Source organism: Somniosus microcephalus, chromosome 17 (genome assembly GCF_052327205.1).
Source record: "Somniosus microcephalus isolate GS21.2 chromosome 17, FLI_Smic_1.0, whole genome shotgun sequence".
In the NCBI taxonomy this organism is placed as follows: domain Eukaryota; kingdom Metazoa; phylum Chordata; class Chondrichthyes; order Squaliformes; family Somniosidae; genus Somniosus; species Somniosus microcephalus.
The window spans coordinates 24,139,378-24,211,466 of NC_141003.1; the positions used below are offsets into that span (position 1 = coordinate 24,139,378).

The window sequence follows — 72,089 nt, forward strand, 5'->3', positions numbered from 1 at the left end:
CAAGCATGTAAAAATGACTCTCCTCATGCATATTCCAAGAGTTTGCTATCACAAAACAAAACTACAATAAACATAAACAGCAAAGACTGTGAATCTGCAAGCTTTTGTCTGCTATTCATTTTACATTTCATCTATTTGCTTCAGACATTATACTTTCCCATATATTGTGCAGTAGAAGTTACATTTTTCACCTCAAAAGGTTAAATTTGTAAAGATATGCTAAGAATTAAGTCACAATAAAAAGGAATCTCAGAGAATAAGCTGGTAAATGGGGTACTTTACACAACAGACTAATCATACTGTCAAGTAGGTTAAAAGGTAGCTAATGTAAGGGCAAAGGGAAAAAATAAAGCATCATACTTTGCTTAATGCAGGAATTCCAATGAGCACAAACTGTTCCTCACTCCAAATTGTCTCATGTAAGACTAATCTGGCCTTCAATTATAGCTTCTGGCTCGTAACATCCTCAACTTTATCGTGAACACTATACTGGCTGACTGTGGAAAAACTAACAATTGATTAGCACCTCACCTTGGAACAAGCCATTTGGTCCAGTGGTAACATCAGCTTCACAAGAAACCAATGGATTAACATCGGGCAGCTGGTAACAAGTCTTTCAAGAAATTAACTGGTTAGCATTGGTCAGGTTTTAATCAATCACTTTTGGGGGGAATTTTGCTGGCGCCCAGGGGGTGGGTTTGGAGGCAGGACATCCGGCAAAATCACAAAGATTGACAGCGGGTCCCGAACCCGCTGTCAACCCGCCTCCAAACAATTGTCCCAGGTGTCGGGTCCCCGAGTTGAGCATGGACCCGACACCTAGCGGCAGGAAGAGGATTATAGCCACTTAACAGGCAGTTAATAGGCTATTTTGCAATTTCGACACTTCTACTGAGGGCTTCCGGATGTCCGGACACCACGCCAGGTAAGTGTGGCCTGCTATGGGTCTACTCCAATGTTTCTGCATTGATGACAGCTGCAGATGTGGTGTGAAGGATCCAATGGTGCACTGGTGAGTTTCAGAGGTAAGGAAATGTTGGGAAAATCATTTTTAATGCATTTAGGCTTTTCTGTAGGTGACAAGTTTTGGATTGTATGTGTCATCCCACCTCATTGGGAGAACCTCTCTCACCAGTGACAGATCGCTTCTGTAACCTCACCTGCAGCTACCATCTGTTCTAGCCTAAGGAAGGAGTCACTGGAGAGGCTGGGTGCAAGAGCTCACCTTGGTACAGTGATTGTTAGTGTTTGCAGCAGTTCAATGCTGTCAAACACTGAAAAATGAGCTGTCAAAAATTTTTTGCATGGCCCCTTTAAGAAAACTGGCAGATGGCACATCATCAAGTTACGTTATCTGACACCAGCTTACTCTTAATTGGCCAGCAAACCCGCAGGGTGGGCTTAACAAGGCCAATTGACGCAAAATCGCGTCTGTGCATCTGATGTCATTGGGGGCAGGACTGGGACCCGGAAGGCAGCTGTCCCGCTCCCAAGCCGCCTCGGACTGAAAAACATGGCCTATATGCTCCGATTGCTGCCTGGATTGACACCAATTGCCTCATTACAGACTGGAGATCAAATTTGGGTCCTTTTAATCTGCTGTGTTCATGAGCACCAGTGTACCTTGAAACAATCTGTGGTACTACAATAACGCTCAGCTCTAAAGTGCTCCTCATAAATGGCACAGCGATGGAAAGTTTCATCAGTGTTTAAAAATGACATCTACAACTTACATGACCTGAGCTTGATGAGTCAGGGGTTGCTAATGGTTGTCATGTTGTTAAGTAGGAAATTAATTATTACACTATGTAGAGACAATCTTCCCTGGCACTGTTATAATTCCAACATGCCAAACTGAAAGTGAACCAAAATGGATTTACCAAAACAGAATCTTTAAACAATTCAAATCTGCAGAGCCTGTCTTTTTAATGTTGGAATGTATCTTCACTTGTCAATTCTAAACCTGAGTCAAAGCAGAAACATTGAACAAAAAACTTTTTTTCTTCCTTTCAGGTGTCAAGGGTCGCAAGCTTCGTCAACTCCTGGACATCAACGGTCCTCCAGAACCTTCTTCCCCTTCACTTTCCTCTGACCCCATCCCTTCTTCCAATCTCACCCCATGCCGTGTTTTCACTATCCCCTCTGACTTTCCCCTCTCTGATCCCGAACGATCAGTCCTCAGCAAAGGCCTAAGATTCATCCCCTTATGCCCCCACCTCAATGAATTTAGAGCTTGGCATGACGCTGAGCTCTTCTTCTGTCGCCTTCGTCTCTGTACCCACTTCTTTGTCCAGGAGTCTTCCCCCCCCCCCCCCACACAGCTGACCCTTTCTTCCGTGTTCAGAATTCTCGTTGTACCTGGACCCCTCCCTCTGGCCTCTTACCCTCTCTGGATCTTTTCATTGCCAACTGCCGACGTGACATCAGCCATCTCAATGTCTCTGCTCCCCTCACTCCAACCTACCTCCCTCTGAACTTTCAGTACTCCATTCTCTCAGATCCAACCCCAACATTGTCATTAAACCCGCTGACAAGGGTGGTGCTGTTGTTTGGCGAACTAACCTCTACCTTGCGGAGGCTGAACGCCAACTCGCTGACACCTCCTCCTACCTCCTCCTGTACCGTGACCCCACTACCGAACATCAAGCCATTATTTCCAAGACTGTCACTGACCTCATCTCCTCTGGAGATCTTTCCTCCACAGCCGCCAACCTCATAGCTCCCCAACCCCGCACAGCCCGCTTCTACCTCCTTGCCAAGATCCACAAACAGGACTTCCCTGGTAGACCCATCGTTTCAGCCTGTTCTTGCCCCATGGAACTGATTTTTTCCTATCTCAACTCTATTTTTTCTCCTCTTGTCCAGTCTCTTCCCACCTACATCCGCGACTCTTCCGACGCCCTCCTCCACTTTAACAGTTTCCAGTTTCCTGGCCCCAACCGTCGCCTTTTCGCTACGGATGTCCAATCCCTCTACATCTCCATCCCCCACCAGGACGGCCTGAGGGTGCTCCGCTTCTTCCTTGAACAGAGGCCCAACCAGTCCCCATCCAACACCACCCTCCTTCGCCTGGCTGAACTTGTTCTCACATTGAACAACTTCTCCTTTGACTCCACTCACTTCCTCCAAATTAAAGGTGTTGCTATGGGAACCCGCATAGGTCCTAGCTATGTCTGCCTTTTCGTTGGGATATGTGGAACACTCTTTGTTCCAGTCCCACTCGGGTCCCCTCCCTCACCTCTGATGACTGTATTGGTGCCGTTTCCTGCTCTCACCCTGAACTAGAAAATTTAATTCACTTTGCTTCCAATTTCCACCCTTCCCTCACCTTCACATCATCCATCTCTGACTCTTCCCTCCCTTCCTCGACTTCTGTGTCTCCATTTCTGGGAATAGGCTATCGACAAACATCCACTATAAGCCCACTTCCTCCCACCCCGCTTCCTGTAAGGACTCTATTTCATTCTCCCAGTTTCTCCGTCTCCGTCGCATCTGTTCTAACGATGCCACCTTCCATACTAGTGCTTCCAATATGTCTTCCTTTTTCCTCAACTGAGGATTCCTCTCTACCGTGGTTGACATGGCCCTCGACCATGTCAATTGCACTTCCCGCACTTCTGCTCTCACCCCTTCCCCTCCCTCCCAGAACCACAATAGGGTTCCCTTTGTCCTCACCTTTCACCCCAGCAGCCTCCACATTCAACGGATCATCCTCCATCATTTCTGGCACCTCCAGTGTGATGCCACCATGAAACACATCTTCCCCTCCCCTTTTAGCATTCTGAAGGGACCGCTCCCTCCCTGGTCCATTCCTCAACCCCAACACACCCTCCCCTTCCTGCAGCACCTTCCCCTGCAAGCGCAGGAGATGCAACACCTGCCCTTTTACTTTCTCCCTTCCCACTGTCCAGGGCCCTAAACACTCCTTCCAGGTGAAACCATGGTTTACTTGTACTTCTTGCAATTTACTAAACTGTATTCGCTGCTCACGATGCAGTCTCCTCTACATTGGGGAGACCAAACGCAGATTGGGTGACCAGTTTGCGGAACACTTCCGTTCAGTCCGTAAGGGTGACCCCGAACTTCCTGTCACCTGTCACTTTAACTCTCCGCTCCACTCCCACTCTGACCTCTCTGCCCTTGGCCTCTTACACTGTTCCAACGAAGCTCAATGTAAGCTTGAGGAACAGCACCTCATCATTCAATTCGGCATTTTACAGCCTCTGGACTCAACATCGAGTTCAACAATTTCAGACCATAACCTCGGCCCCTATTTTTTCACATGGCAGCTGCTAATGATTCTGCCATTCCCATTCACACCTCTTCTAGATTCATCTTTTGTTTCTTTACTTGTCCCATTACCATCTCCTTTTGCTTTGTACTATCATCTCTTTTGTCATTTAATCTCTCCTGCCTTCTATCCTATCACAGACCTTCCTTTTTGTTCTTTTCTCCCCTTCCCCCTTTCTCTGCCCCTGCACTTGCTTAAAATCTGTTACATCTCTAACTTTTTCCAGTTCTGACGAAAGGTCATCGACCTGAAATGTTAACACTGTTTCTTTTTCCACAGATGCTGCCTGACCTGCTGAGTATTTCCAGCATTTTCTGTTTTTATTTCAGAAACATTCCTACTGAAGGGACTGAAAGTATTGTATGAATTTCTCAACCGTTCTATGAAGATAGAACCATTCAAGATAAGCTTCAGTATCGATAGGACATCTAAATACAATCAGCAACAATAACAACAACTTGCGTTTAATGCAGTAAAAGGTCCCAAGGCACGTCACAGGAGCGTTAACAAACAAAATTTGATAACGAGCTACATAAGGAGGTATTAGGGCAGATGTAGGTTTTAAGGAGCGTCTTAAAGGAGGAAAGAGAGGCGGAGAGGCGGAGGAGTTTAGGCAGGGATTTCCAGAGCTTAGGGCCTAGGCAGCTGAAGGCACGACCACCAATGGTGGCGATTAATGCACAAGAGGCCAGAATTAGAGGAGCGCAGAGATCTCAGAGGGTTGTAGGGCTGGAGGAGATTACAGAGATAGGGAGGGGCGAGGCCATGGAGGGATTGGATAACAAGGATGAGAATTTTAAAATCGAGACGTTGCTTAACCGGGAGCCAATGTAGGTCAGCGAGCACAGGGGAGATGGGTAAACGGGACTTGGTGCGAGTTAGGACACGGGCAGCCGAGTTTTGATGACTTCAAGCTTATGGATGGTAGAAAGTGGGAGTGCGTTGGAATAGTCTAGTCTAGAGGGAGCAAAGGCATGGGTCGAGGGTTTCAGCAACAGGTGAGCTGAGACGGGGCAGAGTTGGGCGATGTATGGCAGTGGAAATAGGAGGTCTTAGTGATGGCGCGGCTATGTGGTCGGAAGAATATAGATGTGGATCGAGGCAGAACTAGCTTTGTGTGTACATATTTAAATGAATATGTTGTTCTCTGTAAAGCTAAGACTGGGGTAGGTCTAAAATGGTTGCCTAGATCTGGCACGTCAGATATTGGTAGCTTTTGTCTTCAACTTCCATTAGCTGTTAATGTGATCATTTATTTTTAAAAGGTTGTTGCAGCCCTTTAACTAACGACAGCAGTTCTGGGTACCCCACCCCTAAATCCAGCAGATTCGAAAGCAAGCGTTTGTACTGAATTATTCAGTTGGGGCTAACTCCAGAAGACTCATTGGAGCAGGCTGTGTACCATTTGGATGGACACAAAACCCTGACCCATACTTTCTGTCTGCATCTGTGCAGGTTGTGGAAAAATGTATATTTTGCTCAGATGGAAACCAATGCACAACTACTTGTTTATAAATGCAATATTTTGCCCTCTATGCAATTTTGTACAGTTTGAAATCATGGGGGCTATTGAAAGGCAAACACAGTAGAAGCAGTGACCTAACAGCAAAATTGTTTACGTGGACTTGTTGCATTCATCTCAAATTACTGTTGTAGAATATTTGACGTGGTTTCAAAATTTTGCCCTGCACTGCCCAAGCACAGTTAAATCAACAGATTTTAATGCCGAATATACGGAAATGTCTTATTCATACGATTTAAACCTGGCACAAATGAAGATGGTTCTGGTTGTTGCAGGCCAATCATCACAGCCCCAGGCCATCGCTGCAGGAGTTCCTCAGGGCAGCGTCCGAGACCCAACCACCTTCAGCTGCTTCATCAATGACCTTCCCTCCATCAAAAGGTCAGACATGGGGATGTTCACTGATGACTGCACAGTGTTCAGTTCCATTCGCAACTCCTCAGATAATGAAGCAGTCCATGTCTGCATGCAGAGAAGACCTGGACGACATTCAGGCTTGGGCTGATAAGTAGCAAGTAACATTCGGGCCACACAAGTGCCAGGCAATGACTATCTCCAACAAGCGAGAATCTAACCACCGCCCCTTGACATTCAACAGCATTACCATCGCTGAATTCCCCACCATCAACATCCTAGGGGTCACCATTGACTAGAAACTTAACTGGACCAGCCGCATAAATACTGTGGCTACAACAGCAGGTCAGAGGCTAGGTATTCTGTGTTGAGTGTCTCACCTCCTGACTCCCAAAAGCCTTCCCACCATCTACAAGGCACAAGTCAGGAGTGTGATGGAATACTCTCCACTTGCCTGGATGAGTGCAGCTCCAACAACACTCAAGAAGCTCAACACCATCCAGGACAAAGCAACCCGCTTGATTGGCACCCCATCAACCACCTTAAACATACACTACCTCCACCACCAGCAGACCGTGGCTGCAGTGTGTACCATCTACAAGATGTCCTGCAGCAATTCACCAAGGCTTCTTCGACAGCACCTCCCAAACCCGTGACCTCTACCACCTAGAAGGATAAGGGCCACAGGTACATGTGAACTCCATCACCTCCAAGTTCCCCTCCAAATCACACACCACCCTGACTTGGAAATATACCGCTGCCCCTTCAGCGTCACTGGGTCAAAATCCTGGAACTCCCTCCCTAACAGTACTAAAGAATAGCACAAGGACTGCAGCAGTTCAAGAAGGCAGCTCACCACCATCTTCTCAAGCGCAATTAGGAATGGGTAATAAATGCTGGCCATAGCAGCAATGCCCTCATCCAATGAACGAATTAAAAAGAAACTCAAGAAACCAAAATCACAAAAGTGCCACCTTGCCTGAGTGGTCACCACAGATTTAAAGCAATTTTTTTTTACCATCATCATGCACCTCAACGTTTTTCTATCTCTCGTACACGGGTAATAACAACTGACCTAAGATAAGGTTTGCAAACTTCCAAAATGCATACATAAGAAATAGGAGCAGGAATAGGCCATTCGGCCCTTCGAGCCATACCATCACTGTTTCATAAAAGACGCACCAAGACACATTTCTTTATTAAATTACTAAAATGACGATTCATTTAACACTAACACTGGAATTGATTTTACTAGAAATGAAATATAGATCAACATTATTGTTTTCGTAAATTTCCACATTTGCAAAGAACTGCTCCAGAAGAAGCAGGCTCGAAGGGTCGTATGACCTACTCTTGCTCCGAACCGACCTCTTCCACCTAGAAGGACAAGAGCAGCAGGTGCAAGGGAACACCACCACCTCCAATTCCCCTCCAAGTCACACACCATCCTGACTTCATCATCGCTGGGTCAAAATCCTGGAACTCCCTACCTAACAGCACTGTGGGAGTACCTTCACCACACGGGCTGCAGTGGTTCAAAGGCGACGGCTCACCACCACCTTCTCAAGGGCAAATAGAGATGGGCAATAAATGCTGGCCTTGCCAGAGATGCCCACATCCCATAAACGAATAAAAAATAAATTCTTATGTTCTTATATCCCCTTAAAATAACAAGGCTGTTAGATTATGGATAAACAGGGAGATAGCTACATTACTGAAACAACCAAATTCTTTATTTTACTGTTATGCCTGGCGAACATGACAAATGGGTTTCTTATATCTAACAAATCAAACCGAGTAATCTCATTACTGGAAAAAGCAGCATCAGGTACAAACTTTTCCCTGTCTTGTCAGATCAACAAGATTATTGTTGAAAGCTTTTACATAACATGAGAGGTGGCTCTTCAGTATATGGTAGGATGAACGAATGACTGTTACGTACGTACAGTCCAAGTGCACCTGACTATAGAGAGTATTTTCTGTTTCCAGCCCCACTCTGGCACTTGAGTATATGATCAGCACCTGTGTACACCTCACCCCAATATGCACAACCAGTGCCCCAACCCTGGAATAGCATAACCCAAAGGAGAGCTGCTAGTTTATATATGAAAATGTTATGTCTCGCATGTAGCTATCCAGTCTAACCAGGGCATCGTGCTGTCTATAAGCAAATTTGAGTCACACCTGCACCATAGTTTCAGAATAAAGGGCCGTCCTTTTAGAACTGAGATGAGGAGGAATTTCTTCTCTCAGAGGGTCATAAATCTGTGGAATTCTCTGCCCCAGAGAGCTGTGGCGGCTGGGTCATTAAATACATTTAAGGTGGGGATAGGCAGACTTTTGCAAGATAAGGAAGTGAAGGGTTATGGGGAGCGGGCTGGGAAGTGGCTTTGAGCCCAAGATCAGCCATGATCTTATTGAATGGCGGAGCAGGCTCGAGGGGTCAAGTGGCCTATTCCTGCTACTATTTCTTATGTTCTTATTCAGTAAATGGTAACAAATCACAGCCAAATAGGTAAAAAGAATCAATCGGCACTTAGCAAGGAAGATTGAAAACCACCAACCATGATGTTGACATTTTTTGTAAATGAGCAGAGAGAGATATGCTCCTGTGGAACTACAAGACCCAGAGTGGGCAATGAGGCAGGGGGAGAACATTTACAAGCAACAGCTACGAGGCACAAGTAGTGGCAAAAAAATAAAATAAAATCTTTTTTTTTCATCCTATTGCAATGTTTAATTCTGAGTTAATTGTGTTGTTCGGGGTGAAGTTTTTTATTTGTTTGCTGGTATTTGGCCGAGAGCCAAAAGGGAATAGTTGAGGTGTTTTGATGTGCTCGCGGCATTGTGACTGGAATCCATTCGCCAGCCAGGTCAGATGCTAGCCTATGGAGGCTGCACAATGGCAAGATCTTCCCTTGACAGTGCTGCACCAACTACAACCTCAACAGGATCCACCATGGGGAATATGGGAGAAACCAATATGCTGCAGGCTCATATAAATAACTCAGGAAAAAAAAGGTTTTGTGGAAGAGGGAAGAGTAAACAAATAAAGCACTTGCAACTTAATCAAAATGATGCATATCCACCATAAGAGATAGAATAATAATGTACATAACTGAAAATAAGAACAAAGATTCTTCAGCAAGTTTTGTAAAGTGGTAGATAATGTTTTTTAATTAATTCTCAGGATGTGGGCATCACTGGCAAGGCCAGCATCTATTGCCCACCTCTTGGTGCCCCGAGAAGGTGGTGGGGATCTTCTTGATATACTACTGCAGTGTAGCAGTTTGATACAACTGAGCACTTCATAGGTCACTTGGGAGGGCAGTTAAGCATCAACCACATTGGTGTGGGACTGGAGTCAAATATAGGTCAAACCAGGTAAGGACAGCAGGTTTCCTTCATATTAGCGAAGCAGTTGGGTTTTTACAACAATCTGACAGCTTCAATGTCACTTTTACTGATACCAGCTTTTTATTTCCAGAACTTCTTTTAAACTGGATTAAAATTCTCAAACTGCAATGGTGTGATTTGAACTTGCGTAGATACTGGATTGCTAGTGCAGGCCTCGAGGATTACTAGTCCAGTAACAGAACCACTACACTACCGTGCTATAAATTGCATTATAAATATATCTATGAGGCCTGTATCTTTCAGGTTGAGGTTGTAGTTGGTGTAGCACTGCCAAGGGAAGATCTTTCCATTGTTCACCCTCTGTTACGGTACGGTGATGGACCCAAGTGCAGGCACACAACCAGAGGCTTGAGATGGCGTGAAACTCAAAAGATGCTTCTTCAGAAGGCTCCACAAACACAGGGTGAGACCCGAGACTGAGCAAAACCCAAAAGTAGCTTCTCAGAAGGTTTACCAAAACACAGGGTGAGACCTGAGAGCGAGCAAAACCCAAAAGTAGCTTCTCAGAAGGTTTACCAAAACACAGGGTGAGACCCGAGACCGCGCAAAACCTAAAAGAAGCTTCTCCAGGAGGTTCCTCAAACACAGGACGAGCAGAGAGCTGTGACTTGCAGGCATGAGAACTCAAGACTGAGCCCAGAGGACAGGAGGCAGGAAGCTTAAATAACAGGCCTGATTGGTCACGTGACACAATTATTCAAATGAGACACAGGAGCGCCAAATCCTTTAATAAGACACAGGTGAGGAGAGAGGTCCAGAGGCATGGCAGAAGTGTATTGAGGCATCCAAAACTGCCCTCTGGCGGCCAGCAGAGGAACATGTAGCTGGGGCCCTGACACCCTCCATAGACCAGCATCTGATCTGGTGTGTGATATTTTTACCTATCTTAGCCATGTAGTATATTACTTCAAATATTTGCTTAACTAGTAATGGGCGAACCACGGCCCAGTTTAACTGTGGTATGACAATGGCAAACATATATAGAAAAATAATCATACTCCAAATCCTAGACTACCTATGAGCAATGCCATGTTGGATCTACTAGCACAAGAATATGTTTAAATCCCGTCATGGCCCTTGCCCCTTTCCTATCTCTGTGACCACCCCCAGCCCTACAACCCTCCCATAATGCTCCTTTCCTCCAATTCTGCCTTCCTGTGCATCTCCCCCTCCCTTTGCCCCATAACTCCTTTAGCCATCTAGGCCCCATGCACTGGAATGACCCCCTTAAGCCCCTCTGCCTCTTCACCTCACTCGCCTTCTCCAAGGCCCTCTTTAAAACACATCTCTTTGGCCAAGCTTCTGGTCATCCCTCCTAATTTCGCCACCTTTTGGCTCGCTGTCCATTTTTGTCTGCATAAACTTCTGTGAAATGCCTCGAGATGTTTATATAAAAGTGCTATATCAATGCAGTTTGTTGTTATTGTTGAACTCTTAAGAAATGTAATACTGGAAATGAGATTTGTAACACAATACACAAACATGACAAGACGCAAGAAGTAGTCGGGCAATGTCCTTAAAGGGACTGGTCAGGTTACCGCCTGAGCATCATAACTGTATTCGAGGCCCCACACCTCCCTTAAGCAATATCACAGGAGGATATGCTAATAAGTTAAGGGAACGGTAGTATAGTGGTTATGTTACTGGGCTAGTAATACAGAGGCGAGATGTGAGTTCAAATTCCACCACGGCAGTTGTGGAAATTAAATTCAGTTAATTAAATAAATCTGGAATAAAGAGCTAGTATCAGTAATGGTAACCATGACTACCGGATTGTCGTAAAAACCCAACTAGTTCACTAATGTCCTTTAGGGAAGGAAATCTGGTCTGGCCTATATGTGACTCCAGACCCACAGTAATGTGGTTGACTCTTAACTGCCCTCTGAAATGGCCCAGCGAGCCACTCAGTTGTAATAAACCACAACAAGAATAAGAATAAAACCGGACGGACCACCCAGCATCGACCTAGGCACCAGTTTTGGACATGATAATGGCACACCCAGCCCAGTCGACCCTGCAAAATCCTCCTCAATAGCATCTGGGGACTTGTGCCAGAATTTGGGACAGCTGTCCCTCAGACTGGTCAAGCAACAGCATGACCTAGTCATACTCACAGAATCATACCTTTCAGCCAATGTCCCAGACTGCTCCATCACCATCCCTGGGTATGTCCTGTGCCACCGGCAGGACAGAGGTGGCAGCACAATGGTATACAGTTGGGAGGGAGTGGCCCTGGGAGTCCTCAACATTAACTCCAGACCCCATGAAGTCTCATGGCTTCAGGTCAAGCAGAGGCAAGGAAACCTCCTGCTGATTACTACCTACTGCCCTCCCTGAGCTGATGAATCAGTGCTCCTCCATGTTGAACACCACTTGGAAGAAGCACTAAGGGTAGCAGGGGCACAGAATGTACTCTGGGTGGGGGACTTCAATGTCCATCACCAAGAGTGGCTCGGTAGCACCACTACTGACTGAGCTGGCAGAGTCCTGAAGGACATAGCTGCCAGACTGGGCCTGCAGCATGTGGGGAGAGAACCAACATGAGGGAAAACCCACTTGACCTCGTCCTCACCAATCTACCTGTTGCAAATGCATCTGTCCATGACAGTATTGGTAGGAGTGACCACCGCACAGTCCTTGTGGAGATGAAGTCCCATCTTCACACTTGGGACACGCTCTATTGTGTTGTGTGGCACTACCACCATGCTAAATGGAACAGATCTAGCAGCTCAAAACTGGGCATCCATGAGGCGTTGTGGGCCATCAGCAGCAGCAGAATTGTATTCCACCACAATCTGTAACCTCATGACCCGGCTATCCCTCACTCTACCATTAACATCAAGCCAGGTGACTCAATGAGGAGTGTAGAAAAGCATGTGAGGAGCAGCACCAGGCGTACCTAAAAATGAGGTGCCAACCTGGTGAAGCTGCAACACATGCATGCCAAAGAATAGATGCAGTATGCTATAGACAGAGCTAAGCGATACCACAACCAACGCATCAGATCAAAGCTCTGCAGTCTGGCCACATCCAGTTGTGAATGGTGGTGAACCATTAAACAACTAACTGGAGGAGGAGGCTCCATGAAAATCCCCATCCTCAATGATGGTGGCGCCCAGCATGCATAAGAACATAAGAACATAAGAAATAGGAACAGGAGTAGGCCATTTGGCTCTTTGAACCTGCTCCACCATTATATATGATCATGGCTGATCTTCTATCTCATCTCCACGCGAGACAAGGCTGAAGCTTTTGCAACCACCTTCAGCCAGAAGTGCCGAGTGGATGATCTATATCGGCCTCCAGGAGGAACTTAAAATGATTACTATCACTAGAGAAGAAGTACTAGACAAGCTAATGGGGCTAAAGGCCGACAAGTCCCCTGGACCTGATGGCCTGCATCCTAGAGTCTGAAAAGAAGTGGCTGCAGAGATAGTGGCTGCATTGGTTGTAATCTACCAAAATTCCCTGGATTCTGGAGAGGTCCCAGTGGATTGGAAAACTGCAAATGCAACATGCCTATTCAAGAAAGGAGGGAGACAGAAAGCAGGAAACTATAGGCCAGTTAGCCGAACATCTGTCATTGGGAAAATGCTGGAATCCATTATTAAGGAAGTAGGAGCAGGACATTTAGAAAATCATAATACAATCAAGGAGAGTCAACATGGTTTTATGAAAGGGAAATCATGTTTGACAAATTTACTAGAGTTCTTTGAGGATGTAACGAGCAGGGTGGATAAAGTAGATGTAAAATATTTGGATTTCCAGAAGGCATTTGATAAGGTGCCACATAAAAGGTTACTGCACAAGATAAGAGCTCACAGGGTTGGGGGTAACATGTTAACATGGATAGAGGCTTGGCTAACTAACAGAAAACAGAGAGTCGGGATAAATGGATCATTTTCAGGTTGGCAAACTGTAACTCGTGGAGTGCCACAGGGATCGGAGCTGGGGCCTCATCTATTTACAATCCATATTAATGACTTGAAGGGACTGAGTGTACTGTAGCCAAATTTGCTGATGATACAAAGATAGGTGGGAAAGCAAGTTGTGAGGAGGACACAAAGAGTCTGCAAAGGGATAGAGATAGGTTAAGTGAGTGGGTAAAAATATGGCAGATGGAGTATAATGTGGGAAAATGTGAGGTTATCCACTTTGGTAGGAAGAATATAAAAGCAAATTATTATTTAAATGGAGACTACAAAATGCTGCGGTACAGAGGGGTCTGGGGGTCCTCGTACATGAAACACAAAAAGTTAGCATGCAGTTACAGCAAGTAATTAGGAAGGCAAATGGAATGCTGGCCCTTATTGCAAGGGGGATGGAGTATTAAAGAAGGGAAGTCTTGCTACAACTGTACAGGACGCTGGTGAGGCCACATCTGGAGTTCTGCGTGCGGTTTTGGTCTCCTTATTTAAGGAGGGGTATACTTGATTTGGAGGCTTTTCAGTGAAGGTTCACTAGGTTGATTCCTGAGATGAAGGGGTTAACATATGATGAAAGGTTGAGCAGGTTGTGCCTATACTCATTGGAGTTTAGAAGAATGAGAGGTGATCTTATTGCACCATATAAGATTCTGAGGGGGCGTCACAGGGTAGATGCAGGGAGGATGTTTCCCCTCGTGGGGGTATCTAGAACTAGGGGGCATAGTTTCAGAATAAGGGGTCGCCCATTTAAAATGGAGATGAGGAGGAATTTCTTCTCTCAGAGGGTCGTGAATCTTTGGAATTCTCTACCCCAGAGAGCTGTGGAGGCGGAGTCATTGAATATATTCAAGGCGGAGATAGACAGGTATTTGAGCTACAGGGGAGTCAAGGGTTATGGGGAGCAGGCGATAAAGTGGAGTTGAGTCCAAGATGAGATCAGCCATGATCTTATTGAATGGCGGAGCAGGCTTGAAGGGCCAAATGGCCTCCTCCTGCTCCTATTTCTTAAGTTATCACAAAAGCCAGTCTTCAGCTAATTCGATTCATTCCACTTGATATCAAGAAATGGCTGAGTGAACTGGATACAGCAAAGGCTGTGGGCCCCGACAATATTCCGGCTGTCGTGCTGAAGACTTGTGCTCCAGAACTAGCCGCGCCTCTAGCCAAGCTGTTCCAGTACAGCTACAACACTGGCATCTACCCGACAATGTGGAAAACTGCCCAGGTACGTCCTGTCCACAAAAACAGGACAAATCCAATCTGGCCAATTACCGCCCCATCAGTCTACTCTCAATCATCAACAAACTGATGGAAGGTGTCGTCGATAGTGCTATCAAGCGGCACTTACTCATCAATAACCTGTTCACCGATGCTCAGTTTGGGTTCCACCAGGATCACTCGGCTCCAGACCTCATTGGACCCTTGGTCCAAGCATGGACAAAAGAGCTGAATTCCAGAGGTGAGGTGAGAGTGACTGCCCTTGACATCAAGGTAGCATAAAAACATAAGAAATAGGAGCATGAGTAGGCCATTCGGCCCCTCGAGCCTGCTCCGCCATTCAAAAAGATCATGGCTGATCTGATCTTGGCCTCAATTCCACTTTCCTGCCTTTTCCCCATAACTCTTGATTTGCCTGTAGTTCAAAAATCTGTCTATCTCAGCCTTGAATATATTCAATGACCCAGCCTCCACAGCTCTCTGGAGTAGAGAATTCCAAAGATTCACGACCCTCTGTGAGAAGAAATTCCTCCTCATCTCTGTCTTAAATGGGCGACCCCTTATTTTGAAACTATGCCCCCTAGTTCTAGATTCCCCCATGAGGGCAAACATCCTCTCAGCATCTACCCTGTCAAGCCTCCACAGAATCTTATATATTTCAATAAGATCACCTCTCATTCTTCTAAACTCCAATGAGTATAGGCCCAACCTTTCCTCATAAGGTGTGATCTCACCAACACCCTGTACAATTGTAGCAAGACTTCCCTACTTTTATACTCCAACACCCTTGCAATTAAGGCCAACATTCCATTCGCCTAATTACTTGCTGTACCTGCATGCTAACTTTTTATGTTTCATGTACGTGGACCCCCAGATCCCTCTGTACCATTGCATTCTGTAGTCTGTCTCCATTTAAATAATATTTTGCTTTTCTATTCTTCCTACCAAAGTGGATAACCTTACATTTTCCCACATTATATTCCATCTGCCAAATTTTTGCCCACTCACTTAACCTGTCTATATCGCTTTGCAGACTTTTTGTGTCTTCCTCACAACTTACTTTCCCACCTATCTTTGTATAATTGGCAAATTGGGCTACAGTACACTCGGTCCCTTCATCCAAGTCATTTATATAGATTGTAAATAGTTGAGGCCCCAGTATTGATCGCTGTAGAACCCCACTAGTTACATTTTGCCAACCTGAAAATGACCCATTTATCCCAACTCTCTGTTTTCTGTTAGTTAGCCAATCCTCTATCAATGCTAATATATTACCCCCAACACCATGAGCTCTTATCTTGTGCAGTAACCTTTTATGTGGTACCTTATCAAATGCCTTCTGGAAATCCAAATACACCACATCTACTGGTTCCCCTTTATCCACCCTGTTCATTACGTCCACAAAGAACTCTAATAAATGTCAAACACGATTTTCCCTTTCATAAAACCATGTTGACTCTGCTTGATTGTATTTTATGATTTTCTAAATGTCCTGCTCCTACTTCCTTAATAATGGATTCCAGCATTTTCCCAATGACAGATGTTAGGCTAACTGGCCTATAGGTTCCTGCTTTCTATCTCCCTCCTTTCTTGTATATGGGCGTTACATTTGCGGTTTTCCAATCTGCTGGGACCTTTCCAGAGTCTAGGGAATTTTGCAAGATTACAACCAATGCATCCACTATCTCTGCAGCCACTTTTTTTAAGACCCGAGGATGCAGGTTATCAGGTCCAGGGGACTAGTCAGCCTTTAGTCCCATTAGTTTGTCTAGTACTTTTCCTCTAGTGATATGTTTTAAGTTCCTCCCTCCCTTTTGTCCCTTGATTTTCCACTATTATTGGGATGCTTTTAGTGTGTTGTATCATGAAGACAGATACAAAATATTTGTTCAAAGTCTCTGCCATTTCCTTGTTTCCCATTAATTCCCCAGTCTCATCCTCTGAGGGACCAATGTTTACTTTAGCTACTCTTCCTTTTTATAGACTTGTAGAAGCTCTTACTGTCCATTTTTATATTTCTTGCTAGTTTATTCTCAATCTATTTTCTCCCTCATTATTTGACCAAGTGTGGCATCAAGCAGCTCTAGTAAAAAGTCAATCAGAATCAGGGGAAAAACTCTCCACTGGCTAGAGTCATACCTAGCACAAAGGAAGATGGTTGTGGTTGTTGGGGGCCAATCATGTCAACCCCAGGGCATCACTGCAGGCGTTCCTCAGGGCAGTGTCCTAGGCCCAACCATCTTCAGCCGCTTCATCTACGACCTTCCCTCCATCATGATGTCAGAATTGGGGATGTTCGCTGATGATTGCACAATGTTTAGTTCCATTCTCAGTGCCTCAGATAATGAAGCAGTCTATGCCCGCTTGCAGCAAGACCTGCATGATATTCAGGCTTGGGTTGATAAGTGACAAGTAATATTCGCGCCACAAAAGTGGCAGGCAATGACTATCTCCAAGAAGAGCTCCTAACCACCACCCCTTGACATTCAATGGCATTACCATCGCCGAATCCCTCACCATCAACATCCTGGGGGGTCAACATTGACCAGAAACTTAACTGGACCAGTCACATAAATATTGTGGCTACAAGAGCAGGTCAGAGGCTAGGTATTCTGCAGCAGGTGCCTCACCTCCTAACTCCCCAAAGCCTTTCCACCAACTACAAGGCACAAGGAGTGTGATGCAATACGCTCCACTTGCCTGGAGGAGTGCAGCTCCAACAATACTCAAGAGTTCAGCACCATCCAGGACAAAGCAGCCCGCTTGATTGGCACCCCAAGTGCCACCTTAAATATTCACTCTCTCCACCACCGGTGCATCATAGCTGCAGTGTGTACCATCTACAAGATGCACTGCAGCAACTCGCCAAGGCTTCCTCAACAGCACCTCCCAAACCCACGACCTCTGCCACCTAGAAGGACAAGGGCAGCTGGCGCATGGGAACACCATCACCTCCAAGTTACACTGACTTGGAAATATTTCACTGTTCCTTCATCGTTGCTGGGTCAAAATCCTGGAACTTCCTCCGTAACAGTACTGTGGGAGTACCTTCACCACACGGACTGCAGCGGTTCAAGAAGGCGGCTCACCACCACCTTCTCAAGGGCAATAAGGGATGGGCGATAAATGCTGGCCTTGCCAGCGATGCCCACATCTCAGGAACAAAAAAAAAAATATCGATAGACTGATTTTTCACTCAGCCAAAACTTGTGTGGGAAGGAAGAGTGTAATAGGCCACATCGGAATTGCTGCAGCAAAATAGAAGAGTAAAGAAAGAAGAAATGATAACGGGTAAATGTTACAAAGGAGCGCTTCCAGTGCAGAACCTCGCTTGCTGGGAACACTTACCAAAGAGTCACTGTGCCCGGCCACGATTTTTCATCCATTAATTTTAATGGACAGAAAATGATGAAGGCACGTGTGGAAATTCCTAGTGTGTGTTTCCACTGGGTGAGGCTGAGAGTGCACATTTTTAAAGTTACCCTTCAATGTTAATTCCAAACTAATTAGTAATTCACCCCAAACTGGCTGGTTAGAGGAATTTAAAAATAACTATTAGCACACGTAGGCAGTGTAAAGGCTTTAATTGCAAGACATTGAACACAATAGAAATATAAAAAGAAAATAAACCAATCAACACTTCACGGAATTGACAAAGTGCTCATTTACATAAACTTGTACAATATGATCCTTGTATTATTTGTGATTTACAAAACTTTCACATATTTACATATGTAACACAAACCCAGGTTTTGTTTTTGTACCTTTACTGTGTACCAAACACATGCTCCAGATATAAACCCAAGTGTGAAAGAACAGCAGAAGTTCATCTTGGAAAAGCTATTTATAAGTATAGACAAGCTAATTATTTTGTATGTACCAACAATATTCATTGGCAATATCTCCCACAAAATGATGTACATTTAAATAGTTATCAAAATATAATACAAAATTCCGACTTGACTGCACACTTACACTTTACATGATATAATAATGTACCACTATGTAATACAGAGTCACTGACAGTAAATGAGCATATTACACATAAGGGCGGAGTTTACAAAATAGCCCCTCTGGCAAAGAGCTTTGCATGATGGACGTGAACAGCAGGCCTTTGAGCAGGGAGTGTCAATGTGTCCAATTTGCAACCTGCATGATTCTCTACTCACTAATTTGTGGCAGTAGTGCTCAATCAGAAAATCCCACCCACTGCCATTAACTTGGATCCTTCTCAATCGGAAATGTAACATTTTTCATCCAAAGAGAAGAGTTTTCTGGGCTTTTTTTTCCTCTGTCGACCTGGAACGATTAACTTTAATGTCCACTTACAGATTGCAATTAGGAAAAAAAGGACACACCAGCTATTATTGGCGGGGGGGGGGGGCTTGCATACATTACAACACATCGGTATGGAGAAAACAGTATCATGCTACACAGATTTCCTTCTTTTACCAAACACATTATTGATTAGCTTAGCCATTGATTTTGAACCACTGGGTCTTCTTCTGCGGTTGCCACTTACATTCCTGATGGCCTTTGAAAACATCACTGCCACCTCTTGGTGGTGCTCGGCTGCTGATAGTTCGCAAAACTGGCATTTGTTTTCTCCGGCTAAGAGCAGTCCTTCCTCCTCTCTCACTTCTCTCACATGGCACAAGTCTTGCTTATTGCCAACTAACAATATCACCGATGTAACCTCTCTATACAAGTGAAGATAAATTCAATGGGTTAGAACAGTCAGAAAATTCATAAACTCTTCAACCGCTAACACTTTATAGTAAATGTGAAACCAAAAGGCAATTACGTATCTTCAGGTACAGCTTTGTGCTTTGTAATTACTACTTTACGATCCCATAGATACCAGCTGATAAAATAATATATTTTTGTTCATACAACCCAGTTCCTTTAGTTCATGCAGATGGATTTCCAGCTCTGTAATATCTTGCTATTGCTTCCATTTCCACTGCAATTTCAAATTCTGATTTATTCTGCATATGTTGGTGCCAAAAGTTGAAAAGAATAGCTATTTGCACATCTTTGAGAAGAACCATGTAATACATGTGGCACTCAGCAATGGCTGCATGCTGTACTATGGACACTAAAGCCCTGGTTTTCCAAGTATGCACTCTCTCTGGTCATGCACATTAGCAAATCACGAGCACTGCCCCTGTGAATTCCCAATATCACAGCCAGCGTATGAGATTCTCTGGGCCACTCAGAAGATTGGGCCTGAGCATCCAATGTAAATCTGCTATACCCTTTCCACCCATCTCCAGAGTGCACTGGAATTAATACCTAAAAAAGTGGCAAAGCAGCTACAGGTAAAAGTGTTAAATTACTGCCATGTTATAAGGTAACATTTTTAAATTAAATACATGGAAAATATTCTTTTCAATCAAATTTGAACTTTGCAAATAAACTTGAAAATCTGAACTTTTTTTTGGTATTTCTCTTATCTTGTAGAACACCTAAACTATTCTTCAAATCACTGTAAATTACAACTACTGGATGCCAAGTAGTTATCAATGAATGTAGTTAAATACTCTCCTGGTCAATACAAAATCATATAAAATGTTGTAAGCATTTATCTTGACTGAAAGGAAAGCAAAAAATATTCAAGGGCCTAAACTTTGGTTAAAGAAAAATCCACAGTAATAAGCACGTGTTTAAACTGAGACTTGTTCACTCTGGACTATCTTTCTTTGGGATAAAAAAGATTAGTAATCTTTTTGTAATCGTTCTGCATGACCATAAAACACAATGGCAGGCGGGTGCAGTTTTTAAATGGATGATTTTAAGTACAATGTCATTAGCAAGAACCAAAAATCAACCAATCACTGGGGACTGGCAGTAAAAATTGGACAATCACAAGGCACCTGTAATAGTGATCCTTAATCAACTTGTCAAGCAACCAACAAGTTACTTAACTGAGCCAAATGACACAAAGTTCAATCTTTCAGCTGCAGTGTGTTTAACCATTTAATAGCACAACAGAAATTAAGAAAATCCCTGTTCACCCACGAGGCCCAATGTGCAGTAAGAATTCTTGTTGAAACACAAATAAGATGATTAAGTGCTTTATTTTTAGATAGGTAAGCTGAACCTGATTTAAATAGTTTCTAAGAAAGGGAATATGCATCTTTATATATAATGATGTTTTTTAAAGGCAAATATGGTTTTGGTTCTTCAGAGCATGGTATAGTAAATAATCAGGAATACATATTCTAATAATTACAATTTTCAGAACACAGAGTCATTAAAAGTAAACTCAACCAGGCTCCACAACATACACCCCACCAGCCTCCACATTCAACGGATCATCCTCCGCCATTTCCGCCACCTCCAACGTGATCCAACCACCAAACACATCTTCCCCTCACCTCCCCTGTCAGCATTCCGAAGGGACTACTCCCTCCGTGACACCCTGGTCCACTCCTCAATCACCCCCAACAGCCCTGCTCCTTCACCTGGCACCTTCCCGTGCAAGCGCAGGAGATGCAACACATGCCCTTTTACCTCCTCCCTTCTCACTGTCCAGAGCCCCAAACACCCCTTCCAGGTGAAACAGCGATTTACTTGTACTTCTTGCAATTTAATATACTGTATTCGCTACTCATGATGCTGTCTCCTCTACTTTGGGGAGGCCTAATGCAGATTGGGCGACTGCTTTGCGGAACACCTCCGTTCAGTCCGTAAGGGTGACCCTGAGCTTCCGGTCACCTGTCACTTTAATTCTCCGCTTCACTCCCACTCTGATCTCTCTGTCCTCGGCCTATTACATTGTTCCAATGAAGCGCAACGTAAGCTCGAGGAACAGCACCTCATCTTTCGATTAGGCCCTTTACAGCCTTTCGGACTCAACATCGAGTTCAACAATTTCAGATAATTATCCTTGCCCCCATTTTTCATGCTGTGTGATTTGCCATTCCCATTTGCAACATTTTATCTTTCCTGCCTCTGACTATATAAGCTGTGTCTTTATGCATTTCTCCACTTCACCTGAAGAAGGAGCAGCGCTCCGAAAGCTTGTGATTTCAAATAAAGCTGTTGGACTATAACCTGGTGTTGTGTGACTTCTTACATTTGTCCACCCCAGTCCAACTCCGGCATCTCCACACCATTACATAAGCACGGTATGTTTTTTCAATTCCTTCCTCCCCTCCTAACCCCCACCCCTGTCTCTGCACCTGCTTAATATCTGTTACATCTCCAGCTTTTTCCAGTTCTGATGAAGGGTCCCAGACCTGAAACGTTAACTCTGTTTCTCTCTCCACGGATGCTGCCTGGCCTGCTGAGTATTTCCAGCATTTTCTGTTGTTATTTCAGATTTCCAGCATCCGCAGTATTTTGCTATTCCACAACATAACTGTAGTGTATGTAACGTTCCACCTTTAAGAGAACTATTTTAAGGGTTGCACTACTTTGTCTTGGCTACTGTACACTGTAATACCGGTGGTGACCACACCGGTATATAAGTGCTGTGTAAGGATTGATTGGGCAGATTCGCCCTGACCTTCGAATAGTAAAGTCCTGTTAAAGTTACTCTTGTAGTCTGTGTATTAATTCACCATATAACCCACAGACTTTACAGTGGCGACGAGTTCGATCTTACCCTGCGGCAGCGATACATCCGAAGCAGTTAACGAGCGTCGAGAGGAGGCACCCGCCCTCGTCATTCTGCTGAGAGAAGACTCGAGTCTGCAGAGCAAGGAAGAAGGAAGAATTCAGACACGAAGCCTTCCATCAGCAACAGGCAGTGATCGTCCCTTCTGCCACGGTGGTGAGTGAGCCGATCAGCCACGAGAAGCAAGTCGGCCACGTTGACTGTGAGTAGGGGGAAAATTAAAAAAAAAGAACGGAGGAAGGGCGGTGAACTCGACCATGGTCGGGGGGGAAAGGAGCCGGACAGAAGTCGGGCCCAGAGGCGCTGAGACTGGGGCAGCGTGGGGCACGGAAGCCGCGGTGCAAGCGGGAACGCAGCCGGTGTGAGAGACCGGGCTACCAGCGGGAACGCAGCCGGTGTGAGAGACCGGGCTACAAGCGGGCTGGGAGACGCAACAGCGTCGTGAGACAGCTCGACCGCGACCGGCGAAAGGCCAGGCAGCTACCGAGGCCGTGAGGCGCTGCGACCGGGATCGTAAGGCGCGGGAAGAAATAAAAATAAGAAACCGCGGAGAACTCAGCCGCAGCCGGGGGAGGAAAGGACCGGACTGCGAGAGGGCTGGGAGGCGCGATTGGAAGCCGCTGAGGGAGAGACAGAGCCCGAGCGAGCGGGAGAGACAGAGCCGAGCGAGGGAGACCGAGGAGATTCAGCCAGCGGCTGGAACTGTTCGCTGTCAATGGGTTGTCCCCAGCGCCGGTTGCCCTGCCGAGAAAAGGGAACAAAGAACGCACTGAAGCCGGCGCGCAGGCTGCGAACCCCGAAAGCCAGCGGTCGTCGCCCGAGGGAAAAGCTTACCCCTCCCGCCAGTAGGCGGAGAAGAAGACAGGAGCGGGAAACCGCCATTTTGAAAGTGGGCGGGGAAGAAGACAAGCGCGGGAAACCGCCATTTTTGGAAAAAAAAAAGTTAAAGAAAAATTTCGTTGTTGTTTCTCAGGAAGATTGTGAAGATGCCTAAGCGTGGCAACATCAACGAATTCGATTCTGATGTGGAAGATTGGACCACGTATGTAGAACGCATCGAGATATATTGTAAGGTCAATAAGATAGCAAATTATGATAAAGCTCTAACCTTACTAAACTCAATGGGTGCGAAGATATACGGGTTATTGAAGCATCTTCTATCACCAGCTAAACCGGCGGATCAGTCTTTCGCTAATATTGTTGCTGTCCTGAAGGATCATGTGAACCCCACACCGCTGATGTTAGCGGAACGAGCTAAATTTTACGGGAGAACGCAACTAAAGGAGGAAAGCAACGCGGAGTACCTGGTTGAACTGCGTAGGCTAGCAAAATACTGCCAGTTTGGGGTAAATCTGACAGAGGCACTGAGAGACAAGTTCGTGTGCGGGATGTCGAAGGAAGGAACACAAAAGCGACTGCTCGAAGAGAACGATCTTACACTTGATAAGGCTGTCCTTATTGCAGCATCGCACGAAGCCGCAGCGAGAGGCACGGCGGAAATGCAGCTGAAGACAGCGGTACTCAGTGTGGATCAAATGACTTCGGGTACAACGAAATGTTACCGTTGTGGGAAGACAACACACGACCAGAACCAATGCTGGTTTAAAAACCAGGAATGTAGAAAATGTGGCAAACTTGGTCACATAGCTAAAGTATGCCGGTCAGGCAAGAAGACCAGCAACAATAAGTCACCGCAGAAGAAGTACAGAAAGGTACATAAGGTGACTGTGAAGAGTCCAGATGAACTGAATTCGGATTCAGACCCCAACAGCAAGGAACTGGGTAGTCTGAGGATTCACAATGTGAGTAAAGAAGCTGACCGACAAACTATCTGGGTCACACTGCAGATTGCAAAAGTCCAAGTGAAGATGGAAGTGGACACCGGATCGGCGTTGACGGTCATGAATAAACAAGATTACAAAAAGTTATTCAAACATATTCCCCTACGGGATACGGAGATAGTATTGCAGACATACACGGGGCATAACGTATACCCCATCGGAAAGATAAAAGTCAAGGTGAGACACAAGGGCAAAGATCACCAAGGAATGGACTTATATGTACTACCCGAGGGAGGTCCACCACTTCTGGGACGGGAGTGGATCAGGAAAATAAAGATAGACTGGCACTCACTAAACACAATGACGGTAGATTTCGGAAAGAAAGATGTCAAACCTGAACGGTTGTCCAGAATATTGGACGAGGCTAAAGAGGTATTCCAGCAGGGACTGGGAACACTGAGAGGAATTAAGGCAAAAATCAAGATTGCAGAACATGCAAGCCCAAAATTTTTCAAAGCCAGATCGGTACCTTACGCGATACGACCTGCTGTGGAGGCAGAACTGGAGGAGCTTGAACGTGCAGGGGTACTGTCGAAGGTGGACTGGAGTGAGTGGGCCACGCCCATTGTTCCCGTCATGAAGTCTTCATCAAGTAACAAGCCGGGGGACCGGGGAAGGTCCGCATCTGCGGAGACTTCAAGATCACAGTTAATCCGGTGCTTCACACGGTACAATACCCGCTTCCGCGGATTGAGGATATCTTTGCTTCATTGTCTGGCGGGAAACACTTCACCAAGATAGACCTGGCACAAGCATATTTACAGATGGAGGTCGAGGAAGAGTCACGCCAGTATCTCACAATCAACACGCACAGAGGCTTGTATCGATATAATAGACTGGATTTTGGAGTAGCTTCGGCTCCAGCAATTTGGCAGAGGGCCATGGAGCAGGTCTTACAGGGTATTCCAAGCACTCAGTGTTACTTGGACGATATCCTGATTACGGGAGAAGACGAGGAGAAACACCTCACAAATTTGAAACTGGTGCTCACCAGGTTGAAGGAATATGGCCTTCGAGTTAATCGCCAGAAATGTGAGTTCTTCCAGAAACGGATCTCGTATTGCGGTCATGTCATTGACCAAGAGGGGCTGCACAAGTCACCTGACAAGATCGAAGCGGTCGTGAAGGCCCCCGCTCCGGAAAATGTATCACAGTTGAGGTCGTTTCTGGGGTTGATTAATTATTACCATAAGTTTCTGCCAAATCTATCCACGGTGCTGCATCCGCTGAATGCTCTGTTGCGGAAAGAAGTACCATGGAAGTGGAGCGAGGACTGTAAGAAGGCCTTTCGCAGAAGCAAGGCGTTGATTACCTCTGAGGAAGTGTTGGCTCACTTCAACCCAACGCTACCTCTTCGTCTAGCTTGTGATGCTTCCCCTTATGGTATTGGAGCTGTACTCTCACACAAGTTACCAAATGGCTCGGAAAGGCCAGTCGCATTTGCGTCCCGATCATTGACCTCCGCTGAGCGAAATTACGCTCAGATAGATAGGGAGGCTCTCAGCCTTGTGTGGGGAGTAAAGAAATTCAATCATTACCTGCAGGACAAGAAGTTTACATTGCTGACAGACCACCAGCCGTTGGTGTCCATATTCAACCCTAACAAGGCCGTTTCCACTATGACAGCACAAAGGCTACAGAGGTGGTCCGTTCTACTAGGGGCACACCAATATGACATCGAATACAAAAGGTCCAAACAGCATGGAAATGCTGATGGGTTATCGCGCCTACCGTTGCCAGTGGAAGAAGAGGCGACTACAGTGGACCCAGTGGAGGTGTTCCACTCAACCATAATGGAATGTCTACCAGTAACAAATTCCATGATCGAAAAGGAAACAAGAAATGACCCGACTCTCTCACGAGTCTACGATTTAACGGTGGAGGGATGGCCAGTACATGGCGAACCAATGCTGCCAGCATTTTCGCACAGAAGAGAACAGCTGTCAGTGTGCCGAGGAACCTTGATGTGTGGATCTAGAGTGGTGATTCCACCCAAACTCCAGCAGAAAGTACTAAAGGAGCTTCACGAGGGGCATCTGGGTGGAGTGAAAATGAAGAACCTAGCCAGAGCGTTTGTGTGGTGACCAGGTATTGATGGAGACATCGAAGAAATAACCAAGAGCTGTCTAGGATGCCAGAAGGTCCAAAACGCGCCACCACCAGCTCCTCTGCATCCATGGGAGTGGCCCTCATCTCCATGGCAAAGGGTACATATCGACTTTGCTGGTCCATTTATGGACTCAATGTTTTTAATCGCGGTGGATGCACACTCCAAGTGGCCGGAGGTAATAAAAATGTCCTCCACCACCACGGAAAAAACCATCACAGTATTAAGGACCATATTTGCCAGGAATGGGCTGCCGGAACAGATCTGTTCTGATAATGGACTGCAATTTGTGTCCGAAGAATTCAGGAAGTTCTTAAAAAGCAATGGGGTTAAGCACTAATACGTCCGCCCCATACCATCCCGCCACCAATGGATTAGCTGAAAGGTTTGTCCAGACCTTCAAGAAGGCCATAAAGGCCATGGGTAATGAAGACATAAATCTACAACATAAGGTAGATAACTTCTTGTTGGCGTACAGGAATGCAACACATGCGGTCACAAACCAAACTCCCGCCATGATGTTTTTCAATAGAAGAATAAGATGCCGGCTGGATTTGATTAAGCCAAACGTCAGAAGGGACGTAGAGAACCAGCAATTTCAAGGCATGAATGAAAGGCCAACTAGATCCTTTCAGATAGGTCAACAAGTTTTGGCCCAGGACTACCGTACCGAGAAATGGCAGCCTGGAACTATTGGAAAAAGGCTAGGACCGTTGATGTATACCGTGGACATTGGTGAAAGCATAATAAGGCGCCATGTTGACCAGATCATAGAATCATCCACAAAGGCCCAACCTACTCCACAACTCTATACGTCTAATGTTGAAGCAGGGATACCCAGAGCATCTACCTCCGATCCGGTAATACTGGAATCCGATGAACCTGAAACGGTCCTTCAAGCCGAATCGACCTTGCCAGAAGAACCTACTACACCACCGAAAATGACTACACCACCGAGGCGTTATCCGGACAGAGTCCGGAAGCCTCCAGAGAGACTGAATCTGTGAACTGTTTCACATAAAGTTGTATATATGTTAAGATGTTATATTAATGGGAATATGTATATATTGTTAACCTAAAAAGGGAGGATTGTAGTGTATGTAACGTTCCACCTTTAAGAGAACTATTTTAAGGGTTGCACTACTTTGTCTTGGCTACTGTATACTGTAATACCGGTGGTGACCACACCGGTATATAAGTGCTGTGTAAGGATTGATTGGGCAGATTCGCCCTGACCTTCGAATAGTAAAGTCCTGTTAAAGTTACTCTTGTAGTCTGTGTATTAATTCACCATATAACCCACAGACTTTACAATAACAGTTTTGCCAAAGTTGATACTTGCGATTAAAACATTTGTGTTTTCACATCAGTGGTTTAGATTATATAGTTTGGCTCTAGTCCTACTAGCTACAGTCCATGTACTGGGTACAGAGCAGAGATATGTTTAATTATTTCCAAAATTGGAAGTTTTACAGTTAATTACAGAAAGAAATGGCAGTATTGCACATAAGATTCTAGATTTATAATTGCATAGCTAATGAACTGAAGATACCAACCTAGATTTTCCAATCAGTGTAATTTTAGCCATTGGGTTAATGCCAGCATTAAAACAACACTGATCAGAAAATCAAGGCTACAACGTTTCCCATGTTGCTAGCAATGTCCTGTGTAACCCATGTGTCCCAACTAACTGCAATGATATTTATACATTTTTACAAAAACCTCATACTTTATGTCCAAACAGTGCGCCCCCCCCCTCAAATAGATCAGGAAGATCATTGTTTAACTGTTCCATCAACATGATCGGACTATTGTATATTATTGTCTACTGAGAAAGGTAAAAGTAATGTGAAAATCGATAGCACGATAAATACATAGCGCTGTACACAGCTTTAGAAATTCAGTCTGCATATTTATTTCTTGACAATCAATATAATTTACTATTTTGCAATAAATTTGAACTAAGGGGCACAGTCATGTGGTTAAGTGACAGTAAATAAATAACACATACATTTCTTCTCCATCCCAGTCCCACTTTAATTCTCCATCCCACTCTGACCTTTCTGTCCTCGGCCTACTATACTGTTCCAATGAAGCTCAACGTAAGTTCATGGAACAGCACCTCATCTTTCTGCTAGGCACTTTACAGCCTTTCGGCCTTAAGATTGAGTTTTACAATTTTAGATCTTAATCACCACTCCCATCTTCTCTTGGACACTCTGTAACCATTTACACCTCATCTGGACCCATCTTTTGTTTCCATGTTTGTCCCATTATCACCTCCTTTCGCTTTTTGTCATTTAATCATTCCTGCCCTCCACCCTATCACAGACCTTTCCCAGTTGTTCTTTCCCTATCACCCCTCCACCTCCACTTTCACTGGTTCTGTATTTGCTTAAAACCTGTTCATGTCTAACATCTTCCAGTTCTGATGAAAAGTCATCGACCTGAAACGTTAACTCTGTTTCTCTCTCCACAGATGCTGCCTGACCTGCTGAGTGATTCCAGCATTTTCTGCTTTTATAACACATATATTATCAAAGGCCAAACTGCTGATAAAGCATTAGGTACATTGGCATAATGATGATGTTTTCAGAGGAGGCTGTTTTGAGCTTTGCTTTGATTTGAGCATGCTCAAAAACTAGTAAGGAAATATTAACATCTTTAAAATTCAGTTGTGACCCAGTCTAGTTAAGCTGACCACACTTGCATATGTCAAAACTTCTACAGTGTTTATTTAGCATTCTGATCAAACTTTTCGTGTACATCACTTTCCTTGTGCTCCCTATGTGCACACGAGTATTGGCACAGCTAGAAAAGTACTAACCGTGCCAATAGTTCCCTATGTGTTATCACATGAGCACATACGAGATACAATGTTTCAAGATTAATATAATACAGGAAACTTTGTGATATCCGGCACCGACGGGACCGAGCTGTTGCCAATCTATCAAAACGGCCGGACAAACCAGCGCTAATGTTGAAGCATACGGAGGTTTTCAGCTCCGTATCTGGCAACAAACACTGTTGCTTAGCAACAGCTTCTAAACAGTCGGCCCGTACCTTGGAAGCGTCTCTGTAGCTTAGCAACAGCTTCAGAGAGACTTTGCAGAGCCTGACTGTTGAAAAAAAAGCCACGAGAAAAAAAAAAACCTAACAAAACGGCTCCTGATTTCTGCCGGTGGATCGAGGTTTCCGGACATTCAACCTCTGGATAAACCAAAGTTTCCTGTAGTTATTCTTTGCCGTTTCCTCCTTCAGGTACCCCAAATATTCTCTGCTCCACTCTTAAAGCTCATGCTGGATAATTCCTTCAAAGATGGGAGCACTGCTTCTGGCACCAATTCCATCCTCACGGGAAGGAATGGGAGCATCACGCACTCCTACATCAGGTGTAACGCAGGTTAGGTGCACAACAATTCAATCTATCTAGCTGGAACAAAAGGCCTTGCATGAAGAGCCCATTGCAAATTCTACCCCATCTGAAGTTCTGGCTGACTGAGACTGAGACTGGCCAAATAAAGGACCGCATGCTTCCTGTGGTGACTATAGGATTTTGGGTCTACCTCCGATATGCATTTGCATCTGATGAGTGTAACATGACAAGAATATGATGCATCAACATTAACAAAAAATCACCAGTCAACAAGAGTGACTATCTGGTTATTGTTGAAGTGAGTGGGAAAATTTAATAACAGAATGCAGAAAAAGTTGCTGTAAGTGAGAGAGAGTCTTAACCACTGAGTAGATCTGAACAGCCCAAATCAAAGGGGTGACCAGAGTTCAAGAGAGTAATGGAGTAATGTACTCTTTACCTTTTGCAAATTTCACTATTCAGCTCCCGTATTCGCCGAATTAGTGCTTTTGCAGAGACAAAGGAGGATCGGTCACCGATATCGTACACCACAACAAACCCATCAGCCCAGTTCACTTGATCAATCAGCGAGGACTTACTCTCAGGATGCTGGAAGAGAAAGGGTTGTCAGAAAAACACTGGGCAGTCTGACCTGTGCTTTAAGGCACTTCATTTAACTTATTAATCATAATTCTAATTTGTGCATTACAGAGTTACATTTATTATAGTTAATCTATTCATATCATTGACACTGTATTATAAAATAATTGCAACCTTCAATTAATGTTAAGTGAAATAGAAACAAAGAAAAGGCTAAACTCTGGCGATTAACCAGCTACGTACATATAATTAGAAAGTGAGATAAGACAGGCTGTAGACACTATTAACGGCTTTCAAGAAAGAAAATCATAGCATTTACTGCACATAAGGAACTCACTTTGCTCATCACTCCAGTCTGGTGCTATCGGATCTAATTCCCTACCTTTTCCCCATATCCTTTTATATTGTTCCTTTTCAAATACTTATCCAATTGTTTTTTAAATGATGTTCATAGTCTTTTGTGGTAAAGCACTCCCAGATCCAAATAACCCTCTGCTTGAAAATATTTTAACTTTCCCTTTAGTTCCACCAGTGATAATCATCAAGTTATGCCCCTTATTACTGACTAGCCAATCAGTGGAAACATCACTATTTACCATTGCAAAGCCTTCTATATGGTTACAGCACCTATCACAACTCTCAAGACATCTCAAAACACTTCACATCTTAGGGATTATTATGCAAGTTCAGTCACTGGTGCTATCTACAGGTTTTTAAGCTTTACTTACTACCCCCTCATACCAACAATATATGGGACCGACTAACAGTTATTATAGAACAATTTACACATCTTCTAAAAGCCTTATAGCTGAAAAGGTCATGTCATCACTCATAGCTGACACAGGAATAACTGATGTGACTTTGTCAGTCTTCGGAATAGAGTGTCTTTCCTGCTACCAGCAATCAGACATGTTCTCTATTTCACTTGGCACAAGAGAACCTACTCTGAAGAAATACTTACTTGGGAACAAGGGTCAAATATTTCTAAATTCATTTGTCTCCCATCTATGGATAAGCGTTTTTTGTAGATACACTCTGCAAAAACAAAAGTTATCACAGCTTTGATCAGAATATTACACAGCATTATTGCAGCACCTTTGCCTGAAGATATATTTCAAAATGACTCCATTTCAGCAATTAGATACATAATTTTAAATGTAAAAACTCTAGAAGTTAAGCAATTTTTTCTGTTGTGAGCATAACATTTATAAATCAATAAATATTGGATTTTATTAGCAGTAATTAAAAATTGCATTTGAAAGATTTCAGACAAGTTCAGCTCCTGGAGTAGCTGATTTAAGAAGAAACAAACAGATTTATAGTGAGCCTTGTCACAGGGCTTGCGAAAGAACATCATTCATTGGCTGTGATATGCAATCACTGTTATGTAGACAAACATGCACATTTGTGCACAGGGAGATCCCACAAACTGCACACTTTTTGAGTGGTACATATAGGCAGGTTTGCATTGTTGCACATACGATGCTTGTCAAAGGCTGAAAGTTTTCAATGCGGCTTTCAAGAGTTTAAAAAGTTTTAATTGTGATTAAAACTAAAACTAAAAGGTAAGTTATGGCACCGTAAGTAATGGGCAAAACATCAGCAACCACATTTCTTGCTAGACAGCTTGCTGTGGCGATATTACTCCTCTAAAAGGGGCTTGCCAGCATTTTACAGTGAATAACATCACAAATATGAAGCCCAGCATTGCTGTACAGGATGTTATTCCTGCAACGAGGTATTTCTTGACACTAATTACGTGGTTCTGCATGTTTCCATAAATATAAATAGGCTGCATTTGCATTTGAGTGCACAATGCCCCTTAGCTCCTTGGGTCACATTGCACAGTTTCTCCTTCCTAAAACTGCCAGTGCTGTGACCAAGTCGGTGCATTTTGAAATTACTTTACCAGCATCTTTAAAGAGAAAAGGTTTGTTGGCGGGGGCGCGTGTTTATGCGACGTGAGCTCCAACTTCTAATAATTCCCTGTTCCAAATGCAGGATTGAGATCTTTCGCACTTACCGGAGCTGGACGCATACTCGCCAATAAAACGCTTGGTTAGAAAACGCACGATGAGAGCTGCCAACAAATAAAAAAAATCAACATGTTGCACCGAGCAATGCACCTTAAACTGCCCTGTAATATCATGTAGAAATTTAACAAAAAATACATGGGAAATAAGTTAAGATATTTAGAAATAGACACGTGAAATGACCTAAACAGTGATGGTCACTCACCGGATTTGCCAACTCCCTCGGTTCCTAACACAGCAAGTTTGATCTCATTCATGCTCTTGGGGCCGGTGTTGTTTGTGAGCTTTGTTGCTTTCTCGCAGTCGCGCTGAAGACTTTCCCTTGATAGTAGACTATGAGAGGCTGTTACATTCCGGTCTCTCGACACGTCCACAACCCTTTCCCGTTTGGATCCGGCCGGTGCGGCGCAATGCTTTATTAAGTGTGCCTGGGCTTGCGTCACTTTGGCGCAATAGCTGTCAATCATCCTCCTGGCCTCCAGGGGACGGAACAGTTCTGCATTTGGGCATCTTGCATACAGACAGCGGTACGAACCAATCCTCTAGAGGGGCAAGAGTGGGAAGTGGAGAAAGATCACAGATCCCTATCTATGCATCTGACCCCCCGCAATGGGAAAAAACATAACGAACGCTCCGGAAAGTTCACAGATAAGTTTTATTTATATATAGAAAGAAATGATAAGTCATTCAAAACTACCGCAGACAATGCAACAAAGGAATCGTGAGTTGGATAAAGGAAATAAGACATCAAACATAGCGTTTGGGAGAATAAAATCAAACCATAAATAAAATGGGAAGACTAATTGTTGAGAGTACGTCAGAAAGTGCGGTATCAAGGAAATAATAAAAGTGAAATGGTTACAGAATGCAATAGGAATAAAGTTGCAAGGTAACATTATAAAGTTTTTTTTAAGTTGAATAATAGACACTGCACATAGAAATATGCCATAATTGAATTAGCCGTGAATCATAGCAGACATCTGAGCCCACATTTAAAAGTTTCAGTAATGGAAGGGATACTGAGTTAGTCATGCTGTCATTAAGGATAAACCTGAATTGCAAAATGCACGGAGTTTTTGGAGTTGCAATGATGAACTTAAATTAATATTGCAACAAACATGTTCCAGTGTTAATGGCAGTTATGTTCGGACTTTGATGTGCTGATTTTTTTGGCCACAGATTAATGCCCCCCAATGGACGGAATGGATATTGTAAACACTCACCTGATGTACAGGGAGATGGTATCATTGTAGCAGGGCGGGGTTGTGTCCCGGTTTGTTTTTTAAGAGAGCGTTATGACTGAAAACGTTTTCAAGGCTACAACTATAGAAACTTTTAATATCAAGTTGGTCATATTTTAACACACAGATGCCAAAGCTATCCCAGTGAAACATGTTATCTGATTCTTGTAGGGTGTTTCTTCTGTTTATATGAACTATAAACTATTCAAGGGATGGCATGTGGCTCATGGAAATAAGCAGAATAATCTTTTGATCAGCTCGGTGTTATAAACTTCCTTTTTGAGTTTGTGCCTGGGAGTGTCAATCTTAAATTGTGCACAACCGTTCATGTCGGCCAAGGGCAGTTTGGTGCTGCTCTGCGGCGCAGATTTCGTGCCAGCCGCTTTTTAAAGTGATTATTATATTATCGCTGAACTGACAAAATAAACAAACCCAAAATTTGACATCAGCAACCATGCGGACGTGTAGCGCGACCTGGAATGGATGTGGATGGCCAGACAAGGGAATCGTTTTAACTAATGCTGTTGACGTCTTTCCTGTATAACTAATGAGGAATCATTCACAGGGAAATGATTATGGCCCAAGATAAAGATCCGTAATTAACACATTAAAAACAACATTTCTTATTTTGGGGTACTAGCTTGAAGAATATGGGCAGCTTAATATTTAAATATTGAGTTACTGTATTCAAATAAATATCCCTGTGTAATATGCAAATCCTTCCAATTAAAAAGTAACTCTCAACCAATATCATGCAAAATAATTTCCACTAATATACTTGTACAAGTTGATTCATTCTTTTGTAATCCCTTTATGTGTCTTTAAGAAGTCACCCATCGCTAATCCATTTGTGGCATCTCATTGGCTTAAGTTAATAATGGTCACAGTGATGGCTGCACATGATCAATCAAGAAAAATATTTTCAGATATATAGGGCGATTTGTGTCAATGCAAAATTGCCAAAGTTCCATAAAGATGAGATTATAGTCGTTTCGAAATCTGGTTGGCTGCAGTGCTGGAGGTTTGATCACGTGACATTCTGACAACGTCATCTGACCATGTGATGCCCGATCATGTGACGTCTGATCACTTGACATCTACAAATATTGCATTTACCTTCTAAAGGTCGGGTCCCCTGTAGTTGAGTGTTTTTGCTCCTGGTTTCACACCGCCAGCTGTGCAACAAGTTCCAAGAACCAGGAGGCCACCTGCGAGCAGGTGAAGAGGGGAAACCCGAGGGTGGGGTAGAGTGGAAACCGAGGAACACCTCCTCCCATTTCAGACCCCCAATATTCCCGAGACCCTCCCATTGCTGAGACTCTCCAGCGCCTTGCTGACTGCCCGCCAGGCGATCCCTACGGCGGTGGTTGGGTGGTGTCACTGAGCTGGAAGCTTCTCCAACAGCAGCTGGTGACCCCATGGAGCAGGGATGGGTGCACTGTGATGGGAAATTTAAATCGCTGATCTCCCGGGCTGTTGGAGGCAGCAGTCGGGGGAGGAATCCCCGGTTTCGGGAAACTCCCAGTCATTCCCGGAGGGTTGAGGACCCTAGATTATAGGGCAGGGGTGGCCAACCTTTCCAGGATCTGGAGCCGAAAAAAGAAAGATGTATTTGGCAAAGGGCCACAGGTGATCTGGTCCTTTTATGTTACAGCTCGGATCCTGAGAGAGTGACGCCCAAGAGCTTGGGCTATCTATGGCCAGGAGTGCTGCCAACAGTACGATATTCACATAAGAACATAAGAAATAGGAGCAGGCCATTTGGCCCTTCGAGCCTGCTCCGCCATTCAATAAGATCATGGCTGATCTTCTACCTGATCTCCACTTTCCTGAACTATCCCCATATCCCTTGATCCCTTTAATATTCAAAAATCTATCGCTCTCTGTCTTGAATATACTCAACGACTGAGCCTCCACAGCCCTCTGGGGTAGAGAATTCCAAAGATTCACCAGCCTCTGAGTGAAGAAATTTCTCCTCATCTCAGTCCTAAATAGCTGACCCCTTATTCTGAGACTGTGACCCCTGGTTCTAGACTCCCTATCCAGGGGAAACACCCTCCCAGCATCTACCCTGTCAAGTCCATGTACAGTACATGGCACTCCATTATGGTAGCAGTATCTTAAACTAAAATAAACTACTTGGTGTACCAGGATGGATATTTTCAGGGCAATCTACAGCACGTTTTGTTGAGTAGAGTTGTGACAACAATTTTCCAGTCAACATTTTTCCATTTAGTACGCTTAGTTTCCAAAAATAATAATATTCTTAGCAATAAGAAACAAAATTCACTAATTTCTGATGGTAATTATGATACACCATCAGAAAGAACTTGCATTTATATAATGAGTTTCACAACCGTAGGGCATCGTAAAGCACTTTACAGCAAATTAAGTACTTTTGAAGTGTAGTCACTTGTAATGTAGGAATTGCGGCAGCCAATTTTATGCAAAGCAAGGTCCCACAAACAGTAATGTGATAATGACCAGATAATCTGTTTTAATAATGATGGTTGAAGAATAAATATTGGCCAGGACACTTGAGCCATGACTAGTAGTAATCTTAGTAAGTCAGTGATATTCTCACTGTGGTTACAATAAAAATACACTCGCATTGTATAAGTTACAATCAGCACACACAATCACTGTGACTTCTGTTTCTCACTATTTTTTTTCAAATCCAGTTTCTATTAGGTTGTTCATGAAGTAACAGTCCTAAAATGTGAACGTCAGTCTCAGAACCGATCTGTAGTTTGATTTCACGTGTTGAAGGGTAAAAAAAACCCAGACCCACCCACAGAAATCAGATGAATGGCAGCAGTCTTGATACTTGGATGCTTCTGACATGGCAGAGTCTCCAGAATTCGGCACCGACATCTTTAAAACATTTGTGGCAAATACCCCTTAAAGGATAGACTTCAGCTTAGTATCAGCAATTAAAACACTCATGTGGCACATCCTGTGTGATTTCAGCTCGTTTATTTGCTGTGCACAAATTGATTGCTGCGTTTGCGTATATAAGCAGAGTGACTGTACTTTAAAAGTGATACATTGGTTGTGAAGTACTTTGGGAAGTCCTGAGGACATGATAAGGTGCCTTATAAATGCAAGTTCTTTTCCCCTCACCTCTATTCCAAGGTGAACTCAGTTTTCTATCATACTGGCACAGGAGGAGAGCAGTTCATATCTTGAACATTTTTTTTAAATGTTATTCTACAGCAGTTTATACTTCACTCCATAAAATGAATCCAATTAAACAGCATTTGGCTTCTCAAAGTTTCAGTATTTAGCACTATTAAGCCTGAAATCTCAAAATGACCCCTCTAATCTTGGTTGGCATGTTTCTACAGGAAGAGAAAGAGGGCCAGCCTCATGCCCTTTGGTGCATGTCTCTCGGCTGGTGCTTTACGGGGAGAGGGTGAATGATGCCATGTGCAATGTAGTGCTGGCAGGGTCTGAAGCAGAGTCCCTGGCAGAGCTTTGTCCTCCTTTGCTGTTTCTTCTTGTGTGCCATCTGGAGGAGAAGAAGAAGCTTGGTTAGAATGGGTTGCTGAGCAGCAGAGTTCACGTGACATTCAGTAGGAGGAGTGATATGAGGGTTCCATGATATAGTTTGCTTACAGGTTATGTGCAACCCAATAGCATGAGAAGGAAAAGGAATAGACTGCCATGACATGGCTGCAGCTGGCATATGCCCTCGAACTTTCTTAACTTGGACTCCCTCTTCTGTCTGTTTCCCCAGGAGCTCCAAAACGTTCACCCTGTATGGGGTGAGATTTCAACCTGCCTTGGGAACATAGGAATTGCTAGATGAAAAAATACCAAGGTTCTTTTTCTGTCATCCTGGTAGTCACATGATAATGGAATTGTTGACATGAGGAAAACCCCAGTGGTGGAGAGCTTTGCCTTGTCTCATGGACTTTAGAGAGTGAGAGATGGATAATTGAACCTTAAAAATTGTGGTGTGATTGGTTCAGTTTGTATTTGAGTGATAGGATTTTTCAACTGCTTTCAATTGTAAACAGAACCTTTTTTATATATATATCCCGAGAAAAGGTTACCAGGACCGCATGGATTTTTATACCTGACCTCTCCATTGAACAGAGCTCCCCACTACAACCCGATCACAGTAAGCATTGAACCTTAGGTATATTATACCAGATAACACCTTCCAACAGCTGTAACCTCAAAACTCCAGAGTTTCCTCATAATCGGTATGACAGACATTTGCCTTGAGTGGCAGAAGAAACTATGTAGGATAGCTGGTGACAGCCATCTCTGCAGTGACTTTTGTTTTGTTTGTTGACACATCCACATTGCTGCCACCTTAAATGGCCACTAAAACTGATCTTCCCATACAAGAGATAGATCACATAAGGCACCTTAAACCTGTGGTGATTAGGAACTCAAAGGTTGTGATGCAATAAATTTGGTATATCAGAATTTGAAGAGTGATACATTGCAGGTAGGTTGGGATGAAGAAGATCCCATTTCATGTCACCCTTCCAGAGTAGCAACCCTACCACAATAGCAAAATACTGTGGATGCTGGAAATCTGAAATAACAGAAAATGCTGGAAATACTCAGCAGGCCAGGCAACATCCGTGGAGAGAGAAACAGAGTCAACATTTCAAACGTTAACTCTGTTTCTCGCTCCACGGATGCTGCCTGGCCTGCTGAGTATTTCCAGCATTTTCTGTTGTTATTTTAGCAACCCTACCATCTTTCCATTAAAGTCTCCAGCTGTTTATTAAATGAGTCCAGTGTTCTGGCAGGATGTTACCCAGACATGTTGATACAGTATGTAAATTTCAGGCTACTTTGTTATACAAAATTGGCAGTGATCTTAAAGATCACAATTCATAATCCTTTATGCTGGGTTACACCGATTTATTTATAAGGCTGCAGTTTTACAGATATAGCTTCAAATGTCAAAAATACATTGTATTCCCTCTCAGGCAGGGTTTTACTAAAAACATTTTTCACTGTTCTGTAATTCAGTGCTAAGATTATATTTTCTTCTATCTCTTTCACAGAGATAAAATATATTTTATAAAGCACGATTTTACCACACAAGTATTGTTCGTTATAGAAAATAAATCACATCATGGCGTGCAATAAGTAACGTCATTCAGGACTCTGTTGTCATAGCAAACACTTCTCTTTAAAGAAGCGTGCATGAAAATGAATATTCCAGACAAGATAATCTGAATATTTTCTCTTGGCGTAAGTATAAACAGTTTTTTAGGACAGCATTAAATCTGATATTTTTGATTTACTCTGGCACCATTCATTTCTGTCTGTCTAGTTTGGAAAAAAAAATAGGGCTTTCTTCATTCAAACCTACCTGCAATTTATCACTGTTCAAAAGCCGGATATGTATTGTACGGCTCTGCTACTGCACAGGTCACAGAGCATCTCCATAGTGTTACAGCCCTGACTCCCATTGACCGAGGCTCCACACAATGAACCGAGCTTCACCACGTGATCCCTACTGGCTATTCACTAAATAACATTCCGAACATTAAAAAAATAATGGTTTGCTTCATGGGATTAATTCAAAGGAAGGAAAGGATGTAAGTAGCAGTGATTTGTACTGATTCAATGAGGAAGATGCTGTTATGGACAGTGATAAAATCATAATTTTACAGTACAGAGGGAGTCCATTGTGCCTGTGCCAGTTCTCTGAAGGAGTTCACTTTTCTTTAACAAATGAATCAGTCAAGTTATTGTCTCTCTAGGCTGCTCTGCATCTTGCAAAATAATTTCAAATTTTAAACACTTTGAAGGGGTAAAGTTCTGACTTTATGCTTCCAGTGTAAAGCGTTGCCCACTGGAAGAGCATGTCAAAAATGTGGGCCCACAGACACCAGATTTTCCGAACATTTAAATTCACATGTGAGCCCAAATTTCCGGTGTACTCCCAGCGGGAGAGGCCCCTTGCTGGAAGCACAAAGTCAGAACAATACTGCCATAGAATTCGCTGAAAACAAGGGGGAACAAATAATGATGTTTGCAAATTGCCAATGTTATTAAAGCTCAGCCACCTACACAAATGTGTTAGAATCATTCGGTTTTTGGTTAGTGTAGCTGATTATAGCTTATGTATTCATATCCAAAATAAAATTGGAACATATTAAACGTCATTTCTCATTCTTTAACACTGGGAGAGCGTAGCAATTTGTGGAAAACATTACTGCTGCACTTTATCAACGTGAGATACCTTCAGAATGGATCTTAGATAACATCCAGTCCACGTGATAGTGATAAGAATCAGACATTGTTAAACACTCATGTACTTTTGAAATGGAATTTGTTATTTAGCCAGAAATGAAATGTCCACAACATCCACTTAAAGGTTAAAAATCGAAATCGCGGTATTTATGTACTTAAAATACATGCCCTGGATTTTATTTTTAATGGAGAAATCTAGGAGAAGGCCCAAAGCCCATAATGTAACACACCAAGGTTGGAGAGAAGAGGTATGTCAAAAGGGAGTGCTTGGGTGACACCAAACCTTTAGGAGGATGGAAAGACTAAGGGAGGTGAGAAGTGACACTGTTTTGAGGTCCCTGTAAATAATGAATTACAGAAGGAAATGGGGTAGATTTTGGTTTTCACGGCCTGGGTGTTAACCTGGTGGAACGAATCACACGCTCTTTATAGAGCCTACCTGATTATCATTCTATTGATTTCAATGGAGTGAAAATCAAGCAAGTTCCATAAAGGATGGCCAATCCAGCCGCTAGATTACTTCCCATGGGGTGAAGATGAAAAAGTTTTTTGCTCAGCTGAGATCTCTTGTACAAAGTACAAGACTGTCCTTTTGTGAAGATTCTCGGCTCAAATTGAGAATTGTGTTTGCGTTGAGCATTAAACCAATAAAATTCAGATTATAATATATTTAAAAAGATGAGAAAATGATTTTTATCCCCCCCCCCCATTGGGCAGGAATGTGGCAGTAACACATTGACAACACTTAACGCCAATGTATGGGATGCCACCATTTTGGTGGGAGAGTTGAAATGGGCAGTCTAGGCGAGAGCCTCATTAGGCCATGCAAATGGGGATCCTATGATGTCAATGGGACCCTGATGCAATTTTTGAAGTACCAGTGGGCGGAGTGTGCACCCATTGGTACTTGGCGATAGCAGTTCTAACCAGCTGTCATTAAAGGGATTGGCACAGGCCACTCAAAAAAAAGTTTTTTAATGATTTTTGTGGGATCGGGTGAAGCATTAATGCTCCTGCCTGGCCCCACAAAAAAATTACCCTCCCTTGTGATCGCCTCCCCCTCATAACCTACCTGGACTGGTTGGGCTCTACGGAGTAGCCACCGGATTTCCCAGTGTGCCCAATCCAAAGGAGTGAGCAGCTTGTCAACGGAAATCAAATGAGACTCGACCATGAAGATAGTCCAGGCTTCCAACCACTTCTGTTGGGCAGGTAGAGTCATAGAGTTTTACAGCACAGAAAGAGGCCCTTCGGCCCATCGTGTCTGCGCCGCCCATCCATCCCTGTCCAGTCTAATCCCATTTTCTAGCATTTGGTCCATAGCCTTGTATGCAATGGCATTTCAAGTGCTCATCCAAATGCTTCTTGAATGTTGTGAGGGTTCCTGCCTCTACCACCCTTTCAGGCATTGAGTTCCACATTCCAACCACCCTCTGGGTGAAGAAGTTTCCCCTCTAAATCTCCTGCCCCTTACCCTGAATCTATGCCCCCTTGTTATTGACCCCCCTACTAAGGGGAAAAGTTCCTCTTTATCTACCCTATCTATGCCCCTCATCATTTTGTACACCTCAATCAGGTCCCCCCTCAGCCTTCTTTGCTCCAAGGAAAACAACCCCAGCCTGTCCAGCCTCTCTTCATAGCTGAGGCGCTCCATCCCAGGTAACATCCTGGTGAATCTTCTCTGCACCCTCTCCAAAGCAATCACATCCTTCCTATAGTGAGGCGACCAGAACTGCACACAGTACTCCAGCTGTGGCCTCACCAGCGTTTTGTACAGCTCCATCATAACCTCCCTGCTCTTATATTCTATGCCTCGGCTAATGAAGGCAAATATCCCATATGCCTTTTTAACCACCTTATCTACCTGTTCCGCTGCCTTCAGGGATCTATGTACATGTACACCAAGGTCCCTCTGACCCTCTGTACTTCCTAGGGTCCTACCACTCATTGTGTATTCCCTTGCCTTATTTGTCCGTCCAAAATGCATCACCTCGCACTTTTCAGGGTTAAATTCCATTTGCCACTTTTCCGCCCATCTGACCAACCCGTTTATATCGTCCTGTAGCCTGAGGCTTTCCTCCTCGCAATTTACCACCCCACCAATTTTCGTGTCATCTGCGAACTTACTGATCATACCTTTTACATTCTCATCCAAATCATTTATGTAGATCACAAACAACAAGGGACCCAGCACCGATCCCTGAGGTACCCCACTGGACACAGGCTTCCAGTCACAAAAGCAACATTCGACCATCACCCTCTGCCTCCTGCCACTCAGCCAGTTTAGGATCCAACGTGCCAAGGCACCCTGGATCCCATGGGCTCTTACCTTCTTGACCAGTCTCCTATGCGGGACTTTGTCAAAAGCTTTACTGAAGCCCATGTAAACCACATCCACAGCATTTCCCTCATCCACCCGCCTAGTCACCCCCTCGAAAAATTCAATCAGATTTGTCAGACTTGATTTACCCTTGACAAAGCCATGCTGACTATCCCCGATTAATCCTTGCCTCTCCAAGTGGAGACTAATTTTGTCCCTCAGAATTTTTTCCAATAATTTCCCTACCACAGATGTTAGGCTCACTGGCCTGTAATTCCCTGGTTTATCCCTGCTACCCTTCTTGAATAATGGTACTACGTTAGCTGTTCTCCAGTCCTCTGGTACATCCCCTGTGGCCAGAGAGGTTCTGAAAATTTGTGTCAGAGCCCCTGCAATCTCCTCCTTTGCCTCCCACAGCAGCCTGGGATACATCTCGTCCGGGCCTGGGGATTTATCCACTTTTTGGCCTGCTAAAACCGCTAGCACCTCCTCCCTCTCGATGCTAATATGTTCAAGTATGTCACAGTCCCCTTGCCCGATTTCTATGTCTGCATCGTCTTTCTCCATAGTGAACACAGATGCAAAAAATTCATTTAAAACCCCGCCTACCTCATCTGGCTCTACACACAGATTGCCACTTTGGTCCCTAATGGGCCCTACCCTTTCCCTGGTTATCCGCTTGCCCTTGATATACTTATAAAACATCTTAGGATTTTCCTTTATTTTGCTCGCCAGTGTTATTTCATGGCCCCTCCTCGCCCTCCTAATTTCTTTTTTAAGTACGCCCCTGCACTTTTTATACTCCTCTAGGGCTTCTTCCGTCTTTAGTAACTGCCAAAAGCCCCCCTTTTATTCCTAATGCATTTTTGTATATCCCTTGCCATCCAAGGTTCCCTTTGCTTGTTGGTCCCACCCTTGACCTTTGCAGGAACATGTTGGCGTTGTACTCTCTCTATTTCCCTTCTGAAAGTCTCCCACTGTTTTGATGTGGATTTTCCTATAAGTAGCTGCTCCCAGTCCACTTTGGCCAGATCCTGCCTTATCATATTAAAATCGGCCTTCCCCCAATTTAGAACCCTTATTTCCAGGCCGTCTTTGTCCTTTTCCATGACCACCTTAAATCTCACCGAATTATGGTCACTGTCGCCAAAATGCTCTCCTACTGACACTTCCACCACTTGCCCGGCTACATTCCCTAGAATTAGGTCCAGTACCGCCCCCTCTCTTGTAGGTAGTGGGAATGCGCTATACAGCCGCCCAATGGAAGTAATCACTTCAAAATCAACGACAGAGAGAGAGAGAGACAATGAGATGGAGAGCGAGAGGATGTCTTGTTTAGTCTTTAAAAATAATGTAAATGAGGTATGCTCTCATCTGCATTTTACACATTTTGGCCCAGAAATCTGATGTCATCATTGAGGGCCTGAATAAACAAGTACATTTGCAATCTCACTTCCTGGCCTTTGAGAGCAAATTTCTTAAAGGTGTGTTTTGCTGATTATGGAGTGAGTGTGAGATAGTAGATTTTGGGGCTTTTTGAGTTCTTTTTCTTAATTTAATTCGGTGTATTGTGGTTCTTTTTACAATTGTGTTTATTTTTGCAATTTTTACTCTTTTACTGTTGTCTTTCACCTCCTAGCATTGAAGGCAGCCGGAACTGGTGGAATGGGCAATCCTGTCAGAATTATTTCTTCTCTTGGGTAGCAGGAGGAGGCATTCCAGAGGAATGCACAGCAGTCCACCTGAGCCTGAAGTGCTCTGCCCTGACTTGCTGTTACCCAAGGAGGCAGCTGTATAAAATCGCAGAAGTAGAGTTACTCAGGCATGTCTGAGGAGATTTACCTTTAGTTCATATGGAACTCTTCCATCTCCTTTATTTCATCTAGTAGCCTAGTGTTTATGGTACTAGACTAGCAAACCAGAGGTTGAGAGTTCAGATCCCTCCATGGCAAGTTGTGAAATAGAATTCAACAAATCTGGTAATTTGTGGATTGTCGTTAACAGCCAACTGGTTCACTCATCAGGGACAGGAACTTGCCGCCCCTATCTGGTCTGGCCTGCAGGTGCCTCCAGTTTAACACTATGGGCTGGATTTTAAGGAGGAAGGCGAGTTGGGGCCATGAAGGGGTTCGACTTTAACGGCAGGGCCTGATTTGCACGTGAGGCCTTGGTTTCCTGCCCGCAGCCAGCCAGATTGAGAGGCTGGCTGGCGGCAGGTGGGTGGGCCTGCAGCACTAGGCCACACAGAGGAGAGGAGGAGAGATTGGGGAGGGGGGGTGGAGCCGGTGCCGGCCTCCGGAGGATGGGGGGTCAATGAAAGATCGGGGACATCAGTGGACTTGGACTTGGGGGGGGAGGTGGGGAGGGGTGAAGATCACTTCGGGGGTGGCCATCAGAGGATCGTGGCCGACCTCAGAATGATCAGTAGTGGGGGGACGTGGGGGGGGAAGAACACTTTGGAACTGGCCAAGAGAGGATCGTGGCCAGCCTTAGGATGATCATGGGGGGGTTGGGGGTTCGGCAAGACGATCGAGGGCCTTGTTGGGGGGGGTTGGTCTCCGATCGCAGGAGGGGGGCTAGGCAGGGACCCTGAATCCATGAGGTAGATATAAAGGCACTTACCTCCTGGATGCAGCAGTCCTCGCCTTGCTGTAGGTGGCGGATTTTATGAAGTGTGTAAAACCCGACCACATGCAGTTAAAAACAAAATGGAGATTAAAAAAGAGGCTTCCAGCCTCATTACACTATTTAAATTGGCATCCCGCCTCCTGGCAGTGGGTTGGCTGCCCGCCCCGTCCTGTTTCCCGTCCCTCCTCCATTAAAACTGGAAATGGCTGGGTTAGAGGCAGGTTCAGGTTGGGAATCTGATTTTTAGCAATTTAACTACCCCCACACTCCTAATCCACCCATTTTTTTAGGTTAAAATGTCACCATATGTTTTTGACTCTTAATGCCCCCAGCACAACTTGAGATCTGAGCACCCTTAGAGCAAATAAATAATCTTTGTCCAGGATTGTAAGAGGTTAGTGATGTGCCAAACAACTGCCTGAATCCGTGAAGTTAAAGCTTAGAACTGAAGGCTTTTATTAAGTAAGACCATGGCATCAAGTTAACACAGTTCATCACCGACCCAGCCCTTAGTAGAACATTCCAGAAGAGGGGCGGGGCTAGGGAGGAGCATTAGTGGTTGCCCCAGTGGAACATTCCAGACATTACAAGTACAGCAACAACAACACAAATGCCAGAACACAGAGTTATTTCATCACATTCACCCCCTGCTATAGATTCAGTCTGTCAGGAGGTCTGATAATCCTCTGGGAACGACGTAACTCTTGCTGAGGCTCCTTCCGGAGTACTAACTCCAGTTCATTCGAATTCCCAGAATCATCAGTATTTTCCACACTGAGGGTTTGTGTCTCTGAAGGTCCAATACCACGATTGAAAACTCTACTCTCAGAGTCAAACCCTTTCAGCTCCAGCAGGTGCAAGATCTTTAATAGAGACCGTATCCTCTCGCCCATCCGGATATTGAATATACGCATACTGGGGATTAGCATGGAGGAGTTGTACTTCCTCCACCAGTGGATCAGTCTTGTGGCCTCTCACATGTCTGCGCAACGACACAGGGCCCGTGGTCATCAACCACGTGGGTAACATTACTCCATTAGTAGCTTTTCTTGGAAAACTAAACATCCTTTCGTGAGGGGTGACATTCGTCGCTGTACACAAAAGAGACCTTATGGAATGCAGCACGTCTGGCAGGACATCCTGCCAGCGAGAGGTTGGCAGGCCTCGCGACTTCAGAGACAATACGATAGCCTTCCACACTGTCACATTTTCTTTCTCGACCTGCCCATTACCACGAGGGTTATAGCTGGTAGTTCTACTCATTGCAATCCCCTTCGCTAGCAAAAACTGTCGCAATTCTTCGCTCATAAAGGAAGAACCCCTATCACTATGTATATAGTTAGGCATGCCAAACAAGGAAAACAGTTGGCAGAGGCATTTAATTACAACAGCACTAATCACATCCGGACAGGGGATAACAAAAAGGGAACCGAGAGTACTCATCTATAATATTAAGAAAATAGACATTATGGTCGCTCGATGGAAGGGGACTTTTAAAATCGAGACTCAAACGCTCAAATGGTCGAGTTGCTTTAATAAGATGAGCTGGCTCGGATGGCTTATAGAAGCGGGGTTTGCATTCAGCACAAACACGACAGGTTCTGGTCATTGTCTGGACCTCCTCAATGGAGTAGGGTAGATTGTGGGACTTAATGAAGTGGTTCATTCTGGTAACCCCAGGGTGGCAGAGTGCGTCGTGGAGACTTTGAAGCTTATCTATACCTAGACTAGCACATACTCCTCGTGACAAAGCATCCGATGGCTCATTAAATACTCCAGGCCTGAACTGAATATCATAGTCATATGTTGACAGTTCTATTCGCCATCTTAAAATCTTATCATTTTTGATCTTGCCTCTCTGCTTAGTGTTGAACATAAAGGCCACGGATCACTGGTCAGTAATGAGTGTAAAACGTTGGCCAGCGAGATAATGTCTCCAATACCTGACTGCTTCGATAATCGCCTGTGCCTCCTTTGCCACTGAAGAATGTCGAACTTCTGGCCCTTGTAATGTACGAGAGAAGAAAGCTACTGGTCTACCAGCTTGGTTAACAGTTGCTGCCAACGCAAAATCTGATGCATCGCTTTCCACTTGAAAAGGGATCGTCTTGTCCACGGCACATACCACTGCCTTCTCAATGTCTCGTTTGATATTAAGGAAAGCCTCCTGAGCTTCCGCCGATAGCGGAAAAGATGTCGACTTAATAAGAGGTCGGACTTTATCTGAGTAGTTAGCCACCCACTGGGCATAGTACGAGAAGAATCCCAGACACCTTCTTAAAGCTTTTACAGTGTGAGGTAAAGGTAATTCCTTAAGTGGGCATAATCTTTCAGGATCTGGCCCGATTACCCCATTCTCCACAACGCAACCAAGAATACACAAACGTGTAGTATTGAAGGTACACTTGTTTTCGTTGTAGGTCAGGTTTAACCTCTTTGCAGTCTCTAGAAACTTCGCGAGATTTTGATCATGCTCCCGTTGGTCGCGCCCACAGATAGTAACATTGTCCAGGTACGGGAATGTTGCTTCCAACGCGTATTCATCCATCATATGATCCATCTCCCGTTGGAAGACGGATACCTCATTCGTCACTCCAAAGGGCACCCTAAGGAATTGGTACAGGCGCCCATTAGCTTCGAAGGCCGTATAAGGTCGGTCTTCTATTTTAATGGGGAGTTGATGGTACGCAGACTTTAAATCAATGGTGGAGAACACGCGGTACTGAGCTATCTGGTTCACCATCTCAGAAATACGAGGCAAAGGATAGGCGTCTAATTGGGTATACAAGTTTATAGTCTGGCTATAATCGACCACAAGTCTTTTCTTCTCATTAGTTTTAACCACCACCACCTGGGCACGCCACGGGCTATTACTGTGTTCGATGATTCCCTCCCGTTGAAGCCTTTCCACTTCCTCTTTTATAAATGTTTTATCTTCTGAACTATACCGTCGACTCTTAGTCGCTATAGGTCTACAATTAGGAGCAAGGTTCGCGAACAAAGAAGGCGGACTTACTTTTAAAGTAGAAAGGCCGCAGACTGAGTGGAGGCTGAGATCCACCATACTTAAGGGTAATGCTCTCATGCTGACACTGGAAGTCCAAGCCTAATATTAAGTTCACACACAACTGAGGTAATATGAGGAGTTTAAAGTCCTTATACTCCGTATCCTTAACGGTCGATGTGACTTTACAATATCCAGTTACCTCCGAAGTAAGGGACTTGGACGCCATCACAATTTCACTTCGAGTAGGATACACCTTCAATGAACAGGCGTTAACAAGGTTGGGGTGTATAAAACTTTCAGTACTGCCACAGTCTATCAAACACCCAGTAGGACGACCATTAATCTTGATGTCCATCATAGATTTCGACAAGGAACACGGTATGGTCTGGTCAACCGTAACCGAGGCTAGAGTAAAATGATAAACGGCAGCAGAAAAGACATCGGGTACAGGATTACCCTTACACACTTTACTAAAATGTCCCCGTTTCTTACATTTGAAACAGGTAGGCCTAGAAATTCAGTCGCGCCACTTTTGGGGCGCTAAAGTCGGGCGGTCGCTAAAGTTAGCGCCCGCCGGAAAGTGTAGGCCACTTCGCCGAAATTCAGTAGATTTGGCCAAGGAGTTTGGGCGAGCGCTGAAACTGGCGTTGCACTCCTATCTTTAGGCGCTAAGCCGGCGGTGCGGACTGATAACGCCGGGAGCAGCGCAGGTGCGGTCGTGTTTTGATTGACAGCAGACACCCCGACGCCGGCCAGCTCTTAAAGGGGGAAGGGTCGACTTTGTCTGCTGCCACGCCCTGGATAGTGGAGCCCTGCAGCTAGGCCTCAACACTGCTGGTGGACCCAAATAGCGTCTGAAGCCATGCAGAAGGCCCGTGAACGAGCGCAGCGCTTCTCAGAGCCTGCTTTGTGGGTGCTGCTTAAGGGTTTGGAAAAGAGAAGAGAGATCTTGTGGCCGGACAGTGGCAAGAAGGCTCCCAGGAGGCAGTTCAGGAGAGCCTGGAGGGAAATCGCCCACAGGGTGTCAGCCACCAGCGATGTCCCCAGGACTGGTGACCAATGCCGCAAGAAGTACAACGACCTCACTCGGTTGGTCAAGGTGAGTCGCCTTTCCAGTGTCCTCCTCATCCTTGCATGTGCACCTCACATTATGGGCAAAGGGACCTCAAAGGCCTAATGGCCATCCCTCCTCCCGCAGCTATGGCACTGGCATGATCATCAATAGCACTTTCTGCACTTTACACACTGGCCAAGCTATTCGACCATGGGAGGCAGTGCACACAACAGGGCACCACACTGGCCAAGCTATTCCACCATGGGAGGCAGTGCACACAACAACAGGGCACCACACTGGCCAAGCTATTCCACCATGGGAGGCAGTGCACGCAACAACAGGGCACCACACTGGCCATGCTAATCGACCATGGGAGGCAGTGCAGACAACAACAGGGCAACACACTGTACTTAGAGGCCGTCCTTTCTCTTGCAGGCCAAGCTGGCCCAGAATATGAAGAGCCGGAATGTCACCGGGGGAGGCCGTGCCCAGTTCCAGGAGCTCAGTGAGCTGGAGGAGCGCATGGCTCGACTCATGCGTGGCCGGGTGGTTGGCCCCGTTGCTATTGGTGATGCGGACCCTGTGCTGGGCCCCAATGGTAAGGACATGACCGTTTGGACCTCTCTCGTTCCCCTTGCGCTTCAGATCTACATCCTTTGCCACTGTCCCACCAATGCGCATAATGCCACCACTCATGCCTCCCTCGCTGACGCCCTGTCCTCACTCTAAAGCTACTCTTGTGCCTTCCTGCTTTCAGCTGGTGAGGAGGCGGTCCATGAAGCTGAGAGTGCCAGTCCCTCGGAAGAGGAGGACGACAAGGACCAAGAGGAAGGCGGCACATCGGGGGAACCCTCATCCGCGCCAGGGGATGGCAATGGAGGGGAGACGTCTTGCCTGGAGGAGAGCCAGGGGGAAGTGTTGCAGGGGGGTGTAGCTCCTGGGCCCAGTGGCGTCCAGGCACGCGGGAAGGGTCGGGCAGCACGGCGGCCTTCTCCCCAGAGGGGGGAAGTGTTGCAGGGGAGGGCAGTTGCTGGGCCCAGTGGCGTCCAGGCACGCGGGAAGGGTCGGGCAGCTCAGCGGCCTTCTCCCCAGAGGGAGAGTCCGCCCTCCAGTCCGGAGACGGTCCTCGCCCAGGAGGTGCGCCTCCTTGATGAAATGTCCGCGGCCTCGGAGCGGCGCCACAACGAGTTCATGGGGGTTGTGGGACAGATGCCTCAGGTCATTGAGTCCCTGGCTCATAGTGTGGCCGCTTTCCGGGACACACAGGCCAGGGGCGTCGACCAACTCGCGGCAGCACAGGCCAGGGGTGTCGACCAACTCGCGGCAGCACAGGACGCGAGTCACGAGTTCATGAGTGGTGCCGTGCAGACACTGGCTGATCTGATGCAGGCACAGACCAGGGCAGTTCGGGCACTCACTTCTGCCACACTCGCGGTGTCACGGAAGCATCGCCAGGGCACCCGCCGCCCTGCTGCAGCACAGCGGTCTGGCCTCCACCAGATTGCTGCGCTTGCTGCAGTGCCAGCCTGGCCGAGTGCCAGTGTCTCTGGCGACCAGCGAGCACCTGGCATCAGCCAGCTTGCCCCCATTGCTGCAGCCGCCACTGCCACTCCCCCAGCCAAGGTGCGACGAGCTGATGCAGAGACTGATGCTGCCCAACCACAGCTGCAGCAGTCAGCAGCCGGCCCCTCCAGGGCTGGACCTCGTCTAGGCCGACCCCCAAGGGCATCTGCCGTCACGCAGTGTGCCCCTCAGGAGCCTTCCCCCAGCCTTGCCACACCCACAGGGCCCAGGTTGAGGCGGAGCAACAGGTCGGGCAGGGGCCGGAGAAGCCTGCACAAGGACTCGCCCTCTCGGCACACCAAAGTAGTGTGTTGCCAACTGTTTTTTTTATATGGGGGTGTTTGTGTTGTTGGGGGGGGGGGGGGGGGCTTATTTTGGGAAGGCCGAAGATGAAGCCAAATGTTTTTTTATATGGGGGTGGTTGTGTTCTGGAGGGGGGGGGCTTATTTTGGGAAGGCCGAGGATGAAGGCAAATGTTATTGACAAGTATTGTTATTCCTCCCCAGGTTCTGGGAGTGAGAGATGTTTTTGACTGTTTTTTGGGGGTCTTGTCTGTTTCTCTGTTTCATGTGGGAAGGGCCCTGAGTTTGTTAAATAAAGCTTTTTATTTATTCAGCTTGTCCAGGTGTCATGTTTCAAGTGGTTGTTGCGTTAACCGGCTGAGGGCTTGCGGAGCGGCTGCATTCAGGTGCGTTCATTGCCACAAGCCATTCCCTGACAGGGGGCCTGGAAGTGCCGTTCAATAAGCCGCCGGCGGACGGCCCTTGGACCTTGTGGCTCCCTCCTGGGCTGGTACTCCTCCTCCTCATGTTCCTCCTGCTCGTCCTCCTGAGGTGGTGGTCCAACGTGAGGTGGCAGTGCCTGAGTCCTGCGGATAGCCAGGTTGTGCAGCATGCAGCAAACGACGACGAACTGGGAGACTCTATCCGGCGAATACTGTAGAGATCCGCCGGAACGATCCAGGCAGCGGAACCGTTGCTTGAGGACGCCAATCGTTTGCTCTATGATGTTCCTTGTGGCTTGATGGCTTTCGTTGTATGCCTCCTCCGCAGGGGTCCTGGGCGCGCGGAGCGGGGTCATGAGCCATGTACACAAAGGGTAGCCCTTGTCCCCAATAAGCCATCCCCTTGGTGGAGGTTGTGCCTCGAACATGTCAGCCACAGTAGTCTGGCGCAGGATAAATGCATCGTGGCTGCTTCCTGGAAAGCGGGCATTGACAGCTAGGATGCGCTGCCTGTGGTCACACACCAGCTGTACATTGAAGGAATGGTAGCCCTTCCGGTTGCGGTAATCCTCGGCATTGTCGATAGGTGCCCGCATAGCCACATGCGTGCAGTCAATGGCGCCCTGCACCATGGGGAAGTCGGCGATCCTGGCAAATCCGACTGCACGCTGCTCCTGCCTCTCTAGGGTCATGGGGAAGGAGATGAATTGGTGTCTCCTTGCGAAAAGGGCATCGGTGACCTGCCGGATGCAGCGATGCACGGCGAACTGGGAGATGTTCGCTATGTCCCCAGCAGTGGCTTGGAAGGAGCCGCTTGCATAAAAGTTCAGAGCCACCGTGACCTTCACTTCCACCGACAGAGACGTCCTGCACATCAGCTGTGGACGCAGATCTCTGTGAAGCAGCTGGCAGATCTCTGCAACCACCTCCCTTCTGAAGCGCAGCCTCCTAACACAATGCGCGGCAGTCATGGTGAGATAGGACACCTGCTGCCGGTATTCCCTGAGTGGGTAAGGCCTATGTTGCCGATGCCTGATGGCCCCTCTGCGTCTAGGCATGGCTGCCCCTCTCACCCAGCGTCTGCGAGCCCTTCGCACATAATGCTGGAACTGAGGGTTGGAACCCCATGCAGCCCCCATAATAAACTTGCAAACAGTGAAATCACAAGAGTCAAATTTCCAAGCTGTGGCCAGAAGCCAAAAATACCTCCTATGTTGTCCCAAATCAGTAAGGTCTGTTCCTTGGTCTCTGTACAGAAATCCAAAGCACTGAAGTCATTGCAGCAAAATGGCTGGCCTTTATAGTTCAGTGTAAGTGCCCTTTAATTAGCGCTCCCCGAGGCCCGCAGGGCCTCTGCTGCGTTCCACTTCACAGTTCTTAACAGCGCCACGCCCACATTGGGCAGGCGCCACTGAATTTCCGGTTTGGGGCGCACAAACAGCGTTGCACGACGAAATGACGTCAGAAGCTGCGCGCGCAGCTGAGCGGGCGCAAACACTTTGCGCCGGCGCTAAATGTCAACTGAAGTTGGGCGTAGGCGCAGATCGACCTGCGCCCGGGCGCTAAGTGCCTAGCGCTGGAAATCTACCCCTCTTATGGCGTTAACGGCTGGCGAACGCAACTGAATTTCTAGGCCGTAGCCTCTCTGGCTGGGCATCTTTGCCTGGGGTGTTTAGATTGGCCACAAAAAAGCACTTAGACCCATGGGGTACAGCCACAACAATAGGATTAAGTGGAGGCTCCATTGGTGTTATGGATGCCTCCATACTCGGAACACACGAGGCGGAGAGAGATGCATGGGCTGATGCATACAATTCTAAATTCTTCTGGGCTACATCTAACGATCGAGCAGTAGCGACGACTTTTTAAATCTAACGAGTCGTTCTCGAGGAGTCTCTGTCTAATATAATTAGATCGGAGGCCAGATATGAAAGAATCGCGGATGGCTTCTTCCGGATACACTATGGCAGAGACAGTCTTGTAGTTGCAATCCTTAGCCAAAGCCTTAAGGTCCTGCAGGAAATCGTCCAGAGATTCCTCGGGTAATTGCCTGCAAGTAGACAAGAGATACCTGGCGTATACTTCGTTAACCGACTTAAGGTACTGGGCCTTAAGAGCTGCGAGGGCCTCTTCATATGTAGTAATATCTTCAATTATAGAGTAAGTTTGATGACTTACCAAGTTGGTTAGAAGACCCAACTTGTTAACCGTCGTGTTAACCGTCAAATCGAGCGATGCGATGAAGTGTTCAAAACATCGAAGCCAATGCGTAAATTTCTTCGACGCGTCTGCCGAATGGGGATCGATATTCAGACGCTCTAGTTTCAAAAATCGATCCATCTTCCAAAAGTTGTTACTTAATAAAATTGATGTGCCAAATAACTGCCTGAATTCGTGAAGTTAAAGCTTAGAACTGAAGGCTTTTATTAAGTAAGAACATGGCATCAAGTTAACACAGTTCATCACCGACCCAGCCCTTGGTAGAACATTCCAGAAGAGGGGCGGGGCTAGGGAGGAGCATTAGTGGTTACCCCGGTGGAACATTCCAGACATTACAAGTACAACAACAACAATACAAATGCCAGAACAGAGTTATTTCATCACAGTTAGTCCCCGGCAGTAAAGTCACAATGGCCTTGAACTTCTTTGCTTCTTTCAAACTGCCTTAGATGAGATCTGTCAGATTAACCAATCTGCAGTCCACCATTGCATACATTGGATCACTGATGCTTGTTTGTCAAGACTTAATGGCTTTACCTCTTCAATGGAAATCTACCAGTAGCATGAGAGGACTTCACTTTTTCAGGGTGTTGGGGCTCCTTCAGTGCAGAAGCTCATCGATGGAACTCATGGCAATCCATTCACTGTTACGTAACAAGTGAACTCTCTGGACAAAGTGACAATGGAATTCAAAACGTTTATTGACCTAACAGTACTTAATGTGTTATATTTATTCCCCCCTCAACTGTTTCCCCTTGGTGGCAGATTATGCTTTCGATCTACTGCTACTATTAACTCAGTGGGAGAATGAAATAATATGGTTGGCTGCTGGATCTCAAAGAATGGCGCTTAGGATGCTGTGGGCCATGTGCCTCCTTGTGCGGGCTCATGAGATGGCCCTAGGACTGCTGCTACTAGTTTCAGGGATGTGTTGGTTGCCTGGGGATGCCTGGTTTCTGGTTCAAGACGGAGGGATTGACATTGGCGCAAAAGGTGGTCATGGCATCTGGCAAAACAATTCTGGAGACAATAGGTGGCTGTACTTATGATTGCTGCTAAGGGAAGCTCCACAGTAGTTGCCCACTGAGGTGGTCCAGAGTGGACTGTAACTTGAGAAACAATCATACATCACACACATCCGCAGTTAGTGGACTCCTCCACACTAGCTGCCATACCTTGATAATGATGTGGACACTAATTGCTATACCTTGCACGATGCTATGGCCATGTCATATCTATGACGCAGAGAGAGCATTGTTTTGTGTGTAGCCGCTGGATGATACCAATGCCGGTGTTCAGCTGCGGAGGATGGACCTGGACTGGCCCTTAGTTTAGAAAGTTCCTGTTCCTGTTCTGCTACCACAACTTGCTTGTCAGTGCTAATACTTTGCTTTCCTAGCCTAGGGGTGTAGGGCCAATTGCAACACCCTTATCACAACTGGGCTGAGATCAGTTAACTCAACCTTAGGGTCAAGCCTGGGACCTTCCTGGTCCATATGGCTTAGTCCCACACTGGGCGCTGAACTTGCCCACTGTTCCATCTATGAGATATAGGGGGAGAAATTGGGTGGAGCCGCAAACGGGGCGCCAAGCTCGCCTGGGCGCCGGATTTAGCGCAGCGTTCGGAGCAGCTGCGACCGCCGGAAATTCAGCTTGAGCGCCCCAAGAGGGACATGGGGCGAGGCTCGAGGCGCTCCACGTCCCTCTTAGGGCGCTGAAACTGAATATCGCAGCGCAACGTGCCGCAGTGCCATACGCTGCGGCACGGCGTGCTGCAGGCCTTCCTCCCATTCTTAAGGGGGAGGGGCCTGCACCAGCGCGATCTCTGATCGCGAGTGTCGGCAAAAGAGCCCGGCACCGAGGAGAAGTGCCGGGCTCTCGGAAAACAGCCGGCAATGCCACGGGGGGCGATCAGGAGGCCGGGGACAGAGGTGCTGGCAGGTGGCCGCCGAAAAAAACAGCCGCCCCACACCTCCACCTTAATTTGTGCCACTGCCGCCACAGGTAGGCCCCGTGAACCGGGCGCCATTTGCGAACAGCACTACAGAGGCGGTCGCTGCCAAATATCGAGATCGGGGCGGTAGCGGGGCGCTGCGCACACCAATGACATCTTCGGAGGCGGCGCAGCGCAACAGGTTAATGTCGCCATTAGCGCCCCAGCTAAATATCGCGGGAGGCGTGGCCAGTGGCGCTAAAGCCACTGAGTGCCTTCATTAGGCGCTAACTGGTGGCGCAGCTCACCGAATTTCTAGCCCATAGTTCTTTCCTAACTTCATTATTGACCTATTTCTGAAAAAGATCTCCAGAAAATGACAACTTGTAGTGTAAAAATGGATGATTTGGTTCTTTATATAATAGCATAGCAAATGTATAAAGTTAAGGATCTGTGCTGCGGGAGTGTCATATGAGGTAGATTCCCTGAATACTTTACAGGAATATTGCTTACAATTATTATATTAAAGATTGTGGTCCTAACATTATACAATTTACTGAAATGCAATTTACTCTGAGCATAACAGGCTAGCATTAAAATTAAAAAGCATTGAATTATGAATTAAAATTCATAAATGAACAGTCAATATAATTAGAATCTTGCATGAAGAGTTTTAAGAAGATGTTCCTTTAACAAATAAACCTTCATGATGTGTTAATTATTCACAGTTCTTATACATGGCACAGTTCATTTTTAAATATCACTCTTGCAGCAGTTAGAGAATTAAAGATTGTGGGCACAAAATTTGGTAGCGTTTGCGGCACTGACTTTTCACTTTTTGAAAAGTTAGCGCCTGGCGAAATCCATCTCAATATTAATTTGTTCATGTATATCACAATCCCCCTGCCTGATTTCTATGCCTACATCGTCCTTCTCCATAGTGAACACAAATGCAAAATATTCATTTAAAATCTCACCTACATCTTCCGGCTCTACACACAGATTGCCACTTTGGTCCCTAATGGGCCCTACTCTTTCCCTGGTTATCTGCTTGCCCTTAATATACTTATTATACTTATAAAACTCTTTGGGATTTTCCTTTATTTTGCCTGCCAGTGTTTTTTCATGCCCCCTCTTCGCTCTCCTAATTTCTTTTTTAAGTACCCCCCTGCACTTTCTATACTCCTCTAGGGCTTCCATTGTTTTTAGTCCTTTGTATCTGCCAAAAGCCTCCCTTTTTTTCCTAATCCATTCTTGTATATCCCTTGACATCCAGGGTTCCCTGGGTTTGTTGGTCCCACCCTTGACCTTTATGGGAACATGTTGGCGTTGTACTCTCTCTATTTCCTTTCTGAAAGCCTCCCACTGCTCTGATGTGGATTTTCCTACAAGTAGCTGATCCCAGTCCACTTTGGCCAGATCCTGCCTTATCATATTAAAATCGTCCTTCCCCCAATTTAGAACCTTTATTTCCGGTCCATCTTTGTCCTTTTCCATGACTACCTTAAATCTCACCAAATTATGGTCACTGTCACCAAAATGTTCCCCTACTGACACATCTACCACTTGCCCGGATGCATTCCCTAGAATTAGGTACAGTACCGCCCCCTCTCTTGTAGGACATTCTACATGCTGGCTCAAAAAGCTCTCCTGGATGCACTTTAAGAATTCCGCACCCTCTAAGTCTTTCACACTCTGACTATCCCAGTTACTATTGGGGAAGTTGAAATCCCCTACTATTATTACCCTATTATTTCTACACTTATCTGAGATTTACCTACATATCTGTTTCTCTATCTCCCCCTGACTGTTTGGGGGCCTATAGTACACTCCCAGCAAAGTGCTTGCCCCCTTTTAGTTTTTAAGTTCTACCCATATGGCCTCATTAGAGGAACCTGCTAAGATATCATCCCTCCTTACAGCAGTAATTGACTCCTTGATTAATATTGCGACACCCCCTTCTCTTTTACACCCCCTCTGTCTCGCCTGAAGATTCTATACCCCGGAATATCGAGCTGCCAGTCCTGCCCCTCCCTCAACCATGTCTCTGTGACAGCAACAATATCATACTCCCATGTGTTCATCAACACCTTCAATTCATCTGCCTTACTCACAAGACTCCTTGCATTAAAATAAATGCCATCCAGCCTTGCCATACTCCCTTGTGCCGTTACATATTTGCTCTGCCTTCCAGTCTGACTTGTTTTTTCCTCTATATTTGGCTGTGCATCACCCCCCACTATAGCTCCACTCCATATCCCATCCCCCTGCCAAGTTAGTTTAAACTGTCAAGCTGAGGCAGAAGCTCAGTGGCCACTGATCGAGGTCATTACTGCAGACCATGGAAAGCACAATAAATACTCCCACGTGACATCTGCTTACTTGACTAAGGCAAAAGCTCTTGCTGAGTGCATTTTGAGCACTGATTTAGGTGTCTACAGTTTACAAGTCTTTTTTTACAAATTCGGAAGCCACTCTCACCTCATTGCTACTATCACACCATTGACAGATTGGTCCTCTGATCTCTACTTGACCTGCCATCTATTACATCAGCATGGGTGCTGTTTATACTCTCTCACCCTTGGTCCTCAGAACTGGACCAGGATGAGCCCCAACACCAGCAGCAGCAACAACAGCAACAACCTTCTCCTTAACGGCCTAATGCTACATAGGACAGAGGGCATCAGCGCAGGGCTGCACCGTGGCAGAGACGATACAGGGTATACAGGCAGAGGATGAGCTTCCTCAACATGACTGAGCAGCAGTGCCAAAGGAGGCTCCAGCTATTGCGCCAGGTCATCGCAGACATTTGCAGCTTGCTGGAACAAGACCTACAGCCCAGAGGAGCGGCTGGACCGCCTTACCAGTGGCTGTCAAAGTCACCAGCACCCTCAACTTCTTCACCTCTGGTTCCTTCCAGGGATCTGCAGCATCTCGCAGTTGGCTGCCCACAGATGCATCTCACAGGTCACCGATGCCATGTTTGACAAGTCAGCCAATTACATCAACTTTACCACTGATTAAGCCAGTGTTAGTGAGTGTGCACTGGCCTTTCCCACTCTGGCTGATTCCCCATGGGTGCAGGGCATCATTGACTGCACAAATGTGGCCATCAGGGCACCCCATCATCACCCAGGAGTGTTTGTCAACTGCAAGTGCTTCCACTCCCTCAATGTGTAACTGCTCTCCAACCAAAGAAAGATCATCATGCATGTGTGCGCCAGATTCCCTGGCACCTGCCATGACTCTTTTATCCTTCGCCACTCCACCTCCCTCAGCTCTTCGCACCACCAAACAGACTTACCGGCTGGTTGCTTGGAGACAAGGGCTATCCACTGAAGACGTGCTTCATGACATCCTTGAGGAGGCCGAGGAGCATTATAATGAAAGCCACATGTGCACCAGATGTGTCAGAGCAAATATGCATGCTGAAAATGTGCTTCAGATGACCTGACAGATCTGGAGGAGCCCACAGATGCATCACAAAGGTCACCGATGCCATCTTTGACAAGTACGCACCAGCCAGCATCTCCAGAATCATCGTCTGCTGCGCACTGCACAACAAAGCGCAGCAACGAGGATTGGAGCTGCATGAGGAGCAAGGCGCAGAGCACAGAGCCTCTTCAGAGGAGGGGGGGGGGGGGAAAAGAGCATCAGCTGAAAGATCAGTAGGAGGATCAGAAGGAACCGGAGGTCCAGATGCCAGCAGCGCTCGAACATATTGCTGCCCGGAAGGCCAGGGATGGTCTCATCATGGCCAGATTTACTCAACTTCCTGCATTACACCCATATGGCTGCCACATGCTGTGACCAAGCCATTCCTGTCACACTGACAACCATTGCTGGAGGTAACATTATGTCTCACCATTCACTCCAACTCACTAAGCCACTTCCAAATTGGCATACAAAAATGGGCATGACCGGAAAGTGGTGAAAATAAATAGTTTTATATGTGACGTAACAGTAATGGAACCTTAACAAAAACACTTCTTTAAACACCCACGTGCTTACCCTTGTGCATCTACTTCTGTGTCATTTTTCACTTTCGCATTCTTCTACGAGGTAGAGGCAGCCTGCTCACTTCCCTGCTGCGATTGCTTAGACACTTTTGGCGGACGTCCTCTGGGTTTTGGCGCCTGTGATGGCCCCGCCAAAAGTCTGGCCCTCCTGCGACTGTGCAGGGGCAGACTCGGCCATTGTGATCCCAGGGGGCATGGGGGCTCTGACTGAGGGGGAGAAGTGGGAGTGCTTTGAGAGGAGCCCCCACTTCCATGTCCCCTCTCACCATCATCCCTCTCGCGGGCCACCCGCACATCCCTGCTAGCAAGGAGCTGGAGAGCACCTTGCTGCACAGCAGCGGGGCCATGAGGACCCAAGTCTACGCTGACACCCCTCCCAGAGAGGAGCGCTATGAGCCGCTACCATCTGTTCTCCATAGATAGCATGTGCTCATGTGAGTGGCGCATTTGCTGCTCCATGCAGGTGGCTATCCTTTCCATGGAAGAGCACACCATCACCTGCGAAATGGTGGTGCTTATGTTGGAGATGGACTCCTCCATTCTCTGCACATTTGCAGACATCGCAGCCGCAAATCCTGTTGGAGCCTCCTGCAGCTGCAGGATTGCCCTCTTTCAGGATGGCCCCCGAGGCTCAGTGTCTGCATGCAGCTGAGCAGAGCTGGGAGCTTCCTGCGCCCTCCGGTGAGGAGTCTCCACTGCTGTCCTTGTCTCCACCAGCTCCTCTTGCTCTCGTGACTTGTGAGACACCAGGTGACAAGACTACTCTATGTTATGTAGGACCCACTGAGGTGTGCGTATCTGCGCTGGTGCTAGGTGTACATAGGTCTAGTGACGGTGAACCCTCAGAGGCCGGAGGCTCCTCTGAAGAATCGTCTTCCTCTTCCGGCTGGACAGTGGGGGGGGCTCTTGATGGACCTGTGGGAGAGTAAAGAGATGATTTAGAAATGTTATATTAAGAATGGGGTTATGATACCATTATGCACATGATGAACATTCACTGGCTGCTGACATCAGTCACCATATAAGTGACTGCTGTATGCCATGTGGCTATATATGTATTTCTGTCACCAGGTTGCTGACAGGTCCCCCTCTCTCCATCTCCCACCTCCAGCTGCTCCGCAACTCCTGACGCCTCCAGGGCGACCTTCTCTGCTGTTGTCAAAGTGGCGAAGGATGGAGGGCCACCTCCGGTTCTCTCCCTCTCTCTGTTGCTGTGTGCTCATTTCTCCTGCAAGGAGGGAAAGAGAAGTTTGAGTGAGAGTGATGGTATGAGTGTAAGGAATGTGTGGGTTACATCTGTAGAGGGTGACTATGAGGGAGTGTGGTGCCAATGCCAAATGGCCTCCTTGTGTGATGTTATTTGGTATGAGTGCATTAGGATGAGGATGAGTGTGAGGGGTGGTTAGTCAGAGGGGGATGTAGATAGAGAGAGGGATGGGTAGATGTGCAAGGTATGTTGGTGTGAGTAATGATATGCAGGAGTAGGGTTGGGAAGGCAGAGTGATGGGGATGTGATGACAGGCACAGCAGGATGAAGTTGAGTGTGGCTTAAGAACATAAGTGTGGTGTATGTAACCTGTTCCACCTTAAGAGAACTACCTTAAGAGATGTACTACTTTCTCTTGGCTGCTGTATACTGTAATACCGGTGGTGACCACACCGGTATATAAGTGTTGTGCAAGGATTTGCTGGGCAGTTCAGCCCTGACCTTCAAATAGTAAAGACCTGTTAAAAGTTATTCTTGTTGTCTGTGTCCAGTGATTGATCCTAAACATAACTGGAACATACAGACTCAGTGGCGACGAGTCCGATCTTACCCTGCGGCAAATTTACATCCAAGGCAGCTTCGTCCTCAAAACGGGCGTCGAGAAGAGGCATCCGCCCTCATCATCCTGCTGAGCACCATCGCACGGGAGGCATCGAGAACCCGGGTTAAAAAGAAAAAGAATTCTGACCACGAAGCCCTCCATCAGCGACAGGCAGTGATCATCCCTTCTACCACGGTGGTGGGTAAGCCGATCAGCGACACGAGCAGAAAGTCGGCCGCGTTGACTGTGGAGTAGGGGAGGGAAAACGGAGGAATAAGGGCGGAGAGCTCGACCACGGCCGGTAGAAAGGGCCGGGCTGCAATCGAGGCCGAGAGGCGCAGCGACTGGGGCAGCTTAAGGCTCGAGAGCCGCGGAGAACTTAAACGCAGCCGGTGTACAGGACCGGGCTGCGAGCGGGGCTGCGAGGCAAAGCAGCGTCGGGGAGTTGAGAAGCTTAAGGCAGGAGAGCCGCGGAGAATTCAAACGCAGCCGGTGTAAAGGACCGGGCTGCAAGGCAAAGCAGCGTCGGGGAGTGAGAACCGCTGGGGAGGCGAGAACGGCAGCAGCAAGGCAATCGCCATTGCAGCCAGCGGGGGAAGGCGGCAAACGCGGGAATCCGCCATTGTAGTCGGCGGGGAAGAAGACGAGCGCGGGAAAGACCGCCAAGCGCGGGAAGCCGCCATTTTAGTAGGCGGGGGAAGAAGACAAGCGCGGGAAGCCGCCATTTTTAAAAAAAACTTGAAATTTTTTTAAAACTTGCAAGGATGCCTAAACATGGGAACATTAATACCTTTGATAGTGATGTCGAAGATTGGACCACGTATGTAGAACGCATGGAAGTTTATTGTAAAGCAAATAAGGTACCAGATGATGAGAAAGCATTAACCTTATTAAGCTCAATGGGGGCGAAGACATACGGGCTATTGAAGCACCTTCTATCACCAAATAAACTGGCGGATCAGACCTTCGCGAATATTGTTACCGTCCTGAAAAATCATTTAAACCCCACGCCGCTGATGATAGCGGAACGATTTAAATTTTACAGAAGAACGCAGTTGAAAGACGAAAGCAACGCTGAATTTTTAATTGAACTACGTAAGCTATCGAAGTAGTGTCAGTTTGGGACAGGGCTAGCAGATGCGCTGAGATAAATTTGTGTGTGGATTGTTAAAAGAAGGAACACAAAAGCGACTGCTTGAAGAGAATGATCTTACGCTTGATAAAGCTGTCACTATTGCAGCATCGCAAGAAGCCGCAGCAAGGGGCACTGCGGAAATGCAGCTACGGTCACCGGAACTCTGCACCAATCAAATGGTCTTGAGTACAGTAAAATGTTATCGTTGTGGAAAGACAACACACGATCAGAACCAGTGCTGGTTCAAAAATCAGGAATGCAGAAAATGTGGCAGGCTTGGTCACATAGCTAAAGTATGCCGGTCAGGAAAGAAGACCAGCAACAAAAAGTCACCGCAGGAAAAGTACAAAAAGGTACACAAGGTGACAGAGAACAGTTCGAATGAACAGAAGTCAGATTCAGACGCCAGCAGTAATGAACTGGGTAGTCTAAGAGTAAACAATGTTGGTAAGGAAGCAGACCTCCAAACAATTTGGGTCACACTTCAGATAGCAGGAGTCCAAGTGAAGATGGAATTGGACACTGGATCGGCATTGACGGTCATGCATAAGAAAGATTACAAAAGGTTATTCCCACATATTCCCCTACGGGATACGGAGATTGTATTGAAAACATACACGGGGCAAAGAGTATACCCCATCGGGAAGATAGAGGTAAAGGTGGTCCACAAGGGCAAAGAAAGCCGAGGAATGGACTTATATGTGCTACCTGAGGGAGGTCCACCACTACTGGGACGGGAGTGGATTAGGAAAATAAATATGGACTGGCATTCCTTAAAAGCACTAACGGTAGATTCCGGTACAAAAGATGTCAAACCTAAACGATTGTCCAGAATATTGGACAATGCTAAAGAGGTGTTCCAACAAGGACTGGGAACACTGAGAGGAATTACGGCAAACATCAAGGTTGAAGAACATGCAAACCCGAAATTTTTCAAAGCCAGACCGGTACCTTATGCAATACGACCTGCTGTGGAAGCTGAGCTGGAAGGGCTAGAACGTTCAGGAGTACTGTCTAAGGTAGACTGGAGTGAGTGGGCCACGCCCATTGTCCCAGTCATGAAGCGTTCATCGAGCAACAAGCCGGGGGAACCCGGGAAGGTTCGCATCTGTGGTGATTTCAAGATCACTGTTAATCCGGTGCTTCACACGGTGCAGTATCCGCTTCCACGGATTGAGGCTATCTTCGCTTCGTTGTCTGGCGGGAAACACTTCACCAAGATAGACCTGGCGCAGGCATACTTACAGATGGAAGTTGAGGAAGAGTCACGCCAGTATCTCACGATCAACACGCATAGAGGCTTGTACCGGTATAATAGACTGGTTTTTGGAGTGGCATCGGCTCCAGCAATTTGGCAGAGGGCCATGGAGCAGGTATTACAGGGAATTCCAGGTACACAATGTTACCTGGACGATATTCTGATTACAGGAGATGATGACGAGGAACACCTTGCAGACTTGGAACTGGTGCTCACCAGATTGAAAGAATATGGTCTTCGAGTTAATCGCCAGAAATGTGAATTCTTTCAGAAGCGGATCTCGTACTGTGGTCATGTCATTGACCAGGAGGGGCTTCATAAGTCTCCTGACAAGATCGAAGCTGTTGTGAAGGCTCCCACTCCGGATAATGTATCCCAATTGAGGTCGTTTCTAGGGTTAATTAATTATTACCATAAGTTTCTGCCAAATTTATCCATGGTGCTGCACCCGCTGAACGCTCTTTTGCAGAAGGGAGTACCATGGAAGTGGAGCGAGGACTGTAAGAGGGCCTTTCGCGAAAGCAAGGCATTGATCACCTCAGAGGAAGTGTTGGCTCACTTCAACCCAACGCTGCCTATTCGTTTGGCTTGTGATGCTTCTCCATATGGTATTGGGGCAGTACTCTCACACAAGTTGCCAAATGGCCAGGAGAGGCCAGTTGCGTTCGCATCCAGATCATTGACCTCCGCTGAGTGCAACTATGCTCAGATAGATAGGGAGGCTCTCAGCCTTGTGTGGGGAGTAAAGAAGTTTAATCATTACCTGCAGGGCCAAAAGTTTACGCTTCTGACAGACCACCAGCCGTTGGTATCCATTTTTAACCCTAAGAAGGGTGTTTCGGTGATGACAGCACAGAGACTCCAGAGATGGTCCCTTTTCCTAGGGGCACATCAATATCAGATAGAATTCAAAGGTACAAAGCAGCATGGTAATGCTGATGGGCTGTCGCGCCTGCCACTACCTACAGAGGAGGAGGCACTGACGGTTGACCCTGTTGAGTTATTTCACTCGACCATCATCGAATGTTTACCAGTCACCAATGCAAGTATTGAAAGAGAAACCAGGAATGACCCGACACTGTCCAGGGTCTACGAAGTGACAGTGAAGGGATGGCCAGCACATGGTGATCCACTGTTACCGGCATTCTCAGCAAGATGAGAACAGCTGTCCGTCTGTCAAGGAACATTGATGTATGGAACAAGGGTGATTATTCCTCCTAAGTTAAGAGAGAGAGTTCTAAAGGAACTGCATGAAGGTCATCTGGGGGGAGTCAAGATGAAAAGCCTTGCTAGGGCTTATGTGTGGTGGCCGGGTATCGACCAACAGATAGAGGATCTGACGAAAAGCTGCTCAGGGTGCCAAAAAGTGCAAAATGCACCTCCGATTGCACCGCTGCATCCATGGGAATGGCCTTCAACCCCATGGCAACGTGTACATATTGACTTTGCTGGTCCTTTCATGGACTCCATGTTTTTAATTGCGGTGGACGCACATTCTAAATGGCCAGAAGATGACTACCACTACCTCGGAAAAGACGATCGCGGTGTTAAGAACGATATTTGCGAGAAATGGATTGCCAGAACAAATATGTTCAGACAACCGACCGCAGTTCGTGTCAGAAGAATTCCAGAGATTCATGAAGAAGAATGGGGTGAAACATTATACCTCTGCCCCATATCATCCGGCTACAAACGGGTTGGCCGAGAGATTTGTACAAACGTTTAAAAAAGCAATAAAGGCCATGAGCGAAGATCAGATTCCACTACAACACAAGGTGGACAAATTCCTACTGGCATATCGAAACGCCACTCATGCAGTGACAAACCAAAGTCCTGCCATGATGTTCTACAACAGGAGGTTGCAGTCCAGGTTGGACTTGTTAAAACCAAATGTGCGGAGGGAAGTTGAAAACAAACAGTTCCAGCATATAAATAACAAGACCACTCGGAGTTTCGAAATAGGACAACCAGTGTTAGCCCGGGACTATAAACGAGAAATGGCAATCTGGAACAATTCGGGCCAGACAAGGACCCCTGATGTACACGGTAGATATTGGTGAAAATGTAATACGGTGTCATGCTGACCAACTGGTAGAATCGAGAACAAGGGTCGAACCCATGGTTACGGCAGAGACAACCGTGAAAGAAGTTAGTGAACCTGAAGCATCTACCTCAGAAGTGAATGTACCTGATGATGATGTCCAATCCATAAGAGACCAACTAGATGAGTCACCCCAGCAACGAGAATCAGAGACCCCTGAAAGGCGTTATCCAACTCGAATCAGGAGGCCTCCTCAGAGACTGAATCTTTGAACTGTGTCGCATGAAGTTGTATATATATATATGTTATGTTATGTTAAATGGGGATATAACTGTTAAGCTAAAAAGGGAGGATTGTGGTGTATGTAACCTGTTCCACCTTAAGAGAACTACCTTAAGAGATGTACTACTTTCTCTTGGCTGCTGTATACTGTAATACTGTAATACCGGTGGTGACCACACCGGTATATAAGTGTTGTGCAAGGATTTGCTGGGCAGTTCAGCCCTGACCTTCGAATAGTAAAGACCTGTTAAAAGTTATTCTTGTTGTCTGTGTCCAGTGATTGATCCTAAACATAACTGGAACATACAGACTCAACAATAAGAACATAAGAAATAGGAGCAGGAGTAGGCCATAAGGCCCCTCGGGCCTGCTCCGCCATTCAATAGGATCATGGCTGATCCGAACCTAGACTCACGTCCACTTCCCTGCCCTCTCCCCGTAACCCCTAATTCCCTTATCAGCTAGGAAACTGTCTATCTCCGTTTTAAATTTATTTAATGTCGCAGCTTCCACAGCTCTCTGAGGTAGCAAATTCAATAGATTTACTACCCTCTGAGTGAAGAAGTTTCTCATCTCAGTTTTGAAAGGGCAGCCCCTTATTCTAAGATTATGCCCCCTAGTTCTAGTCTCACCCATCAGTGGAAACATCCGCACCGCATCCACCCGATCAAGCCCCCTCACAATCTTATATGTTTCGATAAGATCGCCTCTCATTCTTCTGAACTCCAATGAGTAGAGGCCCAACCTACTCAACCTTTCCTCATAAGTCAACCCCCTCATCTCCGGAATCAACCGAGTGAACCTTCTCTGAACTGCCTCGAGAGCAAGTATATCTTTTCTTAAATATGGAAACCAAAACTGTACGCAGTATTCCAGGTGTGGCCTCACCAGTACCCTGTATAACTGAAGCAAGACTTCCCTGTTTTTATACTCCATCCCCCTTGCAATAAAAGCCAAGATTCCATTGGCCTTCCTGATCACCTGCTGTACCTGCATACTAACCTTCTGTGTTTCATGCACCAGGACCCCCAGATCCCTTTGTACTGTAGCACTTTGCAGTTTCTCTCCATTTAGATAATAACTTGCTCTTTGATTTTTTCTGCCAAAGTGCATAACCTCACACTTTCCAACATTATATTCCATCTGCCAAATTTCTGCCCACTCACTTAGCCTATGTCCTTTTGCAAGTTTTTTATGTCCTCCTCACTCACTGCTTTCCCTCCCATCTTTGTATCATCGGAAAACTTGGATATGTTGCACTCGGTCCCTTCCTCCAAATCGTTAATATAGATTGTAAAGAGTTGGGGTCCCAGCACTGACCCCTGCGGAACACCACTAGTTACTGATTGCCAGCCCGAGAATGAACCATTTATCCCAACTCTCTGTTTTCTGTTAGATAGCCAATCTTTCACCCATGCCAGTATATTACCCCCAATCCCGTGATTTTTTATCTTGTGTGGTAATCTTGTGTGGCACCTTGTCAAATGCCTTTTGGAACTCCAAATACACCACATCCACTGGTTCCCCTTTATCCACCCTGTTTGTTACGTCCTCAAAGAATTCGAGCAAATTTGTCAAACCTGACTTCCCCTTCATAAAACCATGCTGACTCTGTCTGATTAAATTATGCTTATCCAAATGTCCTGTTACTGCTTCTTTAATAATGGACTCCAACATTTTACCAACCACAGATGTTAGGCTAACTGGTCTATAGTTTCCAGCCTTTTGTCTACCTCCCTTTTTAAATAGGGCGTTACATTAGCAGTTTTCCAATCTGCTGGGACCTTTCCTGAATCCAGGGAGTTTTGGAAAATTACCACCAATGCATCCGCAATCCCTACCGCTACTTCTCTCAAGACCCTAGGATGTAAGCCATCAGGTCCTGGGGATTTATCCGCCTTTAGTCCCATTATCTTACCGAGTACCACCTCCTTAGTAATTTTAATCGTGTTTAGCTCCTCCCCCCCTATAGCCCCCTGTTTGTCCAGTGTTGGGATATTTTTAGTGTCCTCTACTGTAAAGACTGATACAAAATATTTGTTCAGCGTTTTTGCCATCTCCATGTTCCCCACCACTAATTTCCTGGTCTCGTCCTCTAAGGGACCAACATTCACTTTAGCCACCCTTTTTCTTTTTATATAACTGTAGAAACTCTAGCTTTGCACTCACTTTTCCTGATCTAATGAGATCACTGAAACGCAAGCAGGTCCTCCTCACCACATCCCTGCTGTTCACCTCCTCTGCAATTTGGAGCCAGGCTCTTTGTGTCTCCTGGGGAGGTCTCTTGCGCCCATCAGCAGGGAAGAGGAGCTAGCTGCGCGTTCTGGCTCCCTGCACAAGAATATGTAGGGAGTCATCGGAAAACCTGGAGGCAGCCCTCTGTCTTTGTGAAGCCATCTCTGCAAGGCTGAGCAATAATCAGATGGTGATATATCCTCCCTGTACACACCTAGATGAACCTTGAAATGCAATGTGGCCAAGGCTGCTTTAAATATCCCCGCTGGAAATGAGTCATTGACGACGTCTTCAGACCCGCACCGGGAAACGCGCAAGCCTGCCTTAATAGGCGCTATTAAGTGAAAGTCACTGAGGAGCAGGACGATAAGAAGAGCGCAGGTTTAACCCATCACGCCGACCCGCCGGCTCCCGACCCGCCCAGGTAATGAAAACTCCGGCCATACTGTACAAAAGCAAGGACGTTATGATGAACCTTTATAAAACACTGGTTCGGCCTCAACTGGAGTATTGTGTCCAATTATGGGCACCGCACTTTAGGAAGGATGTGAAGGCCTTAGAGAGGGTGCAGAAAAGATTTACAAGAACTGGGATAGTCAGAGTGTGAAAGGCTTAGAGGGTGCGCAATTCTTAAAGTGCATCCAGGAGAGCTTTTTGAGCCAGCATGTAGAAAGTTCTACAAGAGAGGGGGCGGTACTGGACGTAATTCTAGGGAATGTATCCGGGCAAGTGGTCGAAGTGTCAGTAGGAGAGCATTTTGGTGACAGTGACCATAATTCGGTGAGATTTAAGGTAGTCATGGAAAAGGACAAAGATGGACTGGAAATAAAGGTTCTAAATTGGGGGAAGGCCGATTTTAATATAAGGCAGGTACTGGCCAAAGTGGATTGGGATCAGCTACTTGTAGGAAAATCCACATCAGAGCAGTGGGAGTCATTCAGAAAGGAAATAGAGAGAGTACAACGCCAACATGTTCCCATAAAGGTCAAGGGTGGGACCAACAAACCCAGGGAACCCTTGATGTCAAGGGATATACAAGAATGGATTAGGAAAAAAAGGGAGGCTTTTGGCAGATACAAAGGACTAAACAAAGTGGAAGCCCTAGAGGAGTATAGAAAGTGCAGGGGGGTACTTAAAAAAGAAATTCGGAGAGCGAAGAGGGGGCATGAAAAAACACTGGCGGGCAAAATAAAGGAAAATCCCATGGTGTTTTATAAGTATATTAAGGGCAAGAGGATAACCAGGGAAAGAGTAAGGCCCATTAGGGACCAAAGTGGCAATCTGTGTGTAGAGCCGGAAGATGTAGGTGAGGTTTTAAATGAATATTTTGCATCTGTGTTCACTATGGAGAAGGACGATGTAGGCATAGAAATCAGGTAGGGGGATTGTGATATACTTGAACAAATTAGTATTGAGAGGGAGGAGGTACTAGCGGTTTTAGCGGACTTAAAAGTGGATAAATCCCCAGGCCCTGATGAGATGTATCCCAGGCTGCTGTGTGAGGCAAAGGAGGAGATTGCAGGGGCTCTGACACAAATTTTCAGAACCTCTCTGGCCACAGGGGAGGTGCCAGAGGACTGGAGAACAGCCAATGTAGTACCATTATTCAAGAAGGGTAGTAGGGATAAACCAGGGAATTACAGGCCAGTGAGCCTAACATCAGTGGTAGGGAAATTATTGGAAAAAATTCTGAGGGACAGAGTTAGTCTCCACTTGGAGAGGCAGGGATTAATCAGGGATAGTCAGCATGGCTTTGTCAGGGGGAGATCATGTCTGACCAATTTGATTGAATTTTTGGAGGGGTTGACTAGGTGTGTGGATGAGGGTAGTGCAGTTGATGTAGTCTACATGGACTTCAGTAAGACTGTTGACAAAGTCCCACATGGGAGACTGGTCAAGAAGGTAAGAGCCCATGGGATACAGGGCAATTTGGCACATTGGATCCAAAATTGTCTTAGTGGCAGGAGGCAGAGGGTGATGGTCGAAGGTTGTTTCTATGACTGGAAGCCTGTGTCCAGTGGTGTACCACAGGGATCGGTGCTGGGTCCTTTGCTGTTTGTAGTGTACATTAATAATTTAGATATGAATGTAGGAGGTATGATCAGTAAGTTCGCAGATGACACGAAAATTGGTGGTGTGGTAAATAGCGAGGAGGGAAGCCTCAGGCTACAGGACGATATAGACGGACGGTTAGATGGGCAGAACAGTGGCAAGTGGAATTTAACCCTGAAAAGTGTGAGGTGATGCATTTTGGGAGGACTAACAAGGCAAGGGAATACACAATGAATGGTAGGACCCTAGGAAGGACAGAGGATCAAAGGGATCTTGGTGTGCATGTACATAGATCCCTGAAGGCAGCAGGACAGGTAGATAAGGTGGTTAAAAAGGCATATCTGATACTTGCCTTCATTAGCCGAGGCATAGAATATAAGAGCAGGGAGGTTATGATGGAGCTGTACAAAACGCTGGTAAGGCCACAGCTGGAATACTGTGTGCAGTTCTGGTCGCCACACTATAGGAGGGATGTGATTGCATTGGAGAAGGTGCAGAGGAAATTCACCAGGATGTAACCTGGGCTGGAGCGCTTCAGCTATGAAGAGAGACTGGACAGGCTGGGGTTGTTTTCCTTAGAGCAGAGAAGGCTGAGGGGGGACCTGATTGAGGTGTACAAAATTATGAGGGGCACAGATAGGGTAGATAGAAAGGAACTTTTCCCCTTAGTAGAGGGGTCAATAACCAGGGGGCATAGTTTCAAGATAAGGGCAGGAGGTTTAGAGGGGATTTGAGGAAAAACTTTTTCACCAGAGGGTGGTTGGAATCTGGAACTCACTGCCGGAAAGGGTGGTAGAGGCAGGAACCCTCACAACATTTAAGAAGCATTTAGATGAACACTTGAAATGCCATAGCATACAAGGCTATGGACCAAGTGCTGGAAAATGGGATTAGAATAGACAGGGCTTGATGGCCAGCGGGCCTCTTTCTGTGTTGTATAACTCTGTGGGCTAGATTTTGATACTGGAGGCGTTTAGGAGGTGGGACTACAACTTTCGGGTTTGTAGTCCCGCCTCCATCGAGTTGTGGCCAACCCACGTGATTTTCACTTGATTGACCTTATTGAGCCCGTCCAGCAGGCTCAGCAGACCAATTAAGGGCCACCCGGCAACAGGTGACGTCACAGATTGACATTTCATCTGTCAAGAGCTTTTGACAGATGAAATATCAGCGTTTGACAGCTCTTTGTAGCTTTCAAACACTGACAATCTGTACTCCAAGTTAATTCCTTCCTCTCAGGCTGATTTAGAGATCTCTCCAGAACAGAAAGCTGAATGCTGCAACTTTTGACAGCTCGCGGCCATTCTGCTTTCTGTCCGGGGAGATGAGGGTCTCCCGAGACCTGAAGGAAGGAAGGCTGTAAAGGTAAGGAAAGGTAAGTAAAACTTCTGTAAACACTTTACACACACCAAACACACTTACCTCTGCACTCATGCACCCATCACTCACCTGAACACCGGACATCTCGAACCCTCCAAGCCCTTCAGCCAGACAGTCCGCCTTGCTAACTTGGCGTGGTTTGGAGCCGTCGAGAATCCCACACTTCAGGAATAAAAATAGGGATTAGGCTAAAAACTGCCTGTTAACTACCTGTTAACTGGCAGTTAATTGGCACTAATCCACTTCCTGTCTCCGGGAGGCGGGTCCCAGCACAGGTCGGGTACCTGCCTCCTTTGAAACTGGCATGGAGGCGGGTTGGGGGCGGGGTGGGTTCATGCCCCCCGATTTTGAGATTTTAACCCCCCACATGCCTCCAATCCTGCCTCCACGGCCCAATGAAAATCCTGCCCTATGACTCTGTGGGGGAGAAATTTGGTTGTTAGCGCCACCGATTAACGCCTAAAGAGGCAGAGAAGTGGGGCGCTAGCCAATTTCCGGTGGGCGCAAGGCGCCTAGCGCCTCGCCCCATATTGAGCATGCATTTAGTGCCGGCACTAAATCTTAGTGCCCGCTCATGGGCGCAGGCTGATTATGATGTCATTTGAGTGTGCAACGCCTTTTGGGCGCCCCGGACCGGAAATTCAGTGGCGCCCCCCTCCGTAGCGCCTGG

The 72,089-nt window shown here is 46.2% G+C and overlaps 1 protein-coding gene across 3 annotated transcripts; it reads right to left on the reverse strand.

Moving 5' to 3' along the window:
* Positions 1-18,295: 18,295 nt before the first annotated feature.
* Positions 18,296-32,730, reverse strand: rergla (RERG/RAS-like a). 3 transcript variants are annotated; one of them, XM_086010063.1, is made up of 6 exons: positions 32,494-32,730; positions 32,279-32,335; positions 31,217-31,290; positions 30,116-30,264; positions 22,341-22,426; positions 19,313-19,428 (listed from the first exon to the last, which is right to left on the reverse strand). In XM_086010063.1, exons 1-6 carry the CDS (start codon positions 32,543-32,545, stop codon positions 19,412-19,414), a joined length of 435 nt encoding a protein of 144 aa, XP_085866189.1. In that variant the 5' UTR covers positions 32,546-32,730; the 3' UTR covers positions 19,313-19,411. The 3 variants fall into 3 exon arrangements, with proteins under 3 accessions (XP_085866187.1, XP_085866188.1, XP_085866189.1); XM_086010061.1 differs by lacking the exon at positions 22,341-22,426 and having other exon boundaries at positions 18,296-19,428; positions 32,494-32,710; XM_086010062.1 differs by lacking the exons at positions 22,341-22,426; positions 32,279-32,335 and having other exon boundaries at positions 18,296-19,428; positions 32,494-32,713.
* Positions 32,731-72,089: the final 39,359 nt, after the last annotated feature.

What these genes read in the sequence shown, in the direction of transcription:
- rergla (XM_086010061.1), bottom strand. Translation starts at nt 32,545, where the DNA reads ATGAATGAGATCAAACTTGCTGTGTTAGGAACCGAGGGAGTTGGCAAA. An exon ending in TATTTGACCCTTGTTCCCAA is followed by an intron (nt 30,265 to 31,216) that starts GTAAGTATTTCT and finishes TTTCTCTTCCAG; the next exon opens with CATCCTGAGAGTAAGTCCTC. An exon ending in AATAGTGAAATTTGCAAAAG is followed by an intron (nt 19,429 to 30,115) that starts GTAAAGAGTACA and finishes TCACTTGTATAG; the next exon opens with AGAGGTTACATCGGTGATAT.